The sequence below is a fragment of the Lagopus leucura genome, unplaced genomic scaffold (genome assembly GCF_019238085.1).
Source record: "Lagopus leucura isolate 7727_CA_CO unplaced genomic scaffold, USGS_WTPT01 Super-Scaffold_100159, whole genome shotgun sequence".
NCBI classification, from domain to species: Eukaryota; Metazoa; Chordata; class Aves; order Galliformes; family Phasianidae; genus Lagopus; species Lagopus leucura.
In genome coordinates this window covers 16,513,974-16,584,843 of record NW_024962335.1, presented here as the reverse complement: position 1 = coordinate 16,584,843, position 70,870 = coordinate 16,513,974, and the positions used below count along the sequence as shown (strand labels likewise).

Sequence of the window (70,870 nt, the reverse complement as noted above, 5' to 3'; positions counted from 1 at the left end):
GACAACCTATAGCCCATCCCCAGGTCAGGCATGGCCCCAGGGCCAAGCATCTTTATGAATGAAAAAACAAAATCCCAGGCAATCAGATTAAACTGCAACATCATGAATTTGAACAACCTTGACTTTTTTCTCGTTGATGCCTTGAAAATAAACTTTTGCAGAGCATTTAGTTCCCATAAATCTCAAATACCACTTTTCTGTTTTTGTTTTCACCTGTGTAAGACTGTAATGATGCTGTTTCTAGAGAGCAGAAGCAATGCAAAAAAACCCCAAGAACTCAAGGGGCTCCCAGCGTGTGCAGAATTCTTTCTACAATGGCTCAGAAACCTAGAGATATTTTTGAGCACCTTTCCATGCACAGTATCAGATTTTCCTTCACCTCAGACTTTCTTGGCTGTGGATGCCACACACTTCTGATAACATTTTGCTCTTTACCTGCTCACTCTGTCATCCCCGTTCTATGCCCTGAAAGGCAGCAGAGGAAAGGAGGGAGGAAGGCATTTGACTGTGCTGTGGTCACTGCCAACAAGAGCCTGCAGCTCCCACTGGCCTACAAGAGGGTGAGGGTGAGACAGTCCTGTGCTATTTTTACACCTCCCAGAAATATGAGAAACCAAACCTCTCTCAAATCTGAGCTCTGAGGCTGCAAGGGCTGAGGTTTTGCTTACAAATGTTGAAGCAACATCCGGTGCCATGCTCAGCCACAGACACACATGAAACCTGAGCACTGCAGGCATTCACAGCAGCATTACATAGCTGGATGCAGCCGTAGGAGCTGGTTAAAGGAAGAACTCTTCTACCTCTTCTCCAGTGCACAGCACTGCCCACTGCTTCCTGTAAAGTACTTCTGATCCTTTCCGATGGGCTTTTAAAACAGTTTCATTTCACATACAGCAGCTCTACCTGAAGAAGGGCAGCGCCTTAAGCTTTACCTTCCTCATGCCAGGTGTCACAGCAGACTGCTTTGTCTGTGTGCTGCAGGCTCTTTGTAAGAAGACTTCACTTCTCAATTTTCCAGCGTTCAGAGTTTGCTTACTCAGCTCACTGTAACAACTGTGAAAAGGTTCCTCAATCCTGAGCATCGAAAACACCAAAACTGATATTGCCTTTCCTCAGAACAGCCATGCCACTGTAATTCTGCTTCTGTAATTCAAAGTGGTTATGTTCTGTAGTCTGCTAAATCCCAAAAGCTGATTCCAAAATTAATTTGGGATTTTCTGGTAGTCTTGTTCCCAGAGCTCAGTTTCAGCTCTGGTCCCTGTTCAAATTTAACTCAGAATTATGGACTCCACAAATCCTAAGCATGAAACTCATTCAGCCCCAGTTCTAGCTGAAATGCCTTGAGGTTCCCCCACAGCCTTTTATGAAGCGTGCCTTTCAAGATACTACGATGGGATAGCTCATCTGCTTCCACCCACCCATTCTGCAAGCTGCCCCCCCCCCCCCCATCCTCATAGCCAAGTCCCAGTAACATTGCTTAGGAAGCTCCCATTGCCTTCATCAGCTCTACTCTCCTTCAAAGGACAATTCTTGTCTGAATCTCTTCTCAAAGCCCACTGCATCTCTTGGCACTTTTGACCTCATTAGATTAATGCATTTTTCAGGTACCATTTTTGCTTTTTTTCTCTTGTGTCCACATTTCCATTTTTACTTACATGTCACCTGATAATTAGCAAGGTTTTTGTGTGTGTGTGGAATCTTATCACCATTGCAAATCAAAGCCAGCAATTAGATCAGTAGAACTGAAAGGAAAAGGCTTGCACAAAAGAAACAGGTAGATCTATCCCAGATAAAGCAAACAGACACTGGCAGCCTTATACATACTGAAATTATTTCCGTGCTTAGACTGTAGGAAAGGTTTTTAAGACAACCACAGCACAGTGGTTGGATGGACAGTGTAACACCTTTCTGCACAGCCAAGTCCCTAATGCAGGAGCGCAAGATAATTCAGTTATCTCACAGTGAATACAATTACCTGTGCAGGTATTACAGGTTCAGCTTCAGATGGTCAGAACTCAAGAAGACACTTGGATCACCGCTTATTTAACAGCCTGCTCAAGCCAGTGCCCACAGTACATAACCACATAATCTAACGCTGAGAAAATACTGCTTGAAGTACAACATTTCTAATTAATTGCCTTTTTAAAAAGGAAAAGCTCTCAGTATCACTGGACTCGCTTTAAGAAAACGCTGAGAATCACAGAATCATTTAGTTAGGAAAGAGCCTTCGGATCATCAAGGCCAACCATGCATTCTGCCTGTCCCTGGTACCTCTAATGAAGGAGACCTTTACTAGGAAGATACAAATTAACAGCTCAGGGAAAGTAACACCAGAAATACTTTGAAAGGGAAACACTTCAGATCAAAGACAAAGAAAACTCAATGAGTGAAAGTGAGTGCATGTACAGTTTTACACTACCATCTCGTAGGAAGTCTTCTGGAGGATGCTTACAAAAAAAAAAATGCTTCTGTCAGCAGCCCACAACTCACACCGTTCCTAGAATACATCTACACAGAACTGATGAATCCTCACTACCCTGAAGTAAATCTTGCATCCTGCTTAATCTAAAAAGCTCTCCTAAAGAGCAGTATCTGTGGCTCTGCTAAAGGGTAACTGTAACAATGCAACCCTAAGCTGCTTTTGCTGAGAGGATGGGTCTGATGCTTTCATCAGCATACAAGGGAAAAATGGAATAAAAGCTAGAAAGAGCTTGTCTTCAGAATTACCTGACAAAAATTAGTCTGCAAAACTGGTCTCTCAAGGGAAACCACGTACCTCTTTGGCTTTAAGCACCATGCAGTATTTATACAGCTCATCCCTCTCTCAAACTGCTACTTCAAATGAAGGACAGCAGAAAATTCTATGCCACAGACTGAAGAATGAGGAACCTTCTTTGTAGCTGCCACGGAAGCAGGACAGATAAGGTAACTAAAGGTATAGGCAGTTCACTATATCAGCCACCGTAGTTTTATTTTGCCACCTGCCCATAGCATAGAAGATGTAAACCTGAAAAGCAGCACATCACATCCAGTGGGGACAACAAGGTTTTATCTGAGCTTTCTGCTCACTCGCTGTACCTACAGAGAAAATTTCTGATTGAAAAATACAGTATTAATTCCCTTTTATTGCCAGTGATTTCTGATGAACCGAATCTCCACTGAATTCACACCTGGAAGCAAAGCCTCCCACAGCAGGAAATGCTGCCTGGTAAATGCACCCACGGGCACAGGGCATCACTCCAGCACATCCGCAGAAATGTAAAGCCAAAACCCCTTGGCACATGCCTAGAACACAAACAGATGCCACCCTGCCTCTCCCAATCTCCAGCTCCTCTAATCTCTCAACACAACGTTTTCCCCAACAGCAGAAAGGCATCAGGAACAGCAGATTGATGCTGAGAGGACCTGACAGCTTCACTAACACTCGTTGGCATCCAGCCTGTATTGGGTTCCTTCCTCTGGACTGCTGTGAGAAAATTTCTCCCTTCCAAAGCCCAGCAGGGCCCACCCAACCCTTCCACATTCCCACATCCATCAGTATTACCAGCAGTAATGTCACACCATGGCCTATCTCACCAGTCCTACTGTCCTGGGCCACGAGTTGGTGCTTTTGCAGAAGCTGAACGAGGCAGTGGCACTGAAAGGACTCAGCCTCAGCAGCTCCTTCCTGCTGCAGCACTGACTGTAAGCACTATGCTGTGTTTCCATATGGGGTTTTTGGTGTTTCTCTAGCATCTTTGGTGAAAAACTAAGCTTATCTGTTTATTAAAGCAGCTGTCTTTTTCATTGGTGAACTGGTTATGCTTTTCCTTCACTGTGGCAATATGTCAGTTAAGCGTTGAGAAGTTTCTCCATCTCCAGCTGCAGGACCAGGAGGAGTTTATACAAAGCTGGTTCAGGACAGACAACTATTTTCAGCAGAATCCTCAGACTTGCTAATGATTTCTTTCCTACTATCAACATCACTTATAAAGGTTGTTCCACACATGCATACATTGTGACCGCTTGCATGTTTTCCCAGCATCATGGCACTAAAACATTTTCCAAATTCCATATTTCTCTGACGTACTGTATCAAAAATCACACCTGAAAAGCCAAGTTTAAAGCATCAGCTGAAGAGAGCCTTGCAAGCTTCCTTCTTTTCCTCCTCCCCCCATTTTTTTGACAAACAAAAACAGATATGACTACAAAACAGTTATAAAGCATTTGATGTTTTGAATCTTCAAGTATTCTGGATCTCCCTCCTGCCTCCAAAAATAAAGAGCTCTGCACGCTGTCTCCCTTCACATAATCATTACTACAAATAAGAGGTTCTGTACTGAACTTTGAACTGCTGTAACTGTCAAATATTAAAGCCTGAAGAGTAATATCCCATGTTCCTGGCTTCTTTCAAATATAGCTTTACGTCTGTCAACACTAACAGCCAAGCCTATATATAATCACCTGCTCAAAGTAGAGCACGAGAAACAAGCAGAAACCTCAAAGATAGCGATTCAGATTAAGCCACCTCAGATCTCCCAGGGAATTACAACTGAATTCTTCCCTAGCATTAAAGTGCTGCGCCATAGGCCACATAAATAAATACAAGCAATCACTGACCTTATTGTTAAGAATATTGTGCTAATGATTATGCATAAACATCACTTCTGCACTCCTGCAAGTCAATTAAAGCCAGGCTGTGAGTAATGCCCAAAGCAGCACCTTCCACTTAACTTTTTGCCACAGCTTTGTCTGGGCTCCTTTTAACAAAGCACTAAGATTTTTTAAATGCATTTTTTATTGATGACAACTTCAATCTAAATCAAACAATGTAACGGTGAGACAGGCACAGGTTACTCAACACAAAGGATGCCATTTGAGGACTGAAATCCAGGCATCCACCTCTCTGCCTGCCTAGAATCACTCAAGTCGCTGCCCTCCCAAAACTCACCCGAGTCCACTAGATAACTTTTACACGAGAACAACTTTTTGGCTAAGTCTGAAAGAGACTGGTAAAGCTAGAAACCTACTGGTTTTCTATGATCTTCTGTCATATTACAATTTCATTGGGATCTGTAACACAAAGTGAAAGAATTACGTATATCTTAATAGCTGCAGAACTACGGTTAGAACAGGTGATTGTTTTCCTTCCTGCTCTGATTGTCTATGAATAACTCACACAATATACCTCTTTCCAGGATCACCAGCTGCAGTTTCTGGACAGAGCAGCAGCTGGCACACAGAGGTACACCTGCGAACAGGGTGACCTGCTCACTCGCGGCACCTACGACAACTGTAAGGTAGACACCTAGCAAAGGCAGGCTTCCATGTCCCCGACCGTCCCTGTGTTACTGTTTAACCCGCCGACCCGACTCGGTCGCAGCCCGGCGGGCTGATCGATCTCTCTTCCTGATGTCGCGCCCTTCAGTGATGCAACAGCACCCACAGCGAGGCACGGGAGGGAAACCCTATTTACACACATTTCCTCACTCCAGCGCACGCCTGGTCGGCGGTCACCTTTCATTCCTTGCTTTCAGATGGAACGAGACAACGTGCTCCCAGCCGTTCAGCAACTTTATTGTCAGCCACCTCGCCGGGCAGCGCTGCAGCGAGCCGATAGAGCTCCCGCTCTCCGGCCTGGGCCCCGCAGCACGCAGCCGGACGGCCACGCTCACCCCATCCCGGAGCCGCTCCCCGCGCTCCACGCCCGCGCACCGTTCCTTCGCGGACCGCAACGGTGGCGGCGCGGCCGCTCCGCTCCACGCCGGGCCGGGCGCGGCGGCCATGGGCGTGGTGTCGGGGCCTCCCGCCGCACCGCGGGGAGGGGGGCACAGCGGCCGGGCCGCAACAACGTGGGGCGCTCGCCGTGCCCGCCAGCAAGCCTCCTCCCAGCCGGGAAGGGGACCCCGAAGCTGCACGGGAGTAGCACAGCCGTTAGGGCCCGGCCCGCGGCGGACACGGCCGCGGGGCAACCGCGTTCCCGCCTCCGCCTCCCCCCGCCTAGGCCGCAAAATGGAGCCGGAACCGGGGGGGCACCTCCCCGTCGAGACGGGGGCAGCCGCCGCACCGAGACCCTCCGCCGCCGCCGCCTCGCTTCTCTCCCCGTCCGTCCGCCCGCCCGCCCGCCTCTCTCTCTCTCCCTCCCTCCCTCCCTCTCTCTCTCTCTCCCCGCCGCCCGCTCTGCTCCGCTCCGCTCCCCGGCCGCACGGCCCCGCTCCCCCCGGCCGCACAAAGAAGCGGGCGAGCAGCCGATGGCGGCGGGGCCCGGGGGCTGCTCGCCCCCCACTTCCTGGTCCCCGCGGCGGCGGCGCGGCGGCGGCGCCGGGGCCCGAGGAGGGAGACGGACATTTCATTCGAGCCTGCAGTGGAACCGGTTACCAATCATTGGCCGGAGCCAGGCACAAACCTCCAGTGCGGCCCTGGTTGGCTCCCTCCGCAAATCGGCTGTTTGGTTGGACAGAAAATGGCTGCGAAGGAACCAGTCCCAGCGCGGAGCCCCGCTTCCCGCAGCCGGCCTGCCCTCCCTCCGCGCCGCCTCCCCGCCACGCGCGCCGGCTCTTCCCCTCAGCGCGTTCCCTCCCTCTGCGCTGCCGGCGCGGCCTCCTCGGCCCTGCCCGCCTCCTTTATGGGGACGGAGGCGCCGGACGCAGGGCGGGGGGACGCCCCCGGGAAAAGGGGGTCTCAGCCCTGTATGTAGGGCTGCCGTTGCTGCTCTTTGGTTGGTTGTTGGTGGAGGCTCCTCACAGCCTGCCTTGGCTGTCCTACACCTGCCCTTGGCTCGTCGGGTTGAGAGGGAAATAAATCGTGTGTCCCCCATTGACTTTGCTGCCTTCCTCATCGCCCACGGACTGAGAAAGAATCACAGAATTGTAGGGGTTGGAAGGGACCTCCAGAGATCACCTAGGCCAACCCCCCGCTAAAGCACGTGGGGTTCCACAGGAAAGCATCCAGGCATGTTTGGAGTATCTTCGCAGAAGGGAACTCCACCACCTTTCTGGGCAGCTTGTTCCAGTGCTCTGTCACCCTCACAGTAAAGGAATTCTTCCTCATGTTTGTATGAAGCTTCCAATGTTGCAGTTTGTACCCATTGCCCCTCCTTCTGTCACTGCACAGGGCTGAAATGCTAAGAAAGATGAGGACAGTAAAGGAGGAGGAAGGCCCACTCTTGGTCCCAGCCAAGCGCTGGAATAAAACCCGAGGGGAGGGGTTCTGTGGCTCAGCCTTGCCCCTTCCCTTTGCAGAAGTAAAATCTCACTGCAGACCTGGAAGGATCATTTCCCCTGGTGACACAGCCTGGTGAGCCTGGTTTCCTCTCACCTTCAGGTTTTGTTTTAGTCTTTAAAATACAGGCTGCTGGGTGAAGATGATGGTCTGGCTTCTCCTCTGAGACTTATAAAACTCCCTTGTGAAGAGTTTATATGAAACACTTCATAATCCACCAATCCACCATTTACTGGAACCAGAGAGTGATTTTCTCTCAAGCAGAAGCAGCCAGAGACATTCCACACACCTGCTGCCAACAGCGTCTGTGTGCAGCCTCTGCAATGGAAGTAACAGGAATAACTCGGGAGACTTCAGTATTTCACCTAAACACATGAAAATCATGTTTCACAATGGCCTGTGTTAGCATTCTTTTTCCAGTTAATACATAAATATGTTCCTCTGCAAGTTTTCTTCTGGTGTTCGAATTTAAACAAAGCAGAACTCATAAACCTTATAAATCTTGCTATTTCCACTTGTTTTCAAATAAGAATGTTAGTTTCTTGTGTTTCAATACATCAGAAAGATTCACACTCGCTCGGAATGTCCATGGGTTTGGACGGAGTTTCAAATTTAAATGCAAACATCAAATGAGACAAATTTTGCATGGCCTCGGGTTTTTACTCCAAATGCTATATATCATTCTGCCTCCTGTGTACTGTGAGCAGTAATTAGTTAATTTTTTTTGAAAATGCCTGGAAGATGTAAAGTAATAATAAAACATTCACTAACTGCAGGGCCTTAGGGAATACATTTCCCTTCTATCCGTCTTGTGTACCATAAGTATAATACCACGACAATACAGCATTCATCTCGCTCTGCGGTTTCAAGATCTTTCTATGGATTCTCTCATCTCAAACTGGAATTTCACAGGGAAAGACAAACACTGACATTAATGCAGGTTCTTCAGGGCATAGAGTAGATGGTGCCCTTGGCTTTGAACAGCTCCGCTGACATTTTGATTGAAAGTGTGGCCCTCAAATCTTACCACTGTATGTTTTTCAAACTCAAAGCAAAAAATACTGATTGTTTTGCCTGTGATGTTTTTGCTGGCATTTACAACTTCTTGAATTGATTGAAAACTACTCCTCCAATGATTCCAATGATTTTATTGATTTTTTTTTTTGGGGGGGGCTGGCCCCAGCCAAGGGCAGGATCGTGGGAACAAGTTCTTGCTGTTACTGTTGACAGAAAAGAACTCAGTAGTTAAATATGTCAGCCAGCTGAAGCCAGAAGATCCAAGACGAAGTTACTCTTTACATACCTTTTATCTCGTGTTTTACCATTGGTGACAGCTTCTATCACATCTTTATTGTGCGGACTTCAATTGGCTAAATATCTTACCCATATGCTAAGCACATTTTCAAGCTCCATATATTCTCATGTGTTCTTTCATGCTATATATCCTAAAAATGTACGTTTCAGCATACCAGTCTGCCTTTCCCATGTGTACATTATTAGGAGTTTCTTGTGTGAACCTTGCTAAATCATAGAATCACAGAATCTTTTGGGTTGGAAGGGACTTTTAAGGTCATCTAGTCCAAATCCCCTGCAGTGAACAGGGACACCTACAGCTAGATCAGGGTGCTCAGAGCCCCTTCACCCTGATCTTGAGTGTCTTCAGGGATAGGGCATCCAATACTTCTCTGGGCAACTTGTGCCAGTGCCTCACCACTGTTACTATGAAAAACTTTTTTCTTATATCCAGCCTAGATCCCCCCTCTTTAGTTGCAAATTATTTCCTCTTTTCCTGTTACAACAGACCCTGCCAAAGAATCTGTCTGTCCCCTTCTTTCTTACAGCCACCCTTTAGATATTAAAAGGCCATTATCACCTGGTATAATGCTTGCTGCTTTATTATCTAGCTGCTTATCAAATCTCAAATTCCTTATCATGTCTTTTAGACTTTATGTTTTCCAGAACTGAATGTAATTCCCCTTGTATGCAGTGCATTCCTTTTAATCTGTGGCCAATCTGTTTCTCCTTTTAGATCAGCTCAAATTCTGTCTTCAAAGAAAGAGAAGAATGTTTAAGAGCAGGTGGAGTTAACTGCAGTAAGATGTAAGGGAGAGTTGCCTGAGGTTGTGATCTATACTGCGTGAGGTCGTCATTGGTGTTTGAAATTTCTGCTCTGCTTAGTAGGTGTTAGCTAAGAAAGCTGTCAAAGTGTGATACAGGCGTTACTAGAGAACTTTAAACTGGGATGCATCGGTCTGCTCCAGAATGTGCCTAACTTGTGCTCTGGGCTCTGTCACATGTGTTTGGAACAAGAAAACAGAGTTTTTTAGAGAGATAGCATTAGATCCATCAGGCTTCTGGAATTTCTTTTCTTTCTTCACAGTGACCTTTCCAGTACTTTCTATCTGCTCTTGTAGATGAGAGCATTCTTATTTGTATCAGAAAATCCTAATTAAAAGAAGATACTTGGACGATACTACTGAGCCTGCCAGTGCTGCATGAAAAAAAGATTACATATGTCAATGCATGTAAAACAATTGAACGTGGAAATCCAGGAGAAATAATCTACAGGTAATTAACCAAGCGTAGGAGTCTCAGAAGGGGGAGATCAGATGGAACAGATTAAAGTTCAGGACATCTTTCATTTTCCCAAAGCTCTCACATATGTTGAAGAAATTATTGAGCAACTCCAGTGTGACTTGCTTTTAGATTGTGTTGCCCTTTCAACACTTTGAAGGAACTCGGTGCTTAGGTGCCATTCATGGAGTGTGGTCCCACAGATCTGAAAGAGTCCTGAGCAGGGTCTGTATTGTGACAGCACACCTGAGAGGCAGCGCTCTGATAGTAGACAGCTTTGCTATCCCCTCTATGAGGTCTGAAGGAATTCTGAGTGAATTGGTACCCAGCCAAAAGGGTGATGGGCAAAACGTGATTCTGAAATGGCTACAGCTCATTTGGGCATCATGGTCCAAAGAGCAAGGTGCGAGCTTGGATTCAATTCCCTGCACTCGACTTGTATAACCTTGGACAAATCCAGGCCATCAAATCTGAATTGAGAGTTAGTCATTTGATGGTCTGTTTTGTTAACTATGTTTTGCCTCAATTCCCTGTCTGCTGCATCAGTAACAACACTACTTTTCTAGGTCGAGATGAACTGTGAAATACTTAGATGCAAGGATGCTTCTGTACATAGATGCTAAGGTCCTTAGCACTAGATACTAGTACTAGGATGCTAGATACTAAGATAATGGTATCACAACTTACAAGAGGCAAGGGAAGCTATTTCCCTAAAATTCTTGAGGCTGAGCTCCTGTGTACAATTTCTAATAGATGAACAAATTTTTGAGCAATTTGCTCTCACTCAACTTTGCCTTTCTTGCAAAAGAAGTACAGAAATAGAGTATGTAAATTTGATTAAAATTGGCCAACATGTCAAAAGTTAATGAGGGAAATGAGACAAATAGGCAATGCATGAATGCATATGTCTCGCTCCTTCAGATAGAAGAAAAATCAGCTCATTGTTTTCACCAGTAAAACAGCTAGTGAAGCAAGTACATCCAAAGGTACCACTTGAAGTTTAGGTGTACTAGTTAATTTTTTGCCAGGTGGTGCTTAATGTGGCTAGCAGCAATCCCTTTGAAATGTGCCTGCAGCAGAACTGACTTGTAATCGGGTAATTTATATGTTAAAACATGTCTATAACATCAAATGTAAACATACCACAAAAGCAACCAAGAACTTGGAAATACACATGCAAGAAGATGGTACATACAGAATTGTTTGAAGGCTGAGATGAGATCTTGGAAGAAGCCTCTAACTTGGCCATGAGTAATACAGCAACAGTTAGAGATGAAACCGTAACAGTATCTACACTGGCTTGTCTTCAACAAAGCAACTTCGCACTGTTACTGAGATGGAATCTGACAGAAGCCCTGCTTCGCAGTTGTGCAATTATTGCCTCTTGGATAGAGAAACACTTCATTGGTTTGGGCTCTTTTTGAAAAATGGGGAAAAAAACACAGTACTTGTTTTGCAAGTATAAAATGAAAAGCCAAAGTGTCTCTATTAAAATTTTAACTGGACATTTTTATAGCTAAATATGTGATGTTTTCAAATGTCATTCACATGGATTTATTTGTCATCTGCATTTTGCTGTACTGTGGTTATGTGTTTTTTGTTTTCTCCTGTTATCAGCTGTATGTGGGATTGAATTTATCCAGTAGTGTGAGTATAGTGAAACACATCTTAATTCTACTATGGAAGAGGACAAGCAGCTGCCAAATGGCCCTGCGGTGAAACTCTACATCTCCCGTGGGCTGGAAAGCTGGGTTCCATTACCACTCTGTTTTGAGTATTGCAGAGAGAGCCAGAAGATATGTATGTCAGATGGAAATGGGAAGTGAGGAAATGTGAACTGTTGTCCAGGTCAGTTGTGATTACGAAGCTGCAGCTAGGAAAGCCTCATGACTGACAGTGCTGGGGCGCTGGGGTCACAGAGTAGGGGCTCTGGAGGACTATAAGTCTAAAATTTTGCACTGTATCATGAGAAGTTCTTTTCAAGTTTTGTCTTTGTGTTTGAATCTCAAAATGGCAATCAATTTGATTACTTAGTTTTGCTTGTCATGGCTGGAGGAGCGCATCACGTTCCTGGAACTATTTGAGTTTTCTGGGAGCTATCTCACTTGTCTCTATTTGTAGTTTCAGCCAGCATGAGTTCATGAGAGGCAGATTCTACTTAACCAACACAGCTTCCCCTAATCTGTACGTTTCCCCTAAGCTTGGGGGAGACCTGATTGACCTCTGCAACTATCTGAAAGGAAGTTGTGGTGAGGTAGTGGTTGGCCTCTTTTCTCATATAACTAGCGATTGGACCAGAGGGGATGGCTGCAAGTTGAGCCAGGGGAGGTTCAGTTTGGATATCAGGAAAAATTATTCTTCAGAAGAGTGGTCACATAATGGAACAGGCTCCCCAGGGAGGTGATGGAGTCATCGTCCCTGGAGGTGTTCTAGAAATGTATAGATGTGGTATGAAGGGACACAGCTTAGTCGGGAAATATTGGTGATGGGTGGATGGTTGGACTAGTTGATCTTGGAGGCCTTTTCCGGCCTTGGTGATTCTAGGATTCTGGGATTCACCTGTACAGGTCACTCTGGGGGACTTCAAACTGCAGAATTGAAAGTTTACCACTGTATCAGATCACTGAAACTAAATTGCTCTCTAAGCCAGAATCTTTTGCAACAGTTGAATCTTAACTGTGCCCCTTAGCTATCACTAACACTGTCACATTGGTAGTGTAGGCAGAAGCATAGATTTCTTCTGTCAACTTAAGCATGAAAACTGAAATTCTCACTTGAATTTGTCCAAACAAAGGGCTATGGATAGATAGGCCCACTCTTCAGAAGTGCTTGTCTTTGGAGGGATGAGCTACCATCTGGAGATGCCTTTCTCGGTTGGCTACAGAGGGAGTTTAGATCAAGAGCTTATAAGAGAGGCCAAATTCTTAGGTAACCAATGTAAGAAGAATCTAAGTTTGCAGAAATGTCAGTTATTTCAATGGCATTAATATTCAGAAAATGCAAGGACTGTGCCAGCTATAAGGATGTAAATATCTAGGTGATTTTTGTGTTCAGCATCAATAATTCTGTAACTTATAAGAAGGTAGCACTGTGGGCTCCTCATTTACTGACACTAGCCTTCCTCCTAGTTTGTGTATGGAAGGAACATACAGGAATATTTCTGAGAACAGAAATTATAGTACTATTTTAATGATCACTTGTGTAGTAAGGAGTCATTTAGCTCAAAGAGACTGGCCCCACTGATGTACCATTTAGATTATCACAGCTCCGTTTCAGGGTTCTCCAGCAGCAATCATGCACCAAATACATTTGCTATGCATTTTCAAGATTTCAAGATGAATGGAGCACTTCACATTTCATTTTTTAGAAAGAACATTATCATTTAGTATCTTACTGCAATTGTTATTTTTATTATTAATTCAGGTATTTTGTAGACTTCTTAGACATTAATTGAATTTGTTATAGCTGATCTCTTAACATCAGCAGTGGTATTTTACACCATCTGTGCTTTACAGTAGTCCAGTATTCAACACAGGATGCTATGTGACAGATTTTGAAGCCTTTCCTTTTTTTCTACAGATATTTCTAAGGGGACAGTTGTTGCTGCTTCTTAGCACTACAATTTTGAAGATTTGCACTAAATTTTCATGTAGATGGAACTAACAGACTAAAAGACAAGCTGAAAGCGTATTTAAATTAATACTTTGGAATCAGACTGAAACAGGCTTTCAAAGACTTAATTGGTCAGATCTATCTATGACTCCAACAGCGATTTAATTAGTGGCTGTATGAAGTAGATGTTACAGGAACTGGGGCACCGTCAATCTTACGATCCTGAAGACTGTTTTCCAGCATGTGTCCTTGGTATTGGAGAAGGACAACGTGAAGATTATTTATGAGGAGGACAGCAGTAGAAATTGAAATGTCAAGCATTTTCTAAACAGAGAGGAAGATAAAGTCTCTCTCCCAAGGCGCATAAACAGAGAGAAGAAGCCAAAGAATAAGGAAGAAGTGTATAACATACAAACAAGGTAGCAGGAGATCACACTATAAATACTGCATTTTTTTTTCTTTTATCCTCTTTCTTCTTGTTGGCATTCTTGTCATCACATTCTGATTTCATTTCAGTGGCCCAACACCAGACCTTGTGTTTGTCTGTGGTTCATCCAGCTAAGGATAAATTCTAAGATAAATGGATGTACTTTTTATAAGCCTCAGTAAGTTTTTCTTCTGTGAGAAATTGAATGAAAAAGACGCTTCTTGGATTTGCCTAGTAGTAGATCTTCTGTGGGGAATGCTGTAATAGAAAAGTGCCTCTGTGGGAGATCACATAAACAAGATAAAGAAGTGGATAACTGGAGAGAGGATGATCTGGCAAAATAACAAGTCAACACAAGTGAAAAGAGTTTACAGGACCACGGTGTTGATCACAACCTGTGACTCATGAGAAAGTATGAAGCCAATGGAAGATGTTGAAAGGAGTTATCTTAAAGAGGCTGTGATAAGGAGTGGCATGATTAAAATAACTGTTGAGGAATATAAGTACTCAGGCTGCACTTTGAATGGCCTGAAGGCAGTATTAGTGAGGCTTTCTAGTGAGGATAAGTGGTGAGGTGTGCAAGCAAAGCTGTGTAGGAAGAAGCAGCACATTTGGAGGAGTGGGATGAAGATGGTGAAAATGAATGTTAGCCTCCAGGTTGCAGCATCAAGACTCTATTCTGCAATGACATAACATTTGGATTACTACACTTAAAATTAAAATGGGATTTTGGAAAATTAAGATTTTAATTGCACTTTTTTTTCAGTATTTTGAAACACTTCAAATGTTGGACTTAATTTTTTCTACTTCCTCAATGAACTTTCACTACAGCAATATGAGATCTTTTTTTGTTATTATTATTTTCTTAATGAAAGGAGATGTTATGAGAACATAATTGCAAAACAATAAACACAGTGAAACACAGTGAATGATTTCAAGGACAGTAATAGCACACCAAGGTATTTTTTAAGCTTGTTTCGTTTTCTCATGTTGACTGATTGTCAGTTGGTAGTCTCCATTTTATGAAAATATTGAGATGGTGTTTGACAGAACAGAGTTCCTTCCCTAAGCTTATTCATCAAATGATTTTAATAACTTTAATTCCAAAGCTATAATAATCCCTGAATGCATGTAACAATTATTATCTTCATTATTATCACAATTTTTTATGTTATACATATCTATATTGAAGATATCAATTCTAAAATTTCAGTGATCATTCTCACAGTGAATTCAGAGATTTTTTTCCACTTATAAGCTTAGTTGTAATTTTTTTAATTAGAAACTCCAGCTGACACAGGAGGTATCACTGTGGAGTGAATGAGTAATATAGCAGCAGAAATGGGAGCTGCTGAATTCCTCTGTGAAAAGAAAAAAAGCCGAGGACTGGGAGGCAGTGCCTCATAAGCCTTGAAATTCATAAGTTATTATCCTATTCTGTTTTCCCTTTCTAAGAGTCCTTTGCTGTCACTACTGTGGTGGAGTAGAGAGCCTAAGCGTTTTATCATTCCCTAGGAGAAGCATTACTGAGGTCATCACATGTGATCTTAAAGAGACACAGTCTTTGCACGTTACACTGAAGGACACTGAACATGAATGAAATCAGAGGACCTCAAAGCAACTTCAGAGTTGTGTGAGGAACTGCCCAGAGGTGTGGTGGATGCCAGGCCCCTGAGACATTCAAGGTCAGGCTTCAGAGGCTCTGAGCAATCTGATCTAGCTGCACATTATTGAATTAAATAATTGTTAAGGTTGAAAAAGACCTCTAAGATTGTCTACTCCAACCATCTAGTGCCACCAATATTGCTCACTAACCATACCCCTAAGTGCTACATCTATATGTTTCTTGAACACCTTTAGGGATGGTGACTCCATGGCTATCCTGGGCAGCCTGTGCTAGCACCTGATCACTCTTTTGGAGTAGAAATTTTTCCAGCTATCCAATCTGAACCTCCCGCAATGCAGCTTGAGGCCATTCCTTCTCATCTTATCTCTGTTACCTGGGAGAAGAGGCCAACTCCCTTGTCACTACAACTTCCTTTCAGGTCACTGTAGAGAGTGATGAGTCTCCCCTGAGACTCCTCTTCTCCAGGCTGGTCAATGTCTGTTCAGCTGCCCCTCAAAAGTCTTGTGCTCTAGATGTCCTTGCAGGGGAGTTGGACTACATGATCTTTAAAGGTGCCTTCCAACCCAAATTATTCTGTCATTCTACATACTGGGCTTGGAGTTCCTGAGTCTGTAGCATGCATTTTGTCGCAGTGCTTTGGCATTCAGCATTTTTCCTTTCTGAGCACAGCAGCCTTCACACTCAGCATGCAGCCCAGCACGCGACCTGTGTAACCAGAGAGGAGCTTCATCTGCCAAAAGCACTGTTTTAGTGTGGGTTCTGTGGCAGCTTTTTGTTGTTGTTGTTGTTGTTTGCTTTTTTTGGGGGGGGGGAGAGGGGGAAGGGGAAGGGGACTGGAACCTTTCAAAAAATGTTGGTATTTTCTCTAAGAATACGAAGGAGGCAAATTGCCATGTTTGTTGTAACAAGTCACACGCTTCCACACGAAACGTGAAGAAAGTTCCAGTTAAAGCTGACAGCAACAGCGGATATCTGCGTGCTGGTCTGTTGGTGGTCTGTGGGGCCACAGGTTTTTTCGTTCACTCGGTTTATGCCAGAAACCTAAGCAGGCACTTGGCACGGTTTTGTGTGAAAGCAGGTACAGCAGGGCCAGGACCCGCGCTCCCGGACCTGCGCGGCCCCGGGAGCCGCAAGGGGTCGCGCCAGGCGCGGGGCCGAGCCTGTGGCCGCTCGGTCGCCATGGCGACGGGCCCGGGCTGTGGGCGCGGAGGGCCGCGCCATGGGGAGCGCCCCGCGGAAGAGCTGGGCGGTGCGGCAGGCCCGGAGCGACGGCGCCCGGCAGGTAGGCGGCCGCCGGCTGAGGCAGAAGTTCGCAGCGGGGCGGCGGGCTGAGAGCGCCGAAGTACAGAGAGCGGCCCAAAAAACCTCGGTTTTGGGGTAAAGCGGGTGAGGCTCGGCAGGGAGCAGCGCGTTTGTGTTTCGGCTTTTGGAGCTTCAGCCTCCGGTGCTCTTTGGATGTGGTTCGTGGTGCCCGCACTGGGGCTGTACAGCGGTCCGACCTACCTTAAAAGCGCTCAGGATGCAGTATTTCAATGAGCATTTACTGCTGAGGGCGTGTTGAGAAAGGGGCCTGTTTGTAAGGGTGTTCTTATCGATGCAGTAATTGAGGAACGTTGAAACTAAAACGCCTTGGCAGCTTTAAGATGTCACAGAGCATCTCAAGGCTTATGATGCAGGATGGAAATTGTCAGTGATGCGGCAAACAGGAACAGAGGTGCCCGTGAGGTAAGGATCTGTGTAAGGCAGGAGCTGGCAAATACAAAGATGAGGTTTCTAGCTGCTTTAGACACTTGAAATAGGCTTATTGTTATGGCTGCATGTTGCTTAGCGTCTTTCAGTTGTATAAATACAAAGTTCTATAAGCTGATTTGAAGGCATGGCATTGGAAACACTGGGTATTCCTTTACTGTAACCAGAAAGACTAACAAAACAAAACAAAACAAAACAAACTTTCCAGCTGCTGTCAGGGAAATTACTGGCCTTACACTTGGGGGCAGTGCAGCTCCCTGGGAAGAGTTCAGGTACTGTTGGTAAGCTCCCTCTCCTAATACTGCCACGTGCCTATTATGTGTAGAAACACCTAGTTTGGCTTTACATCAGCTGCTAAATGGTCATCAGCAGCTGTGGTAGCATGGAGTTTGGGGCAGAATGAACAGTCTGTAGCCAAGATACCCAAACTTAATTCCTCTTGACAGCAATGTTATCTTCTGACACAAACTCAGAAGTGAAGCCTGCATCTTAATGAGCTTCTTCTACCTTGTCAATCTGACTCATTTAGGCAAACATGACTTAAAAGAACATATTCAGGCTTCAGATTATATGATCTGCTGAATCTTGTTGGTTTTTTTTCAGTGTAAGAAAGTGTAAGCCATTCAGAGAGACAGTTTAGAGCAGTGGGCCCAGGAGAATCTCATGAGGTTCAACAAAGCCATGTGCTAGGTCTTGCACCTGGGTCACAGCAACTCCCACTGTCAGTACAAGCTGAGGATCAAAAGGATAGAGCACAGCCCTGCTGAAAAGGACTTGGGGGTACTGGTGGATGGCGAGCTGGGCATGAGCCAGCAATGTGCCCTCACAGCCCACAAAGCCAATTGTATCCTGGGCTGCATCAAAAGAAGTCTGGACAGCAGGGTGTGGGAGGTGATCCTGCCCCTCTGCTCTGTGCTGGTGAGACCTCACCTGGAGTGGTGTTTCTAGGTGTGGAGTCCTCAATTGAAATGCAAAAAATGTGAGTTAATTAACAATTGTTTAACTGACCCTGAGGCATGGAGAATTTTAACCCTTTTCTGTAGTTAGTCATACCAGGGAGTAGACTGTTGTTTTTTTTTAATGTCTACATACATCTCCCCTACAAGATATATTAAAAATTCTGTGTCCTTTCAATAGTAGGAGGGTGAAACGGGGTCATTCCTAGCAGTAAGAATTTCTTAATTACTTTCTGCATTTTTTCCCACCCTTCCATTATTTTGTCAATGATAACAATAAATTCAAAGTTAGTAATTTGCTGAAATATCTTAAGGATATTTAACAAAAACAATGAGCAAAATAGGCAAGGAAAATGTTGACTAGCATTGGAAAATGTAAAAATTTTAAGATAAACAGCTTATATGTGTTTTATGTAACATAGCTATTAAAAAAATTCCCTTAGCCTTAGCTTGTGTTTTTGAAAAGGTTATCCTGCAATCCTCAAATAGAATTTGGTTTACTTTACTGGTTACAGTATTTATGACACATTTTGTGGATGTAAAAGTATGAAAATTGGAATTAACTCAGAAGATAATGCTCTTCTGAGTTAATTTTGCTAATCTATCTTTGTAGTATTTTAGTGTTTCTGTGTTATTAACCATGCATTTTATTGCAAAAAAGGAATCATGAGAAAAATCAAAGCTAACTAGTTACGTGACTGAAAATTAAAATAGCACGGCTTTCACCTTTTGCATTATAAAATACACTGTTTCTGTATGGCTCTCTCTTGTTATCACCTCATGTGGGATGAATTTTACAAGTGGCTGTGTTTTCAGTTCAGTTTGACTTCCACGTAAGTTGAAGTTGCCCAGTTCCTTTCGGGTAGAGCTAGAAATTTCTTATAGACTTGGAATTCAATTTGGGTCGGACTCTAGGAAGTGAACTCAGATAATACTTTTCAGAGCATTATTGCTTGGTTTTGGTGCTAATACGAGAGATCCTAGCTTTGTGCTGGAGTACCAACATTGGGGGTGATTATGTTGCTCTGATATTTATGTGCGATGATCAAGTGAGTAATAAGACCTTAAAATTATGTATTTGTTTATTTTTGTAGTATTTCCTGCAAAGTTTCGACCACATGATTTGCATGGTGTCACAATAATAGATGTCATTGCACTCTGTGGGGAAGACTTGCCTCCTGGAGGTGATGTCATGCCTGCTCGTATGCTTCCTTCTGCCCTGGTTTACAGTTAGGCCACTCCTTTGACTTCTGCTGCGAATGGGAGCAGTACTTGTCCTTCACAATGTACTGGTTGTCTTTTTTCCAGTCCATTCTGGATTCTCTGTTTTCAGGACTTCTTCTTTCATGCAGCCCAGGATATGGCTGGCTTTCTGGGGTGTGAGGACGCATTGCTGGCTTATGTCCAGCTTGCCATCCACCAGTACCCCCAAGACTTTTTCAGCAGGGCTGTGCTCAATCCTTTCATCCCCCAGTTTGTACTGGTAATGGGGGTTGCCTCAACCCAGGTGCAAGACCTAGCACTTGGTTTTGTTGAACCACATGAGGTTCACGTGGGCTCACTGCTCAAGCCTGTCTAGGTCTCTCTGGATGGCATCCCATCCCTCTGGTGTGTCAAGTGCACCACAGCTTGGTATCATCAGCAAACTTGCTGAGGGTGCACTCAACTCTACTGTTGATGGAATTGATGAAGATACTAATATCAGCCCCAGCAACAACCCCTGGGGAACACCACTCATTACTGATCTCCATCCAGACATTGAGCCATTGACCACCACTCTCTGGACTCAATCCTGCAGCCAGTTCTTTATCCATTGAAAAGTCCACCCATCAAATCCATATCTTCCCAATTCAGAGAGAAGGATGTTGTGGAGTACTGTGTCAAATGCCTTACTGTGGTCCAGATAGGTGACATCAGTGGCTCTTCCCTTATCCACTGATGCAGTTACACCATCACAGAAGGCCACTAGGTTGGTCGAGCAGGATTTGCCCTTGATAAAGCCATGCTGGTTCTCCCCTTTCTCCTTCCCTTCCATGTGCCTTAGCGTAGCTTCCAGGAGGATCTGCTCCATGATCTGTGGCGTGGATGGGTAACTGACAGGTTGGTTATTCCCAGGGTCATCCTTTTTACTGTTTGTAAAAATGGGTGCAATGTTGCCTCTATTCCAGTCATCAGGGGCTTCACCTGATTGCCACAACTTTTCAAATATCGTAGAGAGTGGCTTGGTGTATGGGAACTACTGAGTCATGGCCTGAACCTCTGATTGATCACCTGAGGTGAGCCATGAGTCAGCCAGAGGAGCACAGGTGAAGGCAATTCACCTGTGCTGCAGGAAGGGGTGGAGCCAGGCTTCTAGATCTACTTAAGAGCTGGCTGCCAGTGGGGAAGGATCTTATCTGGAGATCCCTCCTTCTGGTGTTTTGTGGTGAGCCCAGCATAAGGGTAAGCCTTCCATTTATTCTCTTTGTTATCATAGTCCACTTCACCTAACTCTCTTGTTTATTTTGTGATTGTAACATCTTGATATCCATTGATTATACACTTGACAGCTACATCAGTCAACTCCTGGGATGCATCTCATCAGGACCCGTAGGCTTGTGGATGCTCCTCAGGTGGTCACACACCTGATTTTTGCTTTTCTTTGTAGGAGATTCTCTCTTTTCTTTGTAGGAGAGACCGATTGCCTCCTACCTTCCTACCTTCCCCGATTGCCTCCTACCAAACCAGACATTTGAGGGCTGTGTGATGAGCAGTTATCAAGGAAGACTAAGGCAAAAAAAAAAGTTAAGTAACTCAGTCTTCTTCTTGTCTGTTGTTACCAGCCTGCCTATGTCACTCACTATGGGGAGTGTGCCTTCCTGGACTTTTCCTTTTCTGGTTGAAGGACCCGTTAAAGCCTTTCTTGTTCTTTTTGGCATCCCCAGCCAAGCAAAGAGCAGAAAATTAGCTTGGCTTTCCTTAAGCTTTCCTTAAGTTTAGCTCCCTAATCTTACTCTTCACCTGTCTCATGTCCCTCTGGAGTATGAACTCAATGACAATATGATCACCATAGCTCAGGCTGGTTCCAATTCTGATGTCACTGATCAGTTCATTTACATTGGTGAGCCATAGGTCCAGTATTGCATCCCTCTGGTGAGGCCATCAATTACTTGACTCAGGAAGTTATCTTCAGTGCATTCCAGGAGCCTCCTGGATTGTCTACAGCTGGCTGTGCTATTTTTCCAGCAGATGTCCGGGTGGTTGAAGTTCCCCAGAAGGACAAGCACTTGTGATCACGACTCTTCCTGCAGCTGGAGGTAGAAGGCCTCACTGACAGGCTCTGACTGATCTGGCAGCCTGTAGTAGTCACCAGTCACAAGGCTCCCTTTGCTTCCTTGGTCTCTGTCACCCGTAGGCTTTCAACTTGCTCGTGTCTGTTCTTTAGGGACAGCTCTTCACATTCCATTCCTTTCCCGGTGTAGATAGCAACATTCCCACCGCTCCTTCCTCACTTGTCACTTCTGAACAGTTTGCAGCCATTGATAGCCATGCTCCTGTCATGGGAATCATCCCATCAGGTTTTGATGGGGACAACTATATTATGGTTTCCAAGCAGCGCAGTAGCATCCAGCTCCTCCTGTTTGTTTCCCAGGCTGTGTTTATTGGTGTAGAGGCACTTCAGCTGGGCAGCTGATCTTGTCACTTTCTTAAAGGATAACTCCTTAGTTCCTTCTGGGTATTTCCCATTGCCTTCTCCTCTTGCTCCAGCAGTCGCTGCTTCATCATCATAGAGTTCTGTACATGCTGAAGTGTTGGAAGCACATCTCAAGGCAGCGGGTCCTTTGAGGCCTCTGCCAGCACCCTGTTCCTCTAATACAACTATGCCATCCCCACACCTTATCACAGGAAGGCTTACTATATCCCCTGTCCCCCTTCACACCTAGTTCAAAGCCCTTCCAATGAACCCCGCTAGCTTTTCCTCAAGGACCGTTCTCCTTTGAGAAAGGCTAACCTCATCTGGTGCCCACAAACCCGGTACCATGTAGGATAATTGTCAGAAAAAACCCCAACAAGTTCTGGTGACAGCACCAGCCACAAAGCCTGTGATAAGAAGAAGTGATCCTTTGTTGTTTATCTGTGTCCTTACACGATACAGGAGGCAGAGGAAAAAAAGATGATCAGAACATTCAGTTCCTTTAGCCATCATCCCAAGGCCCTGAAATCCGTTTTGATTGCCCTTGACTCATGTGTAGCTGCATCATCTCTACTTATATGGAAAAGCAGTAAGGGGTTGTGGTCTGTCAGCTGTACCCCAGGGTAGGTAGTTTCCTGGTGATGTTCCTCACCTTCATGCCAGGAAGACAGAAGACTTCTCTAAGAAGAGAATCTGCTCAGAGTATTGAATGTTTCCTCACCTTCAGCTTGGTTTTCTTTCCATTTTTTTTTTTTCAGAAAGCTCACAGATGTTGCTTTCCTTACCATGTTGTCATTCCTGCATGTAGCCCCTACACCTTATATTGATACTGTAGTTGGGCTCATCTATGTTAAACCCTCTGTGATCCCTGCTGTTGTTGGCTGTCCCAGTGCTATCTGACCCAGCACTTCTATTTGCATACTTCCTCCCTTTGCAGTTCTGTTTCCTGCTATTAGAATCTTAACCAGGTGTCTGAAGATTAGATTTTGTTTCCCTTCTAATGGCATGTGTCACTTTCACCCATTGGTTTTACTACTTGGTGTGGGATAGAAAACAATAGGAGCCTGTTATAGTGTAGTCCTAAGCTTTTCTTCAAGAATTTAGAAATGGTTTTTAGTAGTAAACCGAGATGTCCTCCTATTTCATGTTCTGCAATAGCAAGCATGCCAGTTTGATGTGTAGAGGTAATTATTCAGAGAAGAAAGTATTATTTGGCACAGTGTCCCAGCTGTGGCAGTAAGGAAGCTCTCTACTTCCTCAGCTCCACCACTGCATGCATAGCCTGACACAAAGCAAGCACATTTCTCTACATTGTGTCTCACTTCACAAAAGTGAACTGTTTGTTTTCCACCCATCTTTCACAACCATTTCCAGTTAGACTTTTGTCTGAATCTGTATGCCTCAGATTTGTGGTATTAGTTACATAGCAAGGACGTTTGAGGGCAGTGATCTGCAGGGATGGGGTGTTTTGATTAGCTTGTACAACTGCTGAAACTGTTTGCTGAGTTGCTAGAAGCAGGAATCAGTGGTTACACCTGAATTCTTCTGTTTCTCAAGGCTGAAAAACTGATTTCTCAGGCCTAAAATAAACACATTCCCCCCCTCTTAAAATAGTCCTGCTTGGATTAAAACCAAAAAAGTATCTCAAACATTCAAGCTTAACTACTTTTCACAGTGTGGTACCAGCATTAAACTTCTTTTACATTCTGGGAGACCATCTCAAAAACCTTGTTTTCTTTTAACCTTGTTCCCTTTTAACACTGACTTGTTCGGCACAAAGAAAGAAATAAGATTCTGGGTGAGATGTTTTCCTCCTTTTTTTTTTTTTTTTTTTAATGTTCTATGTGACTCAAATGTAAGCCTAGCTAGAAAGAGGAATGTGAGAATGAATAAATGACTTCATTGTGATAGAGACAATAAAGGCGTGGCTGGCAGCAGTATGGCCTAATGGTGGTACAGTACCAGGAGATTCTGTTTCAAATCCCACTGAACACTGTTTCACCTCCCTGTGCCTCAGGTCTCACACTTGCTAAAGCATGGCTGGTGGTTCTTCCTCCTCTAGCGCGAGAGTATTAATCACAGTTTGTAGTAGACGAAGGTTTGAGTTGACCACAGGAATGACAAGAAAAAAATGAGGAAGCTCAGTTATTTCAGGTTGTCTCAAAGGAAGGGTGAGCCGGTATGGCAGGGGGGATGATGTGCCCACGGGTAGTCACACCAAAAATTAGCCTTCTTTCTTTTGATTTGGATTAGACAAAGTACTGTACTACCATGTGTAAATGCAAAAGCGACAGTGACTTTCAAAGGGAATAGATAAAACTGCATGGTAAAAATTGTTGTTGCTACAAGGTTATGTTTTCCATGAAGATTGTAAATAAATCTGTATATGAGATCTTACAGGTTTTACTACAGTTCCAAAGCCAGAGAAGCTTTGTTTTTCATGACGTAGTTAATTTTGCTCACAATTAAATAGAATGGAAGTGGCAAGAGTAAAGATAGGTAATTAACTGAGCATTACTTGCCTTTTTACTGAGGAAGAGAGAGTCTGAAGTTTACTTCTGTTTAGTTTATTCAGCTTGCTCTGTTTCAGGCAATAGTTTGCATTGTAGGTGCTCTAGAAATATTTGAGGTTAACATGTGATGTTATACTCATGGAAGACATCCTTATTAATGCTAATTAGAGCAACCTCACTAAATCCTATATGGTTTGCTGTAAACAGTTACATAAGAAGGCTGAAGACTTTCTAGGACAAGTAGCAATTGCCTTATATTGCTACAGGCTTTGGTGGTGTGAGAACTGATGGGAAAGGCTGTGTGAAAGCCTGGATCTTGGTGGAGTGGGCTTTCAAGTTCCTTCATTTTAATAGCAAGTACATGTCTCCTAAGACTTCTCAGACTGAAGGCTTTTGTTGAGTCAGTCCCCAGACTCTCATAAGAAAATGGAGCTGAAAGGGGAGAATTTTGTCACTTTGGGCACTCATTTGAGTGAGGGCTTTCCAGAGATGAATGGAGTGTTGAACTGGGCCCTGGGAGAGATGTCACTTGAAGACGTTTTCGTTTGGTGTGGCATTCGTCATCCCTCTGCCAGTGTATCTTCAGTGGCTTGTCTTGGGTTTGTAATTCCTACTCTGCTGTGGATGGGTTTGTTTACAATTTCTTAGTACGCTTTTCTTGTCCTTTGAGAAAACAGAGCTGTGAAGCTGTTATTTTCTACCTTTTTCATACGTTAATTGCATTTGATTGCTGGGAATGATGTTTTCTCCTTTGGCTTAGAGAACTTAACAAGCTGAAAAGCTCTCAGAAGAAAATTTATATTGACATGCTTTCCCACTTAGGAAAATGCTTTTAAATGCCCTTTTTTTTTTTTTTTTTTTTTTCCTCCCCTGCTCAAATCACAGTAAATATTAATGGATTAATGGATTAAAGTAAATATTAATGGAAAAAAAAGAATTTATGCTTTCATAAAGATAAGTATTTTGCAGTAACACTAAGACTAGAGTATTAATTAACAGAAATCTGAGGCAAAGAAAAGCCCCAGTTTCTGTTCATGTACCCCACTTGTAGTTGTGTTATTCCACATTATGTTTGATGGTGATCCCATTCAAGCTAGGCTCTATTTAAATGGAAGATGTCTTAGGCTCTTAGATATGAAAAGCAGGTTAAGAAGAATACCAGTGGAACAAAAGCACTTTAAAATAGCATATTGAGAGATACAAGTGATAACATAACTAAGACTCAGATTCCTCAGGAAAATGAGCTTCATTCTCCTGTTTGTCAGTAATGAAGCTTGGTGGTTTGGGATGTTAAGAGTGAGTCAGAACACAGCTTTGTACAAAATGCCCTGTTCTTGTTTGTTCTTGACCTTAGGTAGATCAAGGAAATGAGCACACAGACGAACATCATTGGGCCGGGTCACACAGCTCAGTCTTTTGATGATGTTGGAGCTGGCTTGGGTCTGATATCCAGATCAATCAATAGCCAGCGGTTGCAAAGCAGAAATACAATTATGTAAGGAAGTGAGTCTCTCTGATGAGGTTAAAGTTTTCTTGACATAAAGCCAAGAAAACTTCTACCAACCAGTGAGATGTTTCCTATCAGAGTCATTGCATAGATATTTCAGCAATGTTTTGAGTAAGTCACAAACAGGAGAGGAGCTGTTTTCTAGGCTTACATGTATGTCGTTGCTTTGTGTTACATGAACAGTGCAGGCATGGGAGGTCAGTAGGTAACAAAATAGACCCATGAACAAAGAAAAAGGCTGGAGGTGATGTCACTGTTCAGTCTGCTACTGCTTATGTACTCTGCAGGTGAGAGAGCTATTCAAATACCTGGAAGTTCCTTGGTTTTCACTTGAACTAGAGTGAACAGATAAGCAAGGCAGAGTGCACAGTTCAGTCTTTTCTCCCTTTTGCCTTCCTCAATGCTTACGTATGCAGGTAGTGGAATTCTTCTGAGGGGAAAAAAAAACCAAAACCTACACAACAGACCTTCAGCCCAAGGGAAGGTCTGTGTTTTTGTGATGTTGGTGAAACCTTTTTGTTTGCCACTCGCTGTGGAATATTTTCCTTGCAGGCTAAAATTAGAATCCATGGATGTGCAGCTTTTGCAAGCTTCTGCTAATGTATGTAGTCGTGAAAGCTGCACTGATGTGGTTTGCTTATTTGTTAATATTTAACATTTAGGGTGGAAAGTAGAGGTCTTGAACTGTGTAATTTCTGTGGAGTGATCACTTGTGCTTTCCATATACCTAAGGGTAATTTCAGAGAAAAAGCTAGAGGCATTACATTTGGGTGTAACATAGATCTTGGTCTTATACACAGGCAGCAGGATTCTGAGGTTTGTATATGCTAGCCTTCAGTAGTAGCACTCATCAGATGTCAGTATCTCTGATGTGATTACACTGCTTGTCAGCGAGCACTGAATTCTGAGTATATAAATAATGTCAGGTGGGTCTGTCTTAACATTCCTGGCTTATTGTGGGATCAGACTTTGGCAGTGCTCAGATGAGGAGTTGAATGCGCCTCTAAGCTATCTTTCAGCATCCTCTGGCAAGGCAGTCAGGTGCTGAGTCAGCCCTTGGAAGGAATGAGAATAGCCACAGGCTGCTAGTTTACCCTGTCAAAGGTAGCCCTGGTTGGAGCCAGAATCACCAGAGCAAAGCGTATGCAGCCTTGTATGCGGGCCCTGACACATCTGCTCAAGTCAGCTCACTTTTTTCCTTTAATTAGCTGTAAGGCTGCTGTCTGCCACAGTAAAAAATCAAAGCGTGAGGTAAGCTGAGGATTTCACTTAGGTGATTGACTCAACAAGAAAAAGCTTCTATGTATCGTTTTTTAATTTCTCACCCACTGATCCTGAATGTCTCAAAAGCATGGGTGCATTGATTCCTCTGGGGTAAGGCAAGCTTTATAGGTTTTCATCCTTTTGTACCTTCTGTCCCGCATTTCCATTCCTTCCCAGTGCTGTTAGTTCAGCTGATAGCAGGACAGCCTCTCAGCACTTGTTTATGGTTGTAACCTGGATAACGTAATGGTTGCCCATTGCTTCCAAGTATCTGAGCTTATGCAAGTGGGGACGTGGTGACCAGTGTTGGAAGGGCAGCAACAAGCTGGTTAGTGGGCATGGTGGAGATGGGTTGATGGTTGGACTAGGTGATCTTAGTGGTTTTTTCCAACCTTAATGGCTCTATGATTCTATGATTTAAGCATAAACAGGAGAAGGAAAACCTGAAACTTTCTCCACCAAAAAGCAGACGCATAAGATAAACCTTCATCATCACATGAAATACTTAGCATTCCTCAGATGCCTGAGGACAAACTGTAAGGCAAGTCACAAGCCTGTTTACAAGCACTACGTAATTAGAGGCATCTTCCAAACTACCGAAGACAGCTATTTTTTAATTATATTATTTTGTCACAAAAACATTGCGGAGTTCTTTCCTTTTAATTATGTCTTGCTGTGTGGCATTTGGAACCAAGCTAAATCAGAGCACAGCTTTGCCTTGCAGAGCCTTCAGCCCCTTCCTGGTGAGCAGCTAAGGGCTGGAGCTTGCATATCCCACCATGTATGATTCGATCCCTTGGTGTGTTCTTCTGCAGAACATGGCAGTTCTTATCCTGGAGCATTTCTGCACATGAACAGGTTGTTCTGCAGGGCTTGCCAGTTGCCCCTGTGGTCAAGGCCTCTGAAAGCAGCCATGCCTTTTTTCGCACCCCCCCGCCAGGAGTTACCCGGGTCTAAAGTTCAGAGGCCAGGCCTCAGGACCAGCGCGGACTTTGGTGCATGAGGAAGCTCTCTCCTGATAAGGAAGGATATGAATTTAAAACACCACAGTTATTCCTTTTTTTTTTCTCTGCACAAGTGGCAGCGAGGCCTGATAATGTAGTCTGCTTCAGAAATGGATTCAGGTAAATGCTAAAAAGTTTTCTCTGCTGATTTAACAGTCTCCTGAGCAAATCTGGCAGCTTGACGCTGGTGAGAGAGATCTTACTGCCTGCTCTTCCTCTGCACTAGTTAGTGTGGATATGCCATCTCCCCTGTACCAGCTGTGCTACTGGTGGCATACCTCCTGTGAGCAGAGGGAAGGGTCAGCCCAGTCAAAAACCATCCATGTGTTCTTTTCTCCTGGGTCAGGGCACTGGTGCTAAGTACATACACAGGGTATTTCGTCAGGAGGAACTAAAATCAGCCTGGTGGAAGAGCCTTACCCCTTGTGACAGTTTGTTGGCTCTGTTCAACCCACGTGAAGGAGTGCTTGGCAGTAGCAGGGAGGTGGCGTGTGATAGTCACTGCCTAGATTGGGGCTATTGAAAGTTGCTGAGAAGGAAGTGCAGGTTTGGAACCTGGCTGGATCTTCCTGCAGCAGCTAAAGTGAATGTTGATGCTTACCAGCAAAGAGAGCTGTCCTGAGTGTTGCATCTCTGAGGACTGCTTGGAGCAGCTCACTGATCCAGGTGAGCAGCCTTAGTCTGAGAGACGGTACATGCAAACTGATTCCAGGAAAGTATCGATTCGCCAGCAGGGGGTTATGGTAATTGCCATTAATGGATGGAATCTTATGGAGAGCGAGCACATGATACAAAAGCATTTTTTGCTTTGTCATTCTGGCTGTGGCAGATTGCCCAGACTAGACAGGGAGAGGCCCCTGGCCTAACAACCTGCAGCCAGAAGGCTTTCAAGATCCTGCCAGAGGTTATGGGTTTGGGTATTGCTAAAGCTGTGAACCTTTAGCAGAGATCTACCTGAAGATAGTGTTGCTTATATAAATGCCTTTGTTGTCTAACTACTTGATTTTTATCTGATTTAAGATGTAGTTTTACATGAACATTCCTGAGACTGTTTAAACTTGTTGTAAGAATAAAATATAAGACTTCAGTTGCTTTAGGAAGCCACAGGACTGCAGCTTTGATAATGTATCGGGCAGAAAGCCCTCCTTTGTGCAGGCTGTGACCGCTGTTCAAACCCATGCTCTTGTTTTTCCCAAGTATGTGTGTATACACACGTGAACTCCCAGATTCTTTCTTCAGGCTAAAATAGGCCAAGAGTTATCCATCACTAATATTACTATTAACTATTGCATAACAACTGCTCTTTGTGGATCTCTGACTCCTTTGCCAACATCAGCCGGAGGACTTTTATCTCCAAGTTGCAGAGGACAACTGAGACATCGGTACTGTTCAGTTTTCAGGGACAGAGTTTGTGTGTATGTGTGTTTGGATGAATGCTTTGCAGATCTGTGGGCTCCCTGCCCAAAGGATGCATGCACGCTCAGGATGGCTGTCTGTCCAGGTATGCACACGTGTCAGTTTGCTAATTAATGATGATTGCGCCGTGCAAAGTATGTGTGTGGTCAAGCACAAACAAGCGTGTTCTGACCCATTTCTTGGAACTTAGGCTTAGCGTAACCCAGAGGCATGTGGAGAAAAGCAGAGCTGATAGTGGCTTCCAATCATCCATCAGATTTCTTTTTTTGTGTCAAATCAAATGTCTTTTTTTTTTTTTCCTTGCATCTAACACATTTTACCCTTACCTGGTCGTAAATCAGATGTGACCAGTGAGCAGGCACAGGTCTGTTCCAGACTCTTGAAAACACTTATTTAGAAGATTTCAAGGTAGAAATAATCTGGAGGAAGGAGCAGGGGGCTGCCTGAAAAAAAAAAACAAAAAAACAACAATGATATATTAAATTGAAGTTCCCAGAGGAACTAATTGAAAAAGCAGAATCAAAACCATTCAATTCCTTTGTAAAGTGTATTAGATTGGGCAAAATAAATAAAATAAAAGGGAAAAAAAAAAAAAAAAAGGGGAGAGGTGGGGAAACAGTGGCACAGCAGCATTAAAAAGTCACTTTCTGTGTGACAAAAGTAAAATCACCACTTTCCTTTTAGGCTGAAGTTTCAAGCTTAACCAGCACAGGTCATATTTCCTTGCTTTGTTTCAAGTGTATTCCTGGATTGGCAGAATGTCCTGGAATCCCAGCCAGCTCTCGTATGGGATTTTTGTTAAAGACAAAAATATAGCAAGTCATCCTAACGTTGCAAATGACTCATCGGTTGCCTTAGGGAACACTCCCCTGAGACGGCGGCTGCTGCTGAGGAAGTGATGAAGCCACAAAGGCCACTCCCCCGGCCAATTTCACTGCTCAGCCTACATAAGGGACGTCCCTCCAGAAGCGACTTTGTTTTATCCTTTATTTCACGGAGAGCGCGCAGAAGCGGCAAGGAGTGCAGTGCGAATTAACCACAGCCAGTTTTCTTTGTGGGAGAGAAGCAAATAGAAGGTCATGAGACAATTTTAAAGGTAGGGGGATTTGCACTTTAAACTCTATCATTTAGTTTTGAGATTAAAACAAAAAGTCTACAATGATATATATATTTTTTTATTTTTATTTTTTAATAGTTCTTGGGAGATGAAAGCAGGAGATCTGTTCTCAGCATGAGATCCCATTTCTGATTCCAGTAAGTTCCCTCTTTAAATGAGAGCTTGTCAGTCTAGTTTTTTTGGAGCTGGCTTCTGGGAGATAGTGTCAGAGGGGAGCATGTAATCTATGAAGTGTGAGCTAAACTTCTAGCATGTTTTCATGAAGAATGAGTATGAAGAACTGGTGAAAAACTAACCAAACGGTAAGGAACCACTGATGGAATAAAGTCTGAAGCTTCTTAATGCACATATGAAAATACAAAGCGTTTGTCTTTAAAGGAAGAAAAATAATATAGTTAATGATCTAAGCAAACTCCATGAGTAGGTATTGTGGTTTCATTATACTCTGTGTTTGTACGCATCATAAAGATGCAGTTCTTGATACTTGAGTCTTCTGACTGCGTGGGAGTTAAGTTTGAGACTGTCCTTAAGTGTCACTGAGCAGGCAAGGTGTACTTCTGGAAAAGTACAATGTGTTTTATTACTTTCACGGCCCTAAATATTAATAAAATGAAACTGCATGTTGTTATGCAGTCTATGCTCTTTTTTCAGTCTTTTTCTGATTGCAGTAGGAAAAACAGCTGATAGCTGTGTGAGAATAAAAGAACTGATTGCAGCCTAGATTCAGTGGTGGGGTTATATTGGGGTGGCAGAGTGGGAAGAGAAGAGGAAGGAAGCCAAGGTATTTTTGGATGTCTTCACCACAGCAGATGTTTTCTAGGTTTTGTTTCTACTGTTAACATGCTACCTAGGGTTATGAAAGACAAATATAAATGTAACTTTCTACAGGCAGAAGTACAGTCTGAACTTCTGCTGGCATTTCACTTCTAGCTGGGGGAAGTGATAGGGTTGGTTTTGTTTTTGTTTTTTGTTTTTCTTACTGATACGGATACGCTGGCACTTATACTGAAAGGGGCTAATTTTACCCCAGAGGAAGGCAACTGTAGAATAAATTGAGCACAAAGAGCTGCTTTATGCGAAACGAAGTTAAGATGAAAAGAGAGGGAAAACTTTTATGTTCGCTTGTATTGTGTTAACCATGACTATTCTGGCAGTATTGACCGAGTAGGCAGATAGAAACACTTTACTAATAGCAAACAGAAATATTAAGTGTCCAAGTGTGGGCTTGTTCATTCACTTTTTTAGTCATAAAAGTTTTCTCATGATGTTAATTGAAATTCACTGATTTACATCAGTTGAGGAATCTGATGTTTGCTCACTCCAAATCTTGTCTGCAGTTCGAGAAGCACTGAGAAACAGCCAGCAACTTCAAAGACCTGAAGGTTTGAAGTTGTGATTGAGAAGAGCTCACAAATTGAGTTCAAAGAATTGTTTTACATAGAGTGTATGAAGATTAATGTGATATTCTTTGTGGCATACAGCTCTCAAAATGCTTTTTAGGACTTGGGTGGTTGCTTTTCTCTGGTATTAGTGTGTATCTGTTCCAAAAAAAAAAAAAAAAGAACCTCTTCAGTGATCACACTTGGTCTGTTTAGCTTCAAAGTTAGCTATAAAGTTAAGCCAAAGAGCCATGTTACCAAATGTAGTTTTCAGAAGTTGTTTTCTTCATTCAGTTCTTTCTGTTCATTGGATTGGTAAGGATGATAACTGCAGTTTGTTACTGTGTTGCATATGGTTGTTCTATTTTCCTACTCATATATGTAGCAGAAGGGGGAAAACCCACTAATTAGAAAAGTCCAGGGCAAATGAAAAGAATGAAGTAAGTTAATGAGATGCCTGTGTCAGCAGGTATGTACCTCATCCTGGAGTCTGCAGTTTGAGGAAGCACTGTAGTTGTGGTGATGTGGAAAAGTAAGCTCTGTAAGGAAACCTGGGTCACCAAAGAACAAAGAAGTTCATAGCTCGGCTGTACTGAGATATCCAAGGATGGGTTAAGATGACAAGATTTTAAAAAGCTAATTAAAAGCAGAACTGAGAAAATCCAAGCGCACTTACATTTCCTTATCATGATAAGGAAAATACTTGTTTTTGAACACCATAAGTAATTTTTGGTGTTCCCTAATCCTTTTTATTTTCACTGTTCAGACCCATAAAGAAGACAAGCCTCAGGAGCTGCTGGAAATGAATGGGAATACAGCAGAGTCCCATTCGTACGACTATGACCTCATTGTCATCGGTGGAGGCTCAGGCGGTCTGGCTGCTGCCAAGGTATGAGAGAGAAAATGTAGATGCATGCTTTCCTTGTGAGTGGGTGACATCTTCAGTAACTTGGTTCTGGATATGTCTTAACACTGTAAGGCCGTAACATTTCTGTCTGTTCAGCTGGACTTCTGTTGAATTTAGTTCTAGGTTAAAGGTGCTCTTATCTTACCCATATTTGTATGTATTATGCATGCCATACACTGAACTACTGTGGTCAAGAAAGCTAATGGCATATTAGGGTGCATCAAGAAGAAGTATTACCAGCATATTGAGGGAGGTGGTCCTCTTCCTCTATTCTGCCCTGCTGAGGCCAGAATATTGAGAATTGTGTGTCCAGTTCTGGGCTCTTCAACTCAAAAATGACAGGGATCTTCTAGAAAGGGTCAAGTAGATGGCTATAGAGGTGAGCAGGGGTTTGGAGCATCTTCCATGGGAGGAAACTGCAACTCTTCAGTCTTGAGAAGACTGAGAGGGGATCTCATTGCTGTTTATCTAAAGCATGGGAGTCAAGTCAAGGGATGGGCTCTTCTTGGTGGCATGCAGCAATAGAACAAGGACAAAAACTGGAAGATAGGAATCCCATACAAATAAAAGGATGAACTGTACTGTGAGAGTGATGAAACACTGGAACAGGCTATCCAGAAAGGTTGTAGTGTCTCCTCTGCAGACACCTTTCTGGGCACTTTCCTGTGTGACCTACTTTAAGGAACCTGCTTTAGCAGGGCCTTGGGTTCAACAATTTCAAGAGTTTCCTTCCAATCCATACAGTTCTGTAATTTCTGTAATATAGTCTGCTTTTCCATATATTTGAAGCAGAAAAATACAAAAACATCATGGTATAGCATTGAATACAGTGCAGCTTGTTCCTTGCATCCCCATTAATGAGAGAGAATGATTTTAGAAAATAGGAGGTGGATAACTTTACAATGAGAAAGCACACAGCTGAGTGGTGGGTTGTAACGTGCAGTGTGTGTCCATAATTTATTTTGGTAGTTTGCTACTCCCTCATCAATAGGATCGCTGTCGTCATGGCTGAGGATGAAAGATAAGTTCTGTGAAAATTCTGAGAACCTGGAAAGAAAAGTAGAAAGTAGTTTTTAGGGGACAGGAATGTTCAAGACAAAATAGTAAGAAGAGTAAAGGAGAACTTGGAGTAATACAAAACAGACTTGGAGTAATGAAATGCCATCTGTTGAAATTTCCATAAGGAAGCTGCTTTGTTTTGCTGTATGCATATTCTAGCTTGCGAAGCTGTATGATGTTTATTGCATCATTTCTCAGCTCTGGGGCTGAAAACGTGTGTCTAGAAAAATGAATGGCCTTGTTCCTTCAACTCAAGGGAGTAGGGAAAAGGTAGGAAGATGGGCTTAGATGAGGGAAAAAACAACAGGCCATAAGCTAAGAAAAAACTAATTTACTAAAAATGATAGTGGAATGTGAGATAATACAATGTAATACAATATAATTGGAATTGAAGCTAATAAATAAATGAGTGAGTGTCTGAAAACCAAAGGTCTTATTCTGATGCTGCAGGCGAGATGGCCAGGGAGCACACAGGGCCAAAGCGGGCAAAAAAGGAACAATCTTGTGACTCCCAGTCAATTTCTTCTTTTCCTCTGAATGGGAAACTGAGTAATGTGGTCTTCTGGAAGCTGTAGTTTACTCTTCCCTTCTGAGAACCACATACCCGGAACTATCAACAATCCACAGAACCGCAGCGTTAGCTCTTCAACTCCCAGTTTGCTACATGATGTTATGGTATAGAACATGGCTAGCAAACCACAAACTATGACAGAATGTCTTCCTTTTTTTGTCCAAATGGTGCTCAATATTTGATATTTTGGAGGCTTGTCTCCACGGTGAGTGTAAATGCTGCCAGTCTGAGCGAGCAGACCCAGACCAAAACTGCCACCATTGGGAGTGAACTGTTGTTGTGTCATTCTGTGTTCAATCACAGAACGGCCCAGGTTGGAAGGGACCTCAAGGATAATGAACCTCCAACCCCCCTGCCACAGGCAGGTCCACCAACCTCCACATTTAATACTGGACCAGGTTGCCCAGGGCCCCATCTAATCTGGCCATGAGGGTCATGCAGCACTAAATCTACTAAGGCCAGAAAACCTACAGGGCAGGTTTTATTACTGTGGGCATATCACTGTGCAGAATTAGTTATATCTGCTTGTGACCTCTGCTCAGATGGCAATACAGACCTGTTAACATACAGCTGAGCTTGGGAATCTGTGCATTCTGGTTAATCAGCTGACACTAGTAATGTTCTTTCAAACTGTGTGTAAGAGCTGTCATTAGAAGGAAGCAGTAATAATACATTTCAGTTCTTAAGTGCTTTTCAGAGGAACTTTCTCAAAGTGTTGCTAGTGTGTAGAAACTAGCCTCTTGGCCAGCCTTGATCTTTAATAGGAAGCAAAAATCCAGTACATTAATATTTTCCTAAGTCATCTAAACCTATGTTCTTTGAAATATGTTTTGTATTTTGCATGGAATAAGATGCATTTAAAATTTTAATTTTGATTGTCAACTGTTTGGATTAACAAGTATTACCAGTAGCATAATGCTGAAGGCTGTCCAGACTCCTCCTAAACCAAACCCAAAGCCCTAGAGTAATACTCTGTGCCTACAGCTGCTGTTATGAGTCTGAGAGTTCATCATGTGATGCAGCGCTGTTGTGGTTACTCAACATATCAAAGCTGTTTTGCTGCATCTCGTGGGGGAATCTGTTGTGTCTCAGCGCCGTAGCATTTAGTTAAGTGTTCTTCTCTGCCTCCAGTCATTTCCAGTGATTTTTGCCTTCCCCTTAGAAAACACAGAGGGAATAACGTAGTCAGTACGGAAATTCCAGTTTTCAGTATCGTGTACACACGTTGCCTGTTGACTTGCTAATTAAATTTCTCAGGGGAATTATCATAAATCAAATCATTGCTTTTCTAGAATGGATGACACTTGCACATCCTGACAGTCAAGTCAATTTACCACATGTTGTCTAGTCTGAAGATTGTACTCAAAATTGAGTCCTCCTTTCTACCACAAAGAAAAAGACTGGACAAGCGGTAATGCTTGGCCACATGACTGCTTGTGTCATTGTGTGATGTGGTTTCAAATAAATATTTGAGGAACCATCTATGAAGGGAAGACGGGATTAATGAACAATTTGTTAAATATATTAAAAGTAAATGTCACATTGGGCAACATTATAAACAAAATGACAGGATGGAGGAGGGAAGGAGGGGTTTGACTCCCAGAGATTTCTATCAACTGGTGCCGTGCTCTTGTTTAGCAGGGCAAATGGCTGTTTTTTCCCTTCATCTTTTTTTTTTTTTTTCTACTGACTGCACAGACTAATTCTGAAGATTAATGACTGCCTGGCCATTCCTTGCAAATCATTCATTACTGCTTAATTAAAAGTCACAAAGCTCTTTAGCAATGGTGTTATCATCTACTCTAAATTTAACTTCTAATATTTAGATATGTGTCTTATTTAACTTGTTTTGCAGGAGGCTGCCAAGTATGAAAAGAAAGTGATGGTCCTAGATTTTGTAACACCTACGCCTCTGGGAAATTCATGGGGTAAATGTTTATTCATTGTAAACTTTTTACAGTTTACTAAGAGACTGACTGTCCTTTGGGGTCAACCATACCAATGTGTGAAAAACACATTCTGTTTCTTTCTCTCAGGTCTTGGAGGAACATGTGTAAATGTGGGCTGTATACCAAAAAAATTGATGCATCAGGCAGCTTTACTGGGACAAGCCTTGCAAGATTCACACAAATTTGGATGGGAGTTTACAGAAGAAGGTACAGAAGAAAAATGTTTTTTTTTTTTATTTTTATTTTAGTTTTATCATTTGTGCTGGAAATACTGAGGTGCTTTGCAGAATGAAGTGCTTGTTGCACTTAAGCACATGCTAACTTTAATGATGTGAGGCAACTTCACAGAGTCTACGTGTAAACTTAAGTGCTCTTCATAGCTTCTTGCTTTGCAGCATTTGATCTGGTTTTAACATCTTCCCATCATGTAAATGTTTGAGAAGAGTGCTGTGTGCATAAAAGCAGTAAGATACTACTCCATTTCTGAATGTAACGCAGCGTCTAAGAGATTACCCCAGATAATCTTCATTAGAAACAGAAACTTGCTAATAATTGCATACAAGATTTTCTCCATTTCTACAACATCAGAAACTGAATTTTACTTTGTATTAGCTCTAATATACATGATTGTAAGATTGGGATTTAATTAGGGCTCATTTGTTGAACAGTGTACCTGCTTAGTATGTGTCATTGGGAAACTATTGATAAAGTGTGAAGTCCAAATGTTCTGTATTTCAAAGGCTGCAACTGCACTAATATGAGGGGGAAAATATCTCAGATGGTTGGCATAAAGAACACTCAGGTTTGTTTCTTTTAAAGATATCTGCTTCATGGTGATTTCTTGTGTTGTCTGTGCTAATATAGTTCTTTTGAATTTCATTTGAGTGACCCTGAAGTAAAATAGGAATAAGACAAAGGTGACTAGGTTGTGAAAAATAGTCTGTCTAGGAATATAGGGCTGGCTACAAAAAAGAACGGTTCACAGTCTGAAAGAGGAACATCTGTTTTGTTTCCAACAGTCAAACACAACTGGATGACTATGACAGAATCTGTTCAGAATTACATTGGCTCACTGAATTGGGGCTATCGGGTAGCTCTGAGAGAGAAGAAAGTCACGTATGAGAATGCATATGGAGAATTTGTTGGGCCACACACAGTGAAGGTACTGCATAGCCATGGTTGCTGGGTCTTGTAGTGCTTTCAAGAATAATTTTTTCCCCTGGTAGGACTGTAAAATACTCAGTTTGGACAATTGCTTTGTTCTCAGGCAACAAATAAAAGAGGAGTTGAAAAACTGTACACAGCTGAGAAATTTCTCATTGCCACTGGTGAAAGGCCACGCTACCTGGGTATCCCTGGAGACAAGGAATACTGCATTAGCAGGTAAAAACAGTGAAGAATATGAAGATATTCACTGTGTGTAAATACTAAACTTCTAAGGGACAATAGTGAAGCATAAACAGGGCTGCTTGCTTGGTGTTGTTCTTCCAATGTAACTTTTTTAGAGGAAAGTAAGCAAGAAAATAGCTATAAGCAGATGTTAAGGTGGTGAGAATGTTGGTGTCTGGTGGGCACTGCTGAATTGTGGGTGGTTGGCTAGAATTGTTCTGTTTCCAGCTCATAATAGCAGTAACTGAAAATACCATAAATGTCTGTCACAAAATGAATTGATAGCTGTGCCCCCATTACAGTTACATGTTCTTTTTCCTAATTCCTTAAGGTTTTTCAGTTCATGTACAGACATTTGTTCACAATAAAGAGCACAGCCTGTTTGGAGGAGAACCCCCTGCATATCAAGAAAAGAGGGAGTTCTGAGGCAGCTGATAGCTGAAGCTCAGATTGGATACTAGGAAATATTTCTTCTCAAAGAGAGCGGTGCTGCAGTGGTACAGGCTGCCCAAGGAGGTGGTGGAGTCACTGTCACTGGAGGCATTTCAGAGCTGTGTGGATGTGGCACTGAGGAATGTGGTCATTGGGCATGGTAGAGATGAGTTGGCTGTTGGACTGTATGATCTTAGAGGTCTTTTCCATCCCTAATGGTTCTATGATTCTATGATGTTGTGAAGCTGGTTGAAATGTATCTGTCATCGTGCATTTTGGAAGTGTTGAAGCTTGACCCAATTTTTCCCTAGCTACCTAGTGAAGCAAATTTAACCGTTGCTAGAACCTCAAATGTCTAAAGTGCTAAAGCCAAACAATTTTAGCACAGTTTACACATACACACACACACACACACACACACACACACACACACACAAAAAGGATAGTTGGGAGGAGAAGTTACATACAGATGAAGTGTGTTTTCATACAGACTAATTTCTAAAAATTTCTCATAGTAGAAACACAGGTTGGAGTTCCAGGCTCCCATGCCTTTAGCAATGAAATAAATAACTGGTAATTTTGTCAAACCAAAATATCATATTGCCTGTTTCCCTTCTACAAAGTAGTAGTGAAATTAAAGGTAATAGATTATGAAGCCTATGAAGTAGTGCTTTAAAATAATAACATTTTGAGGGTCATAACATCAGAGACTATCAAACTGAAGCTATCTGTGCAATCTTAACTGGGTTCTTCAGGGGTTGTAAACTATGATGTAGCCTTTTTCATTATACAGTCAAATTTATTCTCTTATAGCATTTGCAGAGATCACCTTGTTTAGCCTTTGCAGTTGTTGGCTGAAAGAGAGACACTTTTTAAGATGTAAATCTTTGGAGAATTTCATTACCAAACTCTGCCTGAGTCCCTGCTGAGCAAGCATTGACACCTCCCTGAGTCTCTGCTTCCCTGGGCAGCCCTGGTTTTGTAGTCTAACTCCAAAGTGTAGCAGAAGTGACATGTGTTGATGAAGTTGAAGCAAATGGAAAACAGGCGAAGAAATGTTTTCCATAACTTTGTACTTATATCTCTTTTTCTGTGGTTTGCATTAATTCATTTTATTGTCTATATGTATTAGTCACTGTGTGTGATGCATTAGCAAAAGGAGAAAACTTCAAAGAAGTTAAGATATGTGTGTCTATGTGCTGAACCCCTTCCTCTTCCATTTAGCTACCAGGAAGTAAATTTTGCAGCAAAATATGTGATTCAGTAAAAATATCCATTTTGTAAGAAACTGTAATAAGTTTCTGCTTTAAAAAAGAAATAACAACAACACAGGATTTTTGTGATGATTCGGAGTATTTCATGCTGTTCTTTTGTGTGTTTCTAATTAGAGCTTTTTAATTTGCCACGTACTGATTATATATTCTAACCGAATTTCCAAAAATAATTTTTGTTTTGTTATTGTCAGTGATTATGAAAAGGATTAAGTCCAATTCTTACAAAGCAATGTAGACGAATGTGAAATGTATTCTCCTGTTTTTTCTAATAATTAGCTGTTGTTATTTCTCCCCTTTTACAGTGATGATCTTTTCTCGCTGCCTTATTGTCCAGGGAAAACCCTGGTCGTTGGAGCTTCCTATGTTGCCTTGGAATGTGCAGGATTTCTTGTAGGTCTTGGATTAGATGTCACTGTAATGGTGAGATCCATTCTTCTAAGAGGATTTGACCAGGATATGGCAAACAAAATTGGTGAATATATGGAAGAGCATGGAATCAAATTTATTAGAGAATTTGTTCCAATCAAGGTAAGCTCAAAGTAGTAAAAGACTACAGTTGATTGCATTATACCTATCACAGTGTTTTAAGTTACGCATATTTTATATCAATAAAGAACTTGAATTTGCAATGTAGGATCAACCTACAATGTAGGATCAATACCACAGGTTATTTTTTAATTGTTTGAAATAGATTGATTTCGTGAATCTTATGTAATTTTAAAAGTACTGTTTGGCCTTAGTATTGGAATTGTCTGAGATTCCAGAATTTGTTGTTTTTATGAGAATTAGATGGGTTAGTACATGTTACGTTAACAATGTTATGTCTGCTCCTCTTGATCCTGCAAATGCTACATATGCTTAAATTCCAGCAGCTCTCCTGAAGTCTGTGAGACTTCTTGCAGGCTGGTACATAAGAAGATACATGTTCCTTGTAAGGTCATGGCTACTGCATCACAAATAATTCTATTTTTTCATTGTCATTTCTCAAATTCTCAGCCAACAAATACTGCTTACAATGCTCAGGATCAGTGGGCTACACAGAAAGGTCTGAAGTAGCCATCTCTATCCTTTATGCGGCAGAGGCCTTAGATACGTGCCTAATTGTCTTTGAATTCCATAGGGATACTCATGCAATTAGTTAGGTGTGTGTATATATAAGCAAATTCAAGTTGTAAAGTAGATTAGTTAAGCTCTGGAGCTTTTCTGATATTCAGTGGCCTTATCACAGGCTTCAGAGGGTCCTAACTGTATTTTTCTTAATGCTTTTTCATGATGATTAGTGTTTAATTATTATGAATTAGGCAGTAATTTATTAAGCAGTTTGCTGCTTGGTGTTAAGCTAGCGTGTCACTGAGTTTAATGCTTTAGGAATGAAAGCATGAAGTAGAGTGAAGACTGGTTTTGTTGTTTGTTTTTTAGTCCACACCTATCAAGAGTAGTTTAGGAAGTGCTCTTGCCAGTTTCCTCTCTATAGATCTGACCCATAGAGGGTCAAGGACGATTAGCTAGTTTTTAATTTTTTCAGATTTAGCTTTTTGTAAAGTTTTTTGGGGGAAAGGGAAGGAAGAAGTTGGTGTTACAAGCAGAAGGTCATTTCAGGTAAATTACAATGGTCTCCTCCAGCCAGATGCGCTCTATAGAGTCCATTACTCTAGTCATAAAACAGTCTATGTTATATGCTGTTCCTTTACTACATGTCTTTGATTTCTGTGTGAATAAAATATGTGGCCCCGTTTCTAGCTAAGAATAACCTTAAACTTAAATTGCCAAATATCTTTTTGTCAGGTCATCTCATTTCTTTCAAACATTGTTTTTGAACTTGTGCATGTTGTGCTTATTAAGATGTCTTCAGTGGGACATTTGAGGACAGAAACTTATTATTAATGTTGCTACCTTTGAATAGGAACAGTTCAATAGAGAGATCCTTTAAAGTTGATGGGATGGCACAGAAGGTTTGAGGGTTTTTTTAAATAAAAGAAAATAAAGGATGGGGGGGGGGGAAATTGTAATCAGAAATTTTGCTTTTTCTGTCTCCGAATATTTAATATATAAAATTGGAACGAGGGCAGTTGTTCAAAAATACTCTTTTTTGCCCTTTGGTGCAAACACTGAACTTTTTTCAGAATGGTCATTACGTGTTTTATACTTACATCCAATCTACAGCAAGCCATAGAAAGCAACTGAGAACCTTGCTGTTCCTGAAAAGGTAAACGAAGGGCTGTAGTTGAAGATGTATGGTTCCTTCCTCATAGTTCAGTGAACACTAAGTAGGGCAAAAGAGAACCCACATGTGTAGTTCCAAATTTCATTCACTGTTTGATTGATTATTTACTTTGGAAGAAAGAGCCAGTGGCATCAGTCTTTTTGTTTTTTTTTTTTAATATGTAGGAGTTGCATATGTATAAACAGAAACATGTCCTTATTATGTTCATTAAAATAGTAAATCCACAAAGATGAAACAAAATGTTTAAATATGTAAGTAACAATCATAAATCTAGAGAATGATGAAAATATCTTTGGAACATATGTTTGAACTTTAGGTCATGGTTAAACGCTCACTTTCAATCATAAGATATTGAAGACAAATATACATTTATTTACATATTTTGATTTGAAGCTAATCCTTGTATTTTTTATTTTATTTTCTCCCTGAATGTTATAGGTTGAACAGATTGAAGAAGGAACTCCTGGAAGACTGAAAGTTACAGCCAAGTCCACAAAGGATGACCAAGTAATTGAAGAGGAATACAATACTGTGAGTCCTGTCTAAATATGTAAAGAACTTGGAATAATTTTTATTTAATGTTAAGATTTCTGAGATCTTTATATCTGTATGTTAGTTTTATTAAAAAGTAATTTTAATTATTACAATATGCTGGTTGCATACAGTCAGCATCTAGTTAATGTGAGAAAAGTCTAAGAATGCAGGAGCATGAGTGCCTTCTGAATCACTTGTGTGCTTTTGAAACCTGTTTTTCAGCTCAGGGTTTGGAAGAGCTTGATAGTGTGGAAACAGATGAAGGATTTTTTTTCCCAGGGAAATATTTGTCATAAACTGTAGGTAATGATTTTCAATCGCTGTCACAGCAGCTGAAGCATGCTCTTTTGGAGTTAACATAAAGCAGTTGTCCTTACAAGAGCTAAACAAACCGGTGTCATGTCTTCTGAAGATCTGTTGTTGATGCAGCATCTTCAGAAAAACAACTAATGCCCCATGGCAAGTCAGGCAAGGAATTTTAATACACACTTAAAGCAGCAAAATTATGGTGCAGACGTATTCAAGTTTGATGGAATGTTTCCATGACCTCTCTCTCACGCCACTCATTTTCTTAGGCCTTGATGCTAAAAGCCAAAAACAAACAAACAAAAAGAATTGTAGACTTGTGAATCTTGTGAGAACACACGGACTGTATAAAAATCAGGATTTGTCAACTTGGGATTTTAGACTGCAAATACGCTGTGCCAGTGACTTCATCTGCTTATATACTGCATCAGTTCATTCCATAACAAGGATATGCGTCAGTGTCTCTGAGTGCTGATATTATGAGAAAGCTAAACAATAACAACAGTATTGGTTCATAGATGTTTTATTATTTTTCCTGCTCTGTGGTACTGAAAGTTGTTTTGTTTTTGTTTTTTTACTTTGCAAAGCAGTGTCCTCTTTTCTTTACTTCTGATTTCTTATTGCTGCATATCTTTCACTGACATGCTGTCACTCGTTCTAGAAGCTATGAGTTATGTGTGATCTGAAGACCTTCAGCTCTGAACGTTTGCCCAGTTTGGTCATTTAAAAGAGTTGTAGCAGATCTTGGACTCCTACATCACAGTTCTGTTGTCATTGTGTAGTTACCTGGCCAGCTGTCCAAGACTGCAAAGCATGCAGCATTTTTCTGTGCAATAGTAAACGCTAGAATTTGTTTTGCTTGTGAAGGTAGCCAAGTTTGTTGGTCTTCGCAAGAACTCAGAACGGTCTGTCTAGCATTCTGAACAAATGTTCAGGCAGATAATATTCAACAGGTAGTATTCTTTGGCACAGACTTGGTTGAGAACCTGTATAAGTGAATTATACATATTGCTAAAAACAACGATGACTTTACTGTCTTCCTATTTGCCTAAGCATTTGAATTTCCTTCTTAAAGAACCCTTTCTTTGAAGAGCATTTTGATGTCACTTGCTCTAGTAGAAATATGATGTGACAATTCTGTATGAAAATGCAAGGAAATCAAATAACACATTTGTTTAGAATGCTCTTTGTGCATTTCTCCAAACTCCAAGGTATTTGGCTGTATTTAATCACAAAGCTGAAATGTGATGTCAATAGGTTGCAGTGATGGAATGGCCTGTCCTGAGCTCAGTGAATGTATGATGAGTAACAAATGTATTCATATTCATGTTACTGAGCCTTAGCTGCTGATCTTTAGTATATAATGAAAATAATAGATAGCAACAAGCAGAAGTTTTAGGAAATCAGTAATGTGTGCATTTCTGTTTTGCAGGTGTTGCTGGCAATTGGAAGAGATGCATGTACAAGAAAAATTGGTTTGGACAAAGTTGGAGTGAAAATCAATGAAAAGTAAGGAGAAATATCTCCATCACAGACTGCTGAACTTGAGTTATTGACTAGTGTGGTGACAGCAGTGTATCCATTTTCAAATGCTTTGAGGAAAAAATTGTTTCCTGTTTGCGTGCATTTGCATAGGAGACAGTGTGGCAGATATCTGCATTTTCTACATAGTACTAAGTGTTTTGTGTTTTTTTTTTTTTTTTTTACTGAAATCTCAGTTCCTAAATGTTGAGTTCAGAGGTGTCTGTTGCATTCTGTCTGTGTTCACAAGCCAGTCTCTCAGCTTCTTCCAGTGACTGGGCCTTCTAGGATCTGCCATTTGTTTACTATATGTTTATTTTCTTAATATAAGGCCAAAGAAGCACTCTTAAACTCTCAGCAAGAGTTAGTGATGTGTTTTAGCATTTGGAGGAGTTTATTCCCTGACTTACAGCAGCTGCCAACTCCTGCAGAGAATTTCAGGTTTAATGTAGTGAGGCTGATGCACTCAGGAGTGGAGCTGTGGGTAGCATTTTCGCTGTTGGTAACTTCAAAACATCTTCTAGATGTGAAGGACCTAGGCTGTGTTCCCTTTTAATTAAAAGATGCAGGACCACGAACTTGACTTGGTTATCTGTGGGAGAGTAGTGCAGAGGGCAGCTTACATATGAGTGCACTGACTGATGTTGCTGAAGAGGTGTTAATTGCTCTAAAGTGAAAATTTTGGTCTACTAAAATTTGCCAGACCCATGCTGTCTTGGAGAGCAATACACAACTTTATTAGACACTCAGACATTTATTACTAAGAGTAATGGAGTAACAAAGAGTCTTTTTCTAAATGAAGTTGTTTTTAATATAAAAATCACAACCGGTCCTTCAATCGTGTGACTGTTTCTGTGCCTGATTGGTTTACCTACTGGATGTGTTTCCTGCAGTGATTACTACACTATCTTATTAATGGAGTAGGAAACATTAATAATTTAATACTTCCATTAGCCCAGTACACTTAATGCTAAAAAGCTTGCTGGCTGTCCCTTATGTAGGATGTACAACAACTTGACTTGTCTCTGCAAAGAATTCTGAAGTTTAAGTGTCTAGAAAATAATTCATCCACTGACCTGGAATTTCAGAGGTGGAGAAATTCCTTTGCCCTGTAGCTTGAGTGGGAAATTCTCTTCCTGTCATTCTTCAAGGTTGCCAGCATGCAGTTCAGCTGATAGTGGCGTGTGTGTGTGTTGAGGAAAGCAGTTATGTCTCACTGAAGAACTGATTCATAAGGTGAATCACAAGTTCCTGGGCTACCTCCTTATCCGGTGTGTACATTTCTGTAATTTTGATGGAGACCAAAATTTGCAGTTGACCTTCTTGCCCACAATTATAGGATTGTGAATATGACTTCTTTTCCTCATATTTCAAATATGTGCTTCTTTTTTTAAAGCTAGAGGGCTCCACTCTTGCAATATTATTTACTACTAGAGTCTTCACAGCAGAATACTTACATCTTTTGTTCTTGTTAATGCAAACTGTAGAACAGGAAAAATACCTGTCGATGACATGGAGCAAACAAACGTGCCATATATTTATGCTATTGGAGATATACTGCAGGACAGGCTGGAACTCACACCAGTGGCAATCCAGGCAGGAAGACTGTTAGTTCGAAGGCTCTACGCTGGGTCGACCATCAAGGTAAGTAACCGACTGCTACAACATTTTGTCATTGCTCTACTTCTAAGCAGAGGTGATGCTCTGAATTGTCAGTGTTATTTGCTCTAGTATTTTTTTTCCTTTTGTTTTCTATGTCGTACATAGTTCTGCTACAAATTGAGTACCAACATAAAGATCAAACCTGCCAATAAGTCAACGCGTGAAGCTGAGTCTGTGAAAAAAGTGTTTACATCTCATATTAGTGCAATAGTATATTTCCATCAAGTTATGCGAGTCCAAATAGGAGTAACATGAGTACTTATTTACACCTTATATGTAATGTGTAAATAGGAGGAAAGGAGAATGCCTTTTAAGAAATGTTATTGAAGCTCCATTTACGTGGATGTTTGTGTCTCCCTCATAACCGTAGGTCATAAATGTAAAGATTTTTCTCTTGTACAGTTTGCAGTAGTTATATCAGGTTCTGTTATCAGCCAGATTTAGAGCTTGAATGAGTTGTTTGTTTAAGGTTGACAGGTGTCAGAGTAGCAGAATCCTGAATCATTGTGGCTGATGTTATTACATCAGTCAGGCAGTGTTTAAGAAAACTGTAGCTGGAGCCAGAATTTTCTCTTATTGCAATATTACACTTATGTCTTAATTTACATTTTATGCCAGATAAAGATTTTCACGCCCTGTGAGATAGTTGTGCTACTAAAGAAGGCATCATCACTTTGAATTAATCCAGTAAATGAATAACTACTTAGGTGGAATCCTGGGTTAGAAGAAACTGTTAACATATCTAGTTCCAGCCTCCAGCTATAGGCACGGACACCTCCCTCTAGGCCAGGTTGCTTAAAGCACCACACAGCCTGGCCTTGAATGCTTCCAGCAAGAGGGCATCCACAGCCTCACTGGGGAACCTGTTCCAGTGTCTCACCACCCTCCCAACAAAGAATTTCTTACAGATATCTAGATTTCATCTATCCTCTTCCAGTTTAAAGCCATTTCCCCTTGTCCTGTTGCTGCATGCCCTTATAAAAAGTCCCTCCCCAGCTTTCTTGTAGGCCTTCTTCAGGTACTGGATAGCCACTATACGGTCCCTCCCTGAGCCTTCTCTTCTGTAGGCTGAAGAGCCCCCGCTCTGTCAGCCTGTTCCTTTTGGGGAGGTGCTCCAGCACCCTGATCATCTTCATGGCCCTCCTCTGGACCTGCTCCAGCAGGTCGAAGCCCTTGTGTTGGGGGCTCCAGAACTGGACTCCAGGTGGGGTCTCACAAGAGCAGAATAGCGATGCAGAATTCCCTTCCTTGACCTACTTACTGGTCATGCTTCTCTTGATGCAACCCAGGGTACAGTTGGCCTTCTGGGCTGCAGGTGCACATTGCCAGCTCATGTTGAGTCTTTCATCAACTGGCATTCCCAAATCCTTCTCCTCAGGGCTGTTTTCAAGCCATTCTCCACCCAACCTGTATTTGTGCTTAGGATTGCCCGGCCCAGGTGCAGGAACTTGCACCTGGATAGCTGGAGCTTTTTGTACCCTCTATATGGTATCGCTTGGGAGGCTTTATCAGTATGTGTAGGTACTTGATGGTAGAGAGACTCGTAGATGGAGCCAGACTCCTTTCAGTGGTATAAAGTGCAAGGACAAGAGGCAATAGGAACAAACTGAAACACAGGAAAATTCCACTTATGCATAAGAAAAAACTTTTTTTGCTGTGGGGGTCGTCAGATCTAAGGAGTTTGCCTAGTGAGGCTGCAGAGTCTGGATACTTAGAGATATTCCAAAGCAAGTAGACACAGCAAGCTGTAGCTGGTTGTGCTCTGAGCAGGGATTTGGACTAGATCATTTCTGGAGGACCCTTCTAAGCTCTTCTAAGTGTGTGATTCTGTGTAAATGGTAGAACTTGCAATATAAATTTGCAGTGATGCACCTAAAAATGCATACATAGGTAGATGTCTATACAAATACAGCATCTTAACATGTTAAGTTAGGAGAACCATTCTGAACAGGGAACACTCTAAAGCTCCCATGAAGTCAGGGAGATTTGACTCATGGTATGTGTTGAGGCAAAGCTTTAGTTCTTGCTGCCCATTCAAATGGTTGTAATTCATGTCTTTGGTTCTTTGACATCTAGGTTGTGACTGAAGAAGAAGATGATAGTTATTGGATGGTGAACGTCTTTGTATCATCATTTGTTAAAAACAGAGTGTTTTGTGGAAGCAGCTGAACAGTTTGCTTTTTATTTCCAGTGTCACCTGTGATCTGATATGCTTTAAAGCAGGACACTTGATGTTCTCTTACTTCTTAATCTATGCATATCAATGTCAGTATGGCTTTAAACAGATTTCCTGTTCATGGTCTGGTTAGCACTTCTAAGTAGGGGACAACACAGACTTCTGAGTGGGGGACAGCATGATTTAAAACAATAATTAAAAACAACTTTCAGGGTAGAATAATAATCCAGGTTTTCTTCCTGTCTTTCAAACAGCTGAATTTTTACCCAAAATGCTGTTTTTATTACTAACATTGTATGTTTTTTATTTTATTCTGAATACCACACAGTGTGACTATGTGAATGTTCCCACCACAGTGTTCACTCCTTTAGAGTATGGAGCATGTGGATATTCGGAAGAGAATGCAATACAGAAGTTTGGGGAAGAAAACATTGAGGTAAATGCCTTAGTTTCATTTGGATTCTAAGTTCCCAATTTGTAATTTGAAATAATGTTAAGAGTTGATTCAAACAGCATTCTGTGTTCTGATGTAAGGGCAGAAGGAGGTGTACTTCTGTCTTTCTTAGCAGTTCCCGACGATGTTATAGACAGTTCCCAGTTCAGATAGTTCTGGTTCCAAATATGCTCTGTCTTTGGCACATAGAGCTCATAGCTGGCATATTTGTCTTCAAAGGAAAAAAAAAAAAAAATTCTGCAAGTTCTTCAGGGTGAATCAAAGGTTAGTATGAAGTTAGTGCCAAAGAAGAGACTTTCTTGCTTTCTTGGTTTTGACTTTATGTTCCCAGTGTTGTGACGTCACTGTCCCTGGTTGGCTATCTAAGCAGGTATTTTACTCACTTGAGTAATCCCTTTTCATTCACTGGCATTGCTGTTGAATGAAATTAGAAACTAGTGCATCAAGCTGTTCTTACAATATGCCAAAGAGACCACGTTGCAAAAAGCTTAAGAAAAGGGAGTCAGACAATAATCTGAACTTCGTTTACGCCCTGTGAAGATCACTTGAGGAGCATTATTTGGGGAAATAAGCATATGAGTGGAGTTCAACTTGAAGTTCAAGTTGAAACAGGATTTTGGGGTAGAACTGTCTCAAAACACTCTTGTTATTTTGTGAGATGTATCCTATCCAGGTGGATGAGTAGCCTAATAAGGCAATAAATCATCTGTCCAGTGATACTGGATGGGGGGTACTGGGGAAGGACTCTCACCCTGAGTTCATGTTTTCCAAATTCTGTGTACGTGGCTGACTGCTAATGAGGAGCTGCTAGGAAATGGTTCATCCACACATTGCATCTCAGTTGTTGAAAGTTTTTACATGAATGATTTCCAAAAGTGCTTTGCCCTCCAAAGTCTGCTGCGATGGCAGTCAGTAGTAAGGTGCTCCCTTTGGTGGCAGACAATGCAAATTTAAGGTAAACTGGCAGCTTTTGGAAGATCGTGCTCTCTGCTGTGTAATTAGGGAACTTCTTTTTAATCTTTGTTGTGTTTCCAGGTGTACCACAGTCATTTCTGGCCACTGGAATGGACTGTACCATCCAGAGACAACAACAAATGCTATGCAAAGATCATTTGCAATATTCAAGATAATGTAAGTGTATCTTCCAAGGAAAGCAGAAATTGTTTGTTCATCATGGGGACTGTTAATACCACAGCTGTAAACTCGTAATATTATTGTATTAGAAGTCATATCAGTGGCATCTTATTCTCCCTTCCCCAGACTGGGATTTGCTTTTATGGGAGATTCTTCTCTCTGAAATCGAGGTCACTCAGAATGCATCACATGTTGTGAACTCTGCAAATCCACATGTGTCTATAGAACACTTGAGATGCTTCCATTTCAAGAATTATTGTATTTGCCTACACAAATATCATTTAAAGTGCTATGCCAGGATTATTGTAGGACTAAAGTAATACTTTCTGGTTAAGGAAACATTCAGCACCTGCTAAAACATAAACCAAATTCTGATTGCAATAATAAGCTAATATTATAAATATATTAGCCCTAATAAAGTTTTGGATCTATTTTACCTGTTTTCCTTTATCAGCAGGTAGAAACTGAACTTTCTGGAGTTTTCCTAAGCATTATGTCATAATTTTGTAAAGTCTGCAAACCTGTCTGGTTTTGCTCATCTCCTTTTACTGGAGGAGTTTGTACTGGGGTGGATGCTATTTTAATACCCATGCGTATGTTCCTACTCCAAGTTACTTAAGAAAATAGGAACACTTAATGGTGATTTAAAGTGTTTCATTAATTGTTTCTGTTTCTTGTTCTGAAAAACAGAAACTCCATCTGGAGATGGAGTTGAAAGTTATCCTGGATGAAAATTTTGTTCAGGAAATATTTGAATTTATGGTACAAACTAGTTATCTCCACTTAATTTTTATGGTTTTATTTTTACATATATACATACATACATATATATATATGTATATATGCATATATATATGTATATATAGGTTTTTTGTTTTTTTTTTTTTTAAGAAGAATGAGGATAATTCAAATTTTGTTATTCCCTAATTATAGCTCTTATTGTTTGTATGAACCTTGTTTGATACTCTGTCCTCAGGCTTACTGAAAGTCAAAAAAAAAAAATCTTTTGTTGTTCTGAGTATCCACACTCCCTCATATATGATTCTTAGCAGGAGGAGCAGATAACTTCAGTTCCCAGCTGGGCTAGGTCAGTACTCAATAAAATCCAGTTAATGCCCTGAAATCACCAAAGTTCACAGCAGTTAGCTTTTGCTGGGGGAAACTTTCTTTAAGAAAAGCAAGTCAAGTCAGCACAGCTTGTTCCTTTGAATGTTCAGTAAGAATATGTGCACAGTTTGGCATATTTTACAGTTGAAGGAGAAGGAGATTCTTGATGTAATCTTATTCTTTTCAGAGAGTAGACAACATTTTTCCCACTGTCCCTTCTGTTGAAGATAATGATTAGGGTAGCTCATGTTTGTGTGGATTCGTTGGTATCTTTTGTAAACTGATGAAATTAAGTACTCTGAGTAAGAAAACTCAGCAGAAATTCAGAAAAAGGAGATAACTCTGCTTGCATTTGATGGTCTTTGTTATTTAGGAGAGAGTAATTGGTTTCCATGTCCTCGGTCCAAATGCTGGAGAAGTCACGCAAGGCTTTGCAGCAGCTATGAAATGTGGATTGACCAAAGAACAGTTGGACAGCACCATAGGAATTCATCCAGTCTGTGCAGAGGTTTGTATATGAAGGCACCTTTGTACCCTGGTTTTGGTAACGTTCTGGAATAAGGTGTTAGAAACCTGAATAACAGAATTTAACTCAAGAAGTCAGAATTTAAAGAAGGTAGAAGGGAGGATAGGACAGGAAACAATCTGTTTCTAACATTTATAAATATCACATTTAGGTTTAATGTGTCCTTTTTTTTTTTTTTTTTTTTTTTTTTTTCTGTTTATGAAATATTTAACGTCTCCCCTAACCCAGTGCTCCCTCTGCTGGGGAGTAATGAATCTTCGTCCCACTCATCCATTTCTGAAGGCTTCAAATCCTGTTTCCACTGAGATGGTTGTCAGAGTTAATTTTTCTGGATATATATACTGAAACTAGGCTCACAAACTGCTATTGTGGAATGGGGGGACCAGCTGCATGGCAGTTTTTCTGTTCAATTCTGTTCTTTTGAAGACCTCTGCTTTGCCCTGTGGCACTTCATTTTTGAAGTGAAGTACCCACTTCTTGTGTTTGGCTGGCTGTTTCTCTTCAGTGAATAACTGAATTTTCTCTGGGTGGGGCACAGCTCCTCACACATGTAAATCAGTGATACTGCACTGATTTTAGTAGTTTTAGGGCCTATTATTTTAGTTGACAATCTCAGGTAACTGCGTACGACCTTTGTAGGTCATTGTACAGAATATGGTTTTACCTGCATATTTTAGCTACAGAGTGTAAGAGAGGGCATTGAGGTACAGATCTGTAGAAAACAAGTCCAATTCTCTTGTTTTGTGATATAAGCAATACAATATGAGCACCTTTAATTCTGACTGCAAGCAATCTGAATCATCTCCAAAGAATCTGCAGTACAGATTCTTTTTTTCCCCCTGTGATATTATCTATTGGTGTTCTTGGAAGCCCTTGAAGAGAGGCATTGCGTTCTTATCAGGGGCCTTGTAGAGGGGGAACTTTGAGTGAGGCATTCAAACCTGTGAACTTGAGTAGGATATTAGCATATGCAGTGTGAAGAGAAGATTATAGTCATAATTTATTCTGGACATCTGAGCTGCTAAAACTGAAACTGAATAGAATGATGATTAGGTATAATTTAGGGAGGTAATTTCGGATAATCATATTTGTTTGAGTGGGGAAGGAAGAAATTGGCTTAGGAGAAATACACTATTTAAAAGCTCCAGGGAACAGTGATCATTTTTAATGCCCATCTTCAGAAGGCTTTTTTATGCCTGTTACTTAATTTAATCTCTGATGCAGTAAACAAAAATCGAAGTGCAAGATGGTACTCTTTGATTAAGAAAAACATGCTTTAAGTTTGTTGGGAATTTGTCAGAACTGTGCATATCTGGCTGAAGGGGGTAATGGATAACAGCATTCTGTTTATCATACGTCTATAAAAAGGCTAAAGAAAATGAAGTCTGATCTGAGCAGTAAAGGCACAGTGTTGCAGGATCAAATGCTGACATCTTTGCTGGCATTAGTACTGTCTGCTCAAAGAGCCTTATGTGAAATACAGTATTGCTCAGCTTGAAAAAGGCTATTAGACTGAGGATTCCATTTCTCGCTGTTTACAAATTAGAACCAGATTTCACTTCCCTTATTTGAGCAGCATTTTGTTCAGCAGAAAGCCCAAGTCTGAATAAAATTTCTTGTAAGGCAAAGTACAAATAACTGCAAACACAGATTGGTAAGTCCTCAGCCTTACAGGGTTACCTCTCACCTTGCACTGTACTGCACAGCTTGAAATACAGGCATGTACTGAGCATCTGTGATGAAGAAAGTGTCTTCTGAAAACAGGGGCAATTCTGTGAGTTTGCTAATGACTGTTTCCCAGTTATGGGATCTACAGAGTTGTCTTCACTTGCATAAATGGCATGTTCTGTCAAAAACTTACATTTCCAATGATTACTGAATGACTCTCAGCTGGCTTACTGGAGCTGGGGAGCTGAGGGTCCCTGCAGCCACTGGAGCTGGCTAGCAGACACAGAGCTTGCAGCTGAGCCAGAAACAAAACAGATCAATTTGCACTCTGTTTTTTGTCTTTCAAGTAACAACAAATGAAGGTACCCATACATTGTCAATCTGTGGATCAAAACTAAGAGTTAGAAACCCCATCTCAAGCCATGCACCATGGTTTAAATCTGTTTCTGTTCTTTCGCCATATCTTCCTGATTCATGCATAATGTTCTTATGCTTGTAGAAAGCGTAGGTATATCATTTATTAATGTTTTCTGATGTGCTCTGGCAGACTTAATGCACCAGAGCTTCTACTTGCAAGACTGTAGAGCTTTCTGATACCTGTTATCTTCAGATACTTCAGTGTTATTTGCATAAAAGAAATATGTATATTCTTTATTCTGTGCTAAGTTTATTCTTCCAGAGAGATGGCTTCAATGATAGCTAGATATTGCAACTTTGAATCATTGAGATGGAAGTGGATCTTGTTTCCCTTTTTTCCTTTCTCTAACGCATCTATGCAAAACAATGCAATTATTTGCGCAGTAAAGTTCTAATCTTAAACAGTTTTGTAGAATGTTTCCTTTTCAATTTTGACACCATTTAGTTTTTACAATAATTACTTTTGAACATGTTGTTTTCTTTAATGTGATTTGAAAGCACTAAATATTTTACTTTATCAAACTAGATTTACAAGGTGTTTCTTAGCTATGGTCCAGGGAGTACAAAACACAAACTTAATACCTACATCAGCAATCAGCTCCACATTTCCGTAATATCTGGAAAGATACAGAGGCAGAACTTATGCTCTCTTCAAATGCAATAGCCTTAGGTTAGCTTTGATTTGCCAACAAAGAAGTCAGCTTTGGGAAATAAAGACAGTAGGTGTACAAACTGGAGAGTATTATTGCTGAGCCCTTTTCTACTGTGAAACTTAGCAGCAGGAAGACAAGGGGCTGTAAAGCAATGAGACTTGCTTCACTGGCATAAGGCAAATGTGGAGAACAAAGGGTATTTGTATGTGTGTGCTGTTTAGTAGCAAGGATTTTAGATGCACGTCTTTCACTGTTATTTTATTACAAGAAATGGCTGTGGTTTTAAACATGATGCCTATGTTAATCTTCTAGAAGAGAAGATTCATTCTAGCCATACTAAATGTTGTCTTTTTTTCTTTCTATCAAGGTATTTACCACTCTGGCCATCACCAAGCGTTCTGGTGAAAGTACACTTCAGTCTGGTTGCTGAGGTTAAAGACCCCATTCCTGTTATTGCCAGAGACTGACTTTCATCGCTATGGCTGACTTGCACAACTCAGAAGAAAGATTTTGAAAGAAGTCATCATCAGATGACTGCAGAAACGTTTATGTTTCAGAGAGAGCACTCCACAGTCCCAAGGGGAAGAACAGAATGGGACTTAGCCACCAGCGGTGATTGACTGGCAATCAACAATGCAATGGGCACATTGACAATCCAGCTGATGTTTAGCAGGGCACTTCATATGTGCTTTCATGAAATCACAGCCTGAACCCTGCGTTGTCTGGTGGGCAGTGATGGAAGAACTGCTGGCACAGCTGAACAACAACTTTATTTTTTTTTCCTCTGTAGTTTGCTACTTGAACAAAGGACCATCCTAACTCAAGAATGTCACCGCAAGTTCAGACGTCTGTGTACTGAATTATAACACTGCAGTTGCAAATTCTCCTTACGAGCATGCATTTTTACCAGTGACTTTTGCATGCCAACGTTGGGGATATTCTCTGCGTGTTTGGTTATGAGGCAGGAGGTATCACTGGAAAGAAAAAAATAGTGCTGTCTATGATAATGACTCTTTGCTTCCGAACAGACTGCTATGACTGTTTATTTTAGAGATACTTATTTCTGGAAATATTACTAATGAGAAAAAATAGTTTTTATTAAGGCCTTGTTATACAGAAAGTTTTGGGTTTTTTTTTTTTTGTTTTTGTTTTTTCTGATAGTAACAACCTTGCACATAACACAGAAGTGACCTCTATAGCTTTATCTCGCTATTTACATGATTATAAATAATCCAGTTTGAAACTGACAGAATTCCAATTTGGATTGAATTATATCTCAAGAGCATGGCACAGCTTTATTCAATTTGGATAAATTCTTCCTCTTTAGGTGTGCAGTGGCATACTGCACGCTTTCAGGTCTGAACTGGCCGCTTTGCACACAGTGATATTGAGGCTTCCTTCACACTGATGGGGTGATCGAGTCAAAACCAAGCAACAGAAAAAAGAAGAGAAAAGCAAACCACCACTCAATCTCTGAAAAAAAAAATAGTGAAAATTCTTCTATGTAGACAAGGCCTACAAGATATATTTAGTTCTGTGAATGTTTTGTAATGTATTTGATTAAGAAATCAATACTTTTGAAACAGGATTTCTATGAAAAATAACGAGCAAGGTTACGTTCTTGAATGTTCCTCCTCTGCGGATAAACTGCATACATATTTATCAGAAAGAGGTAAAACCCTCTTTGTAATGGAAATGTCTGTGCTTTTTGATCTGGTTTTTCATTCTCTCTGTTTTAGCAGGAATGTTCAGGTTACTTTAATTACATGGTTCTTTGGAGTTCACTGTGGTGTGAAAATCCCTCCAGGCAAGACACCTTGTTGCCTATGTTTCTAGCCAGTAACAAACTCATGGTTTTCTTACTAGAATACTGCTTTAAGTTATTTTTATAAAGTCATAACTGAAGGATTTTAAAGTGAGTTCTGTATGTATCAAAAGGACAGTTTGTGGTGTTCTTTCTCTGGCCAGTTTATTAAATAGATTGAATGTTTGCACAAACAGGTTCTCATTTTGATGACTTCCAGGCAAAGAAAGCAGGTGATGGCACAATAGCTTTTTTAATAGGCCAGAAGAGATCACCTTGATAAAGTTGTGATTTCTTTCAGCCTTTTGAATTCTGCAGGTAGATATTTCTCCTGAAAACAGGATATGGAGCTATTCCATATGTGGGGTTTTTTTGTGAGCTAAATATATCAGAAGAACATAATTAAAAAGAAGGAATAAATTGGGACCAACTCTACCAGTGTTTGCTGTGTGCATATAGCTTCTGAAAAAACAGAGGTCTGGGTTCCTGAGCTGTTCCAAAATTTAGTTCTTCACTTCAAAGCACGTGGATAGCATTAATTTTTATACATGTCTGTAAGAATGTCAGATCCTGGTGTGTAGGGAGTAAAGACATGTATGAGCGTGACTTTGCAATACTGCACCCACATGTACCTGTTCTTTGTCAAGAGCCATGTCACTGGGGTAATGTGTGTTATTATGCAGTGACTGATAATTCAAGAAGTTTTTGTTCATACTTTTTAATTTAAATTGAAACTCTGAGGTTTTTAGCATGGTTAAATAAAGGACTATGAGGCAATACCAGCACAATGAGAAGTGCACTTCTGCCATGCAGCGTAACGCGAGGCAAACAATGCAGTGATGTCCTCTTGGGTTTGACCAAGTTGCTTGTCTTGCTGTGGGGTTCCTGTTCCACTGTATTCCTACAGTTATGAGGTGTGGCATGAGGTGACTTGAGGTGTCTCCAAGCAAATTTTTCCTTTGGTGGCACATTGAGGTCACTGTGTAATGGAAAGAAGATCCCAGAAAGAAAAACTGTGCTGTAAGCAAAAGCTGTTAGGTGTTTTAGTGTAACCATTTCCTGCAAGGAGGTTTCTTGTCCCAATACCATCAGCATATCCCAAAATAAAAACACACAACTGGTAACTTCCCATCCAGGCAGGCTGAGACAGCGGTGTGTACAAGGGCACTGCAGGTCAACACCTGGCTGGCAGATGGCTGCAGAGGAGCTCACACTGTCCTTGTTTGCACTTTCCTTGGCTCTACTGGCACAATTTCTCCCTCAGCTGTACAGCTGCTAAAAATAACAGCCTTAAGCTAATAGCTTGTGTTGTATTAAGCTGTTAAACTTGCACTGGTCATATTGAAACTGCTGCTTATTGCCCGTTTAGAGCTGAAATAAGATTCTTCGAGGTTACCTTTTAGTAGTTGAAGTCAGATGGAGAGCATGTTGCATTTGTGCTGTCCTGAGGGGCCTTTAGGAGCACTCTGCATAATTCTTACTGCAGCGCCAGGGAGGAAACAAAGCAGCAGCATGGTTAATGCCGTTCAAGGTATTGTTTGAAAGACCCTCACAGATGGGTACCAAACTGTTTATTTCTCTGAAGAAGTTAAAAGAAAGCAATAGAAAATGTCCCTGAGCTCTGTGCTCGGGCAGCTATTGGGCTCATTTCAGTGCCCTGGGCCAATTAAAGTGCAGTTGTTAGGGTCGAGAGTTGGGAAGGAAGCTGGGAAATGTGTCAGGGTGCATCTGTGCCTTTCAACTTGGGAAGCTAATGAAGAACGCGTGTCAGAGCAGGAGCTGGAGCCCTCCCTGTGCTGGGGGCACATGTGCTGAGCCATCATCAGGGTGTGCTGTGAAGTACCTTTGAAGGGAAAGTCATAGTGGAAATCAAAGCGGCCTGAAAAGAGAACAGGTGGGGAAGTTGCCTTAAAACACCTTAAAGTGGTGTCTCTGCTTTAGACGTGCAGCCTCCGACAAACAAGACAGAAGAAAAGCAATGCACTAGGAAAATGATATTTTCTGGTATTGGGAGGAACAGAGGTGACTTACATGTCTATCCTGCAGTGCCTTAAAACTCACTGCTGGTACAGATTTACTTTAGCTTTTATCTGCTGCTCTCATTTCTCCCTTTGTTTCTTTGCAAGCTTATTACAGAGTCAGACTTGTCTTGGGAAATTCTCCTAAAGCGCGTTTTCACCAGTCCCAAACCCATACAGCCTGTGGGAAAGGCAGACGAGCACCATGCAAGAGCTATGGTTAAAGAAGCTGTCAGGAAGCTGCTGGCTTCAACAAAAACCATGGAAGGTTGTGAAGATTTTTTTTGTTGGTTTTTGGCATGACACGTAACTAAGGGGAACTCACTACCACTGGGTGTGCCTCAAAATATGACTGTATTGAAAAACATCAATTGTATGCGAGCAGGGTGAGGGGTTAATAGATTGATCACCTCTTGCTGTGCTTATGGCACAGGATGTCCTTAAATCACGCAGAAAACTTGGAAAGGCAACAACCCCAACCTCTCCTCCAAGCCCATGATATTCAGGGAAGCAGTCATAGCACTGAGCTTGCTGGTATTCAAGTGACTGCACACCTCTTTCAGAGATACGGTCTGATTTTTAGGAAGTCTTGTGTGGATAATCCTTATGGGTCCCTTCCAATTCAGGATATTCTGTGGCCATATGAATAAAGAGGAATCATCCTTCTGTGTACTCAATATTTTCATAATCATTTTCCAAAATATTTTGTATTGTTATTTTTATACGTATGTGATTATAGGGCCTTTACTTTCTCAGTCTTGTTCTGAGAGATGGGACATCACATCCTGTCAGGGTCAGCACTGGGGCATTGCCTTTCAGCAGCTGTAACTGAGCCAACAGCGTATCTTCATCTTCTCAACAAGCAGCCTGAAGTAATAAGGGATGAACTTAAAATAATCCTGCGTAAATCATGCCGAAATTGAATTCAGTAGCTTCCCAAAGTCTTTTGAATTGTTGAACAAATGGAAGTGGCATCTTTTCCTGCGTCTCTACAATGCAGAAATTTTATACTTATTAGAAGTGTACAATGAAACATTTTTGAGTGAAGCGTTTCAGTTTGCAAAGGTTTCCTTTCCCCACAAGTTGTTGTTAGCCCTGCAGCTTATGTGCAAGATAATTTGTCTCCGTCTTGGAGCCATGGTGACACAGCACACGTGTTGCAGAGTGGGTTTGTACTGTTGCTAAAGAGCCTTCTGTTTTCCTCCAGCCGCGCTGCACGTTGATCCCATGGTGTTGGCGTGCAAAGATGGCATTATCCACTCTGACTTCCAGCCACAAGCATCTGTGCACAGCTGTGGGGAAGTCCTCCTGCGTCTGCCCTGGCTGCTACATCGACCACTGTGGACACAGAGGGATTATAGTAATTGTCTCTGGAGGATGATTAGTTTTGGCAGCCACAAGCTCAGTTATCTACTGCACTTGCTGCTGCCTCACTTTATGGATGAAGGGATGCTCCCCAGCTGGCCCTGCCTTATGGAATCACAGAACATCCCGAGTTGAATGGGACAATAAGGATCCTGGAGTCCAACCCGTGGCTTCACGCAGCACCACCCAAAAGCTTAACCCTGTGTCTGAGACTGGTATCCAAATGCACTCTAGAACTCTGTTATCTTGGGACCGTGCCCACAGCCCTGGGCGTTCTGTTCCATGCCCACCACCCTCTGCTGCAGACCCTGTCCCTAACCCCCAGCTGCCCTCCCCTGACAGCTCCATGCCGTTCCCTCGGCCCTGTTGCTGTCACACAGAGCAGAGCTCAGCGCTGCCCTTCTGTTCCCTGCAAGGAGCTGCACCGCCATCAGGCCTCCCCTCAGCTCCTCTGCTCTGGGTTGAGCAAAGCAGGGCCCTCAGCCGCTCCTCACGTGTCTTGACTTCCAGACCCTTCGCTCTCTTTGCAGCCCTCTGGATGCTCTGTAATAATTTTATGTCCATGTCATGTTGTGGGCAGCCCAAACCCACACAGTGCTCACAGCTGGTCTGGCTGCCCTGCTAATAGGACAGCTCCAGGTCAGGCAGCCGCCAACAGCTGCTGGAAGGAATTCTGTGCACACTTCAGATATGTAGAGAACCGTAGTAAATTTCAGCAGCTTCTGCCCACTTGATTTCTTCTTATGCTTGCTAGTGAGCCTTAAATCACACAGACAGAATCATTTGGTAGCATTTGTCCCTTCCTGCGGTGGGTGGAAATGTAGAAATTTTTGGCTTAATGCTCAAGGGCATAGAGACAAAGAGACATATCTTGCCTTGTTGTTATGTTTTAAACAAAATCTAATTTGAACTTTGCATAGTGTGGAAGTTTGGCACGTTATTCACCTGATCTGCTCCCATTCTTTACCTCTCACATAAGCAATACCGTATGTCACAACAGTGTGCCATGCAGAAATGCTCAAGCTCCCTCTAAGTTACTTCCTTGCTTCCCAGCCTGGGCAGGGTGCTCCACTGGCTTGGCTGTACCAGAGTGGCTGCTGAAACACAGGGCTCTCAAAGCTCACTTAAATACCTCTTTGTGGTACTTTGCTATGCTGATACATGATTTTTTTCACAGCACAGGCAGAGCTGGAAGAGAGGAATGCTGTGGTGTGCTGAGAATGGGAAAACCACATCCTCAGTTGGGCAAATCAATGCACTGATTTTGATCTCAGCTACATCAGGTAGGGGATTTGGCTCCTGCCCTACTGTCAATACTTGTGGTTGATCCTGACTTGATTTTTTCCAGTCTTTCTTTTATAACTTGTCTTTAAAGGACTGTCAGGATGTTGTTGTTAGTAAGAGGCATTTTTCCCCCTCTACAGACCCTAAAGACCAAAATGTCTAAACTCCCAGGCCTTGTTAATTGAAGTCCTAGTCAACAAGCATAAAATTGAGTACAGACACCCAAAAAGGGTGAGACTGTTCTTTTCAGTGTGTGCAATTCAACATGCGTTTTCAGTCATATCTATTAATAACCAACTTGTTTACAGAAAGCAGACCAGTAGAGCAGTTTAGAACTTTAATGAAACTTCACAGCATGGTGGGGGGGAGGAGGGGGCTGGTGTTTTTATTTTGGTTTTTTTGTTTGTTTTTTTTTGGCATTTTATAGGTCATACAAGGAATCACCAGCTTAGTACAGTCCAGAGCATTCATGACTTTCAGCCTGGCATAAAGACGAAGCATTCTGTGAGAGATGGGCATTGGCTGAGGAAGGCAGCATCACATGGGCAGCACCCTCTCTCTTAAGGAGTTACATGGGTTTAGAGCGTTGTTTGCTTCTGCATATGGAATTAAGAGATTTTGTTACAAAACCCGTGAAATAATTCCATATGAGTGTTAACTGAGGAGAATGAAATCTTGTTTTACGGTGGATGTGTTTGTATCTGTTTGAACAATGCTGATTTTTCAAAAGAAGAAAAAATAAGAGTTGCTATTCAAAAGTGGAAAATGACATTATTATTCACAGTGAAAAATCTCACTGCTGTACTGATAACTGTTGACAGGTACTTGTCATGGCTGTGCTCTGTGATGTGCTAATTATTCTGAAGTTCAATCAGAAGGCATTTTGTGTTTTCATTTCAACTGTAACAACACACTACTCGTGACACATTGACAAGCGCGTGTTTAATTGCTCCCTGGTTATCTTCCGAGCTCGTGTGTTTTCCATTTAGTTTGTGAAGAAAAGATGTGTAATTAGCTCTGAGGCTACAGGATGTGTTGCTCATTGCTTTATTTTCGTTCTCTCTTTAGTGATAAATACAGAATTGCGACAAAGATGAAAGCCCATCTCTGATACTGACTGCTACCTGCTGGAATTTACAGTCCAGGTGGAGAGCTCTGGCTGACCCTGTGAGTCATGGGCACCAAGCAGCTGCACTGAGACCTTGTCCTCATCCTCAGCTTCTCTGTGCCTTCTTCCTGTTACAGGTGAAAGTCCAGAAGGATCCACGTTAATTAGAATTTAAAAAGGCTGCTTAATACATAGCCAGGACACACTGTTATCAGCACTGCCTGTTGTTTCCAGTTACACCCAGAAAGACAGAGTTGGGCTGTCGCTCAGTTGAACATTTCTTTCACCCAAACTCAGTGGGATCTGGATCTAAACACACAGCAATCAACTCTGCAGGTACTAAATCCACACCTGTGTTTAAATACTAAGTCTTGGCTATAGGAGGAAATCAGGACAGGTGTTTTCTCAGCAGTGTCTGAGCTATCAGTCTGAGGCTGTGTAGGCCTGAACTTGGTAACTTGGCACTGCTGTCTTGTCGTGCTTCTTGTAGACCTGCTCCAGCACTGTAAAGCATGGTGATGAGGCAACTCACAGAAGACTAAGCTCAAAGTGAATGTTATTTGCAGTAATTCCAGTTTCCACTTAGCTGAAAGCAGCCATGTTGAATCCTAGCAAGGAGAGCTTTAAGGTTAGGATAAGAAGGAAAAAGCGTCAAGATCTTCTTCCCTTTATCCCTTGCAAGGATATTCTTCAGTTGCTCCTCCAAATGAGGCAGAAGAAAGCCCATGGGTATATGAATCCATTTGCATGCATAAAGGCATTAGGTTGGCATCAATCAGGATTCATTACGCGCTATTGTACAGAAATGATAATTGTAACTTTTTTTTCAAAATGCATTACATAAATTCTTTTAAAACCCATTAATCTGTCCACTCGGTCAGAAAATATTCTAAGTCAAAATAAGTTTGTGTTTTTGTTTTCTGTATGGGTTACAAAGCCCCTGGGATTCAGAGGCACATGAGGCCGCCCCAGGGTGACCACTGTGCGACCTGGTTTGCTTTCACCCTGTCAGAAGCATAGATGATCTGAAGCATAGTTGCCTCTTACAAACAGACCCATCCTTGCTGAAAACCTTTGTGACTGGGAGAAAGGATGATTATGGCTGTGACCTTTCCTGCTCCACCTGAAAGAACCAGGTGTGTGGCTGGGACTGCAAACTTCCTTCTGCTCTCCTCATCAGTTCTGTCACCTCTGCTGGCTCAGCTGATGGTCCAACGAGCTCCATCACAAGTTTAACACATTTGTTTGAAAGAAAGATGGGTTAGGTCTTGCTGTATTAAGGTGAGTACAGGAGTTTGCTTTCTATTTCCTCTGTGGTGTTCAGCGATTGAGCATTAACAATTTTAGGATAATTTGAATGTTCGAGGACAGTTCTGTCTCATTAATTTTCTCCCTGTTTAGAATTCAGAACAGCCAAACTGTTATAAAAACTCTTCAATCAAGCTGTCATTTTCTCCCTCTCCATCCTTAAACTTACAGTTACAGTTCCCAGCCTTTCCTTGGCTAAGCTTCCTGTGCTCCAACATGAGAAGAAAAGCAGAGGCTCATCAGAAAGGGGCAAACCCTGAGATTAAATGTCAGTATGTTTTCACTATTCAAGTTACAGGCTTATGGAATACTAACTTGCCAAGATCCTCCAGCAAAAAGCATGCAGCCAAAGTTTAGTATTTATAGCCTATTTTTCCTATGTAGCCTACTCTAGGGAATATGATTTAGCAGGAGACAGGACTAGATGATCTCCAGAAGTCCCTTCCAACCCCAACAATTCTGTGATTCTGTACAATATATACTGCGGAAAAATTAATTAAAATTACCACAAAGAAATCAGAAATATTTGCCATGTTACTTTCTTTGCTGGTACAAAAAGCAGACTCTGTGGGATGACAGACATTCTCATCTGAGCCTTCTGCTTTTCTTTTGACATGACCATAAAGTTACTCTGTTCTGCTTTCATGCCTCATGATGCTGATTTCTTTAAAAATGGCTTTTCTCCTCATAAAATGAAGTCAAATACTTTCGATATGTATCCTTACTCTGATACTTGAGCGAAAATGCATTCATTTGTTTTCACTGACTGCTATATTGGTAGTGATCACATGGTGGATATACAAGCTTCCCTCTGTGCTCTAACCATTTTTGCATACAGTAGCTAGTGAAATGAGTACCTTGTGGGAGAAATAGGGAACATGAAATTTACCCATGTAACCGCCCTGTGTCTCGTGTGTTGAATACAACTTAGTGCATTTACCTTAGTCAAATTTGTTTTACAGTCTTAGTTTCCTGTACTGTGCATTGGTCTGTATTTATTAGACAAACACGTCTCATCTGTATGCAGGAGTGATGCCAGGCTGATGGAAGGGAGCAGCTTCAGGAGCTGCAAACTTGTACATCTTTATTCTACACGTTTGGGTTTTTTTTTAGTGTATGCGTATGTTTGGGTTTTTCTTTTATTCCTATAAGCCTGTGGATAGTACCAGTGCCTGTTTTTTACATCATCTCTTCTGAAAAATGGGAAGTAGAAGCATTACCGCTTTTGTAACCTATAGTGAATTGATCAGATAGGTGGGTTTTTATTGAAAGGGAAGTAAACTATATGGTTGCTCCTTGAACTATATGTAGCTCGCTGTAAACGCTTCTGATGTGCCAAATCTAGCACTTCTGAGTTATATTCTGCTCCATAAATAAATGTTCTGCTGCAGCTCAGGTTAGTTACATATGTATGCTCACAAGATTTACAGCATTTCTCAAAGAAAGTTAGGAGACAGCATATTTGTAGTAAAAGCTGGAATACTTCCCTTTCTCATAAATATTTAAGTTGTTTTCTTAATGGATGCAGAACCAGTAGATGTCAGCTTACTTTTATCTATATTCCATTAACTTAGGTTTAGTAGAAAAGATTCTCACTGAGTTTGTTGGGAAAACAACATTTTTCTATGCAAAATAATTAGAAGCATATCCTTGGTTTATCAAGAAATGTGTTTTAATTACTTTAGAGAGCTGGGATGAAACCCAGAGGTATCTCACCATAAAGATGCTGAAGCAGAAAGGTAATCTCAACAGTGGTCATTGTGCTTTGTAGCTGTAGCAGAAACACTGAGTCACAGCCTGAAGCAGTGATTGAGCACGTGGTAGGAAGGCAGGGCCAACCCAGGGGAGCTCAGCTGCATGCAGCATCTCAGTGACCGTAACGGGGTGGAGCCAGGATCCACCCCTTCCCAAACCTCATTTAATGGTTGGCAGTGGAAACGAGGGTATCTCACTGGAGATCCCTGCTTACTTAAGGCCTTCTGAAGGTAAGCAGCTTCTTTCTTTTGTTTCTGTGCCCATGACTGTTGCATTTGGGCAAACTCTCACTTGCTGCACCATAGGACTTTGCTGCTGTGCTGCCACTGCTGCACTTTCCATCATGTTACACTAGCAAAAGACAGGTCTGTGATTAAGGATTCTCATCTGGAGACTCCATCTACATCCTTGCAACAAACCTGGAAGTGCTTTTTTCAACATGCTGCAAATGGAAAAAACAGCTTACGGCTGTGGAAAAATGGGAGATCCCTCCTAAAATTTTAACACAGCTGAGGCACAGACTTTCAGCTGTGAGCTCCAAATATGGAGATGAGCTTGGGTGAAAGAAATGCAGATAAGCATGAACTAAAGCATGGACTCTTCAAGTTACTTACACATTATCAATGGGAAAAACAAAATAAAAAAACAGAACAGTTCTTAAAAGTGGCTGGAATACATGTTAATTAGGAGCCTACTTGTGGGAGTGTTCACAATGTTTTCCTGTTCCAATTCGTAATATGTCTCAGCTGCACTTATAGTAATGCCAATACAGCAGCTTGTTGTTTAGTGATATGAGGATTGATTTCTTTTTTTTTTTTTTTTTTAATCTAGCCAAATTTTGTTAAACAAAAACAAAGATGTAGTTATTGGGATACAAGATTCTTTGTATAGATGTAGCTTATTTCATTTTGACTCATAGATAAATATGTGAGCACAAGCCAGGCAAAAGCTGAATCAAAGGAGAGTTTCAATGACACTTCTGAAAGTGTTCAGAATGAGAAGTCATTTTATTGTCAATCCAGCTAATGAAGGTAGCTGGAACACTTTCAACCTCACCAGTTGTGCCTGGCCGAAGTTACCGGCTCAAGGACTTGCACATCAGGTAAGCATTCATTTCCCCTTGCCTCAGACATCTAAAAGTGTGTTTCTTATCTAGGCTGGGTATCTGGATCTCTTCTACAGCTGATGGGGAAATAGAGAGAGAGGGTGAGAGACAGGCATCTCCACAAGACAATTCTTCCCTGTTTTCTTAGGCATCTTAAAACAGACAGATGGATGAAGTGACTCCTTGTCCTGCTAATGCTGCTGTGGGCAGTCTCTTGGGACTGGTCCCAAATAAAAGTTATGTTTGCTTAAATTAAGAAAACAAAAATCTTTAACTATAGCATTAAGTAATCTCTGGACTGACTGACTCAGGCTAGAACAATGTCTCAGACTCTTAAGGTGGAGGACACCTGTGCTGGCCTTGTACAGCCGTTGTCTTGGTACTGGGAGTTGATGCTTATAGCAGCACCAGCCTACCAGTAGGGTCAGTAGTATGTTCTTTATGCCTGCATATTTAACCTTATTTGGGATGTTCAGAAGGGACAGTGTTGAAGACAGTGTTCCGTGAAGTGAGAGCTGGGGAACTAGCTTGTGTATTTTGCTCTCTTTCTTTGTCTTGGCTTCTTTTTTTCTTTTTAATCCTCATCTTCTCACCTTACACACCTGACTGATGCTGAACATCAGCCCATCCCATGGGGAATGTAGCATTCATTTTTGGTAGGGAAATGTTCTTGCAATCATAAAAAATTGATAGCTGTCTGAAACAGCAGTTAATCTTGTATGAGAACTGCATCATTAACCTACAGCAGAATGTACACATTATGGATGCGCTTATAAATGGGAGAGAGTGTGGACATCAGTTTCTAATTTCCTTCTTGCACAGACTCATAAAAATCACAGGAAAAACGTTGCCTTTGACGTACTGCCATGCCAGTCCTCTGCTTCTGTAGCTCCTTTCAGAGGAAGGACGGTTCTCTGTGGCCATGTCAGTGGAGCAGGACAGAGAAGTGACCTTCCTGCACTTCATTAGGCGGGTGGGTGACTTCAGTATCTCTGTATGGATGTGGACTCATTTGAACAGTGCAGAAGTATGGCTGAATTTGTCCAGCTAGAATGTCTTTTCAAGATGACCTTATGTTTCACAGAATGATAGAATATCCCTAGTTGGTAGGGACCTATAAGGATCGCTGAGTCCGAACCCTTTTCATATAACTGCCAACCCCAAAAGGCTTTGAAAGGAGCTGGAATGTCACAGCTAGCAACCTGGTTCTCCGCTACATATAAACACAGTGGAGGTTGTTGAAGAGTACTATTGCAAGCTAGAGAAAGCAGAAAGATTCTGATGTGGGCTCTAGTGTTACTACAAGTGAGTACCTCAAGGCAGTGACACTGGCTGGAAGTGTAAATAGTGAGAAGAGAGAGCTGAGCATTTGCTGACACAAACATCTTGTCTAGCTGTGTGCACAAGTCATTTACGACAACCTCAGAGGTGTTTCGTGGTAAGATACAATCTACTTGCCATTCTCCAAGTTTGAATATGATGGCAATGGTGCTCTGCTTCTTGCTATGGTCTCATATGCTCTTCAAGCACATAGGTGAGTCAACCAAAAAGAAATTTTCCAGAACTTGTTCAGAGGCTGCCATTGAAAGTGTGTAGGGCATATCTATTTCTTAAGCATACTCCTAAAATTTCCACTGCCCCTTGTACATTTACTATGGAAATTAATTGGTACAGAAAAGTTATTTTTGGCAAAACAGAGATCTGTCTTTGGGAAGTTTCATAGTGCAACCAGTCACTAAAGCCAGACTTTGCTGTCCCAGTAGCATACCTGTAAACAACTGGGAGTGAATAGAGAGCATAGAAATATTCTCTCCCTAACTTTTATTTTTTGTTTGGAAAACAAACAAACTGGAAGGATTTCTTTGCTCAGGGAAGGAGAGGACTGAAAGTGCCAGTGAGAACTAAGCTGAATGCTGGTGGCAAACGTGAATTACGTTCAGTTCTACTGATGCCCTGTGTACATGATGTACAGAATCCCAGAGCACTCCTAACCTGTAGGATAGACATGTTTTCCTTACACCCCAGCTTACCCTCCCCTGCCACTGACATATGTATCTTAAGGGATTCACAAGTCAAAGGAAGAATGAGGGACCTTTTGAGGCCATATCTGTCAGGAAGCAGAAAGGGAGGACGTGCTGGGCCACAGATCCACCTGCCTGTCCTCACAAGCTCCAGGAACTGTGTTCAGGGTTGGCTGGACTCCTGTGCCAGCAGTTGTGCTCTCTGGGCCTTGTTTCTTTGGAGAGTTGATGTTCAGGAAATCCAAGCTGTAAATCTGCACTCATGTTCCATGCAGACGCTGCGTGCATGCTGAGTGGGAGGTGGGCTACCTCATTCTTTGAGTTTTGAAGCATACCCATGCAGGGAGTTCATGTGCTGTGCACTGTAATTCACTGTCTTGCTCACTGCACACAAACTTATTTTTGGGAGTACCCTAAAGGTGATATAGACAGCTGTAAGGGCAGGAAGTGCCTATGCCTATGGTGTGTTTACCAATAATAATCCGGACTCCTACTGTGCAGATCATCATCTCACTCTGCCTGCATATCTCATGTTGTCTTTGTCTTGTCTATTTAGCTTTTAAGTGCTGCAAGGGATAGTATGTATTTATTAATAGAGGTTGTAATGAGAAGCTCTGAAGCAAGAATATTACAGTTGTGTCAGAAACGGCATCAGCCACTTGCAGGTGATGGTGATGAAACTGCACTGGGAAGAGATAGAAGGTATCACCTGAACAGAGGGAAAAGCCCTGCTGAGCCTGTGTGCTGAGGGTTTTCTTTCATTCATCCTTTTGTCTCCAGAATAGTTGAGCATCTGAAGCTGGGCTTAATTATTGTGTTTAACAAGCTCTGCGCTCTACATCTGTCTGAGTAAGACATCATTGGAGAGTGGCATCCCAAGGAGGTTTAGAGGTCTGAATTGCATGAGCGTGCTTTGTGGAGCATGGGCTTACTCCACCATGTGCACAGCTTGTCATCTCCAATGGGATGCATCCAGTGCTGTACAGCTCAATGCACTTTCAGATCCTAAATATCACAAAAGGATTAATTCCTCTTTCACACGAGACAAGTCCGTCCATCTTTTAGCGGCACTTGGAGCTTCACAATCACATCTCAGTTTAGAGGCGATATCTTAGAAGGGTGGTAAATGGCACATTAGTGGGTCCAGACCACCCAGCCTGGTGATTCTCTCCAAAAATCTAATAAATATACTGTTGGTCGAGGGGGGAATTTTGTATTGCCAGCAAATTTCTGCTTGACACTAAGCCGAGACGAAGCCAAAAGTAGTTATTCAGAGTTTAAGTACGTATGCCAGCATTTTGCCTTAACAAGAAAGAGAAAACTCCTTTACCTTGCTCTAGATGGAAGCTTATTTTTCTTGTTCCAAATTAAATAAGAATGACAGAAGAAAGCACTGTGAGTTATTAGAGCTGGTAGCTCAGTCTGACCTTTTCCACTCCAAAATCTAATCCCAAAGAAGCTGGGTTCCTGGAAACCTAATTTTGCCTTCGAGGCTGATTAATTATTCGATCATGCAAACCCTGGCCAGCCAAACAGTTTACCTTTCCTGCACGGCTGCTGTTCCAGCTAACAATGCAGTCTGAGAGAATAATCAGTTCAGAGTTTAAACTGAGAAGCTGTAGAGAATTTTGCACGTTATAAAAGGATTCACTCTCATACCTGCTCCTAAGACAAGAAAAATAAGTCTGTATTAAAACAAAAGAAGCATATAGAATTGTATTGTTTTTCCCTTTTGTTGTTACAGGAGGCTACTTTAATTGTAGGAGATATGATAGTGCATAGCCTTGTGAAAATTGTATAATCTCCTTAAATTGGATAACACCAAGTAAAACAGGACAATTTCTTGACCTGACATTAATGCTTTTTGCAGTGCCAACAGTAAAGTGTAGGAAGAGGCATGGCATATGTCTGACATCCTTACAGCTTCCTCAGACTTGTTCTGTTATTTGTGTGCAGAAATTTTACCCAAATGCAGTTTGAAAAATGCAAGTATTTGTTTGAAGTTTTGAGTTATCCAGTGGCTTTTCTGGCGCAAAAACCATGTATGTGCACTTACACCTGTCCTAGAAATTGTGCTTAGGCATAATAAATAATCCTATCCCTACAAGGGTAGTGGGGCACTGGGATAGATTATCCAGGAAGACCACAGTGTCTCCAGTGCTGGAAACGGTCTTCAGGAACTCCAGGCCTGGAGCCCCCAGCACAAGAAGGATGCAGAGCTGTTGGAGCAGGTCTAGAGGAGGGCCATGAGGATGATCAGAGGGCTGGAGCACCTCTTATGAAGAAAGGCTTAGGGAGTTGGTCTTGTTCCACCCGGAAAAGAGAAGGCTCCAGGAAGACCTCAGAGAATAATTAGCTTTCAAGTACTTGAGGGAAGCTCATAGACAGGAGGGAGATCAATATCTTACATGGTCTAATAGTGATAGGACAAGGAGGAATGGCTTTAAACTAAAACATGAGAGATTGAGGTTAGATGTCAGAAGGAAACTCTTTACTCAGAGTGTGGTGAGGCGCTGGCACACTGCCCACAGAAGCTGTGGGTGCCCCATCTCTGGAGGCCCTCAAGGCCAGGTTGGATGGGGCCCTGGGCAGACTTAAGGTGGGGGGGGGGGCACAGCCTTGCCCACAGAGGGGGTGCAAACGGATGAGCTTTAAGGTCCTGTCTAACTTGACTTTCTAATTAACTAGGTCCTCTAACTAACTTTCTATAAAACAACTAGGAAACTTCAAGGATGGCATAAACCCAGTTCAATCCTTCAAGGATTTGGTCCTTTCCAACTCTGTATTCATGAACTATATGTACAAACACATCCCTGGAGAAATGTGGGATGCCCACCATCACTCAGACATTTGCTTTGCAGCCTCCCTGCAAAGGAAATCTCCTCTAACAAGAAATGGCAGTCTTGGGAATAACTTCCACTTTTCAGAGTAACCCTCTTTGTAAGTTGTCACATATCCATCTCAGTGACAACTCTGTTTCTGCTGAGGGAAAAGTACTCGTCTCAATACTAAATACTAAATACTTCCTTCCCCCCTGCCAAAAGGTAAAGGTTAGGGGCTGCAAACTGTTTAAGAAAGGCATTTTGTTGAAAATGTGCCTCTCTGCATGACAACGTGGTTTG

The 70,870-nt window shown here is 41.8% G+C and overlaps 2 protein-coding genes and 1 long non-coding RNA gene across 11 annotated transcripts in view; 1 reads left to right on the top strand and 2 right to left on the bottom strand.

Moving 5' to 3' along the window:
* The window catches only part of NFYB (nuclear transcription factor Y subunit beta), a 14,880-nt gene extending 8,366 nt beyond the window's left edge, over positions 1-6,514 (bottom strand). The window contains exons 1-2 of one of the 5 annotated variants that reach the window (XM_042889924.1): positions 5,497-5,509; positions 5,010-5,052 (exon numbers count right to left, since the gene is read on the bottom strand). In XM_042889924.1, the coding sequence (XP_042745858.1) occupies positions 5,010-5,033 (24 nt within the window). In that variant the 5' untranslated portion in view covers positions 5,034-5,052; positions 5,497-5,509. Of the gene's footprint in view, positions 1-1,975; positions 2,226-3,170; positions 3,249-3,994; positions 4,210-5,009; positions 5,053-5,496; positions 5,510-6,357 lie in introns of those variants that run through there. The other 4 variants (XM_042889923.1, XM_042889926.1, XM_042889925.1 and 1 more) reach the window with 4 other exon arrangements.
* Positions 6,515-27,695: 21,181 nt separating this feature from the next.
* On the bottom strand, positions 27,696-29,960 carry LOC122190466. 3 transcript variants are annotated; one of them, XR_006182135.1, is made up of 2 exons: positions 29,848-29,960; positions 27,696-28,807 (listed from the first exon to the last, which is right to left on the bottom strand). It is a non-coding gene; the product is annotated as an uncharacterized LOC122190466 (long non-coding RNA). The 3 variants fall into 3 exon arrangements; XR_006182133.1 differs by having other exon boundaries at positions 27,696-28,116; XR_006182136.1 differs by lacking the exon at positions 29,848-29,960 and having other exon boundaries at positions 27,696-28,116; positions 28,707-29,841.
* On the top strand, positions 28,125-56,566 carry TXNRD1 (thioredoxin reductase 1). 3 transcript variants are annotated; one of them, XM_042890479.1, is made up of 16 exons: positions 28,125-28,225; positions 30,380-30,617; positions 30,717-30,775; positions 32,784-32,906; positions 36,410-36,482; positions 36,591-36,710; positions 37,523-37,665; positions 37,771-37,886; positions 39,901-40,126; positions 42,261-42,353; positions 44,095-44,171; positions 45,671-45,827; positions 48,350-48,457; positions 49,511-49,606; positions 51,090-51,224; positions 54,348-56,566. In XM_042890479.1, the coding sequence occupies exons 4-16, from the start codon at positions 32,820-32,822 to the stop codon at positions 54,408-54,410; spliced, it is 1,494 nt and encodes a 497-aa protein (XP_042746413.1). In that variant the 5' UTR covers positions 28,125-28,225; positions 30,380-30,617; positions 30,717-30,775; positions 32,784-32,819; the 3' UTR covers positions 54,411-56,566. The 3 variants fall into 3 exon arrangements, with proteins under 3 accessions (XP_042746413.1, XP_042746412.1, XP_042746414.1); XM_042890478.1 differs by lacking the exon at positions 28,125-28,225 and adding an exon at positions 28,622-28,771; XM_042890480.1 differs by lacking the exons at positions 28,125-28,225; positions 30,380-30,617; positions 30,717-30,775 and adding an exon at positions 30,824-30,940.
* Positions 56,567-70,870: the final 14,304 nt, after the last annotated feature.

What these genes read in the sequence shown, in the direction of transcription:
- TXNRD1 (XM_042890479.1), top strand. Translation starts at nt 32,820, where the DNA reads ATGAATGGGAATACAGCAGAGTCCCATTCGTACGACTATGACCTCATT. An exon ending in GAGAATTTGTTCCAATCAAG is followed by an intron (nt 40,127 to 42,260) that starts GTAAGCTCAAAG and finishes TGAATGTTATAG; the next exon opens with GTTGAACAGATTGAAGAAGG. An exon ending in GGAGTGAAAATCAATGAAAA is followed by an intron (nt 44,172 to 45,670) that starts GTAAGGAGAAAT and finishes TGCAAACTGTAG; the next exon opens with AACAGGAAAAATACCTGTCG.